The sequence below is a fragment of the Hesperophylax consimilis genome, chromosome 15 (assembly GCF_061612785.1).
Source record: "Hesperophylax consimilis isolate HC1 chromosome 15, BYU_Hcon_1.0, whole genome shotgun sequence".
NCBI lineage: Eukaryota > Metazoa > Arthropoda > Insecta > Trichoptera > Limnephilidae > Hesperophylax > Hesperophylax consimilis.
In genome coordinates, this window is record NC_142850.1 from 1,942,441 (window position 1) to 2,014,529 (window position 72,089).

Here is a 72,089-nt window from a genome sequence, read left to right on the forward strand (position 1 = left end):
ATGTTTTGAAGCGCATATGCAATGCAAAGCCGGTTGTTCTATTCGGGTCGTATGTGGGCGACATCTGTTCCATTTTACGAAGCCAAACAATGATGTTTGATGTTTGAACTCCAAACACTTTTCATTAGTCGTGCGTAAAGAACTTGATTTAGGAGATACATTAAAATTCGCTCAAATGTATTATATCTATTCCGCAAAGAGATACATAGCATGGCTCTTTGTGTAGTGGCAACCAACACCTCTGCCATAGGTCACACGTAAAATAAGTAACAATGTAGATAATAAATTGAATTTAGGAAATGCGGAAAACGGCCACAAGGGTTTCAATTTATTTGAAGACGTTCACGAGACTAATTCCCTCGGTAAAATCAGTACCAGATCGAAATAGGGGAATGTTTTTCATCGGGATCTGTTTATTTCAGATTCCAAAGAATAATCGATTTTCTCACATCAAATAGATTTCGATTTCTTTTGAACTCTGTTATAGATTTACTCTTGACGTGTTTATAATGAATAAATCTATTGACTTTTTTCCGTGTCGATTTCATTTGAAGAACTCGTAATAATAAGCGCAATGTTAATCGAAAAATGTTTTGTCTGCTTTAAAAGTTTGGCTTTTTATTAGAAGTAAATCCAATAAACTATCTCATCTATAAATGGAGGCTGGGTTTCGATTGATACGAATTACAATAATCATGCTGAGATGATTAGACACGGACAACCCCTTATCAAGCTATCAAGGGCTGAACACTTTTTGTATTTTTAACCCACCTGCAAACTGTTTCGAAAGGGGTAGCCTTTATCGTCCTACTTCGAAATATATCCGGGATCCGCTTTCAATAGCATTATTTGGGAAATCAGTTCTAGTCAAATACTTTAACCCGTTACTAAGTTTTAGATTTTGAATTGAATTTTTTTTCAATACTTTGCTAGTTCTTTACATATTATTGAAGAAGTAGTATAGATAAACTATTTTATTTCATTTTATGTGGTCTCTCCGTGCTAGCTTTAAATTATCCCTTTCCTTGCCATAAAGGCAATTTGGGCATATTAGGTCCCGCATTCCGAATATATCACGCTTCTCTTGAAAACTTTTACCTTTTAAGCTATAAAAAATATAGAAAATCTTTATTCAGATGCCTAATTTTTTAATTTTTTTTTTATTATAGTGACTATTAAAACATTGTACGAATAAAGAATAGTAAATTGTATTTCTTAGTCCTCCTCACTAGAGTGTCCTGTGCTGAGGCGGAATAAAGTTATTCATTTCTGTTTTATTAGTTTTTTATGTCGTTTTTAATGTTTTTTCATTAGTCTCTTTAAGCCAGATTTTTATTCTTGTTTTGTAATCATTCAAATTTTCTATTCGCTTTATATCAGGGAGAAGGATTTTGTTGAGTTTCGTCGCAAAATAAATATAATTTCTTTTCCGAATGTGGTTTTATGACCTGGACTATTTTTAATTTCATTGTGATTTGACCGTGTTTGATGAATACGCGGTATTGTAAGGAATTCAGTATTTTGAATAGTTTCAATAGTATATTTGTTGTACATTTGGTACATCAAAACTATCGAAAATTTCAATAAAAGGCGTTCTTATGGGTACTTTCAATATGGTATTTATAATTCCTTTTTGAACTGTATTCAGGTTATGTATATATATATAGATACAGCGGATCCCCATCCAATAATTCCATATTCAAAACGAGAATGACATAAAGCGTAATAGATTTTTTCATGTCTTTTTTACCCACCACATTTCTTAGATGTTAGAAATATATAAGTTTTGTAAGTTTTTCCGTGATACCTTTGATATGTAGGTCCCATCTAAGATTTTCATTAATTACTACCCACAAATATTTTCTGCTTTGTAATTTGAAAGTTGAAAAGTAATTATATGAAATTCCGTTTACACAAACAAATCTCAAAGTATGCTCCGAAAATTATTAAAAAAACACAACCAGTTCTGTTATTTAAGATGCTTCAAGTGTGAAATAATTCACAAAGTTTTTTTTAATGCTAAATGTACAGGGCTGGGTCCTATGTGGGCGCAATTGGAGCAGTCCGCTGAGGGCGCCAAATTGTCAAGGCGCCAAGGCGCTGATAATACCTAACGTCTCCTTGAGATTATTTTTAAAAAAATCATCCTAAGATTATCGATTTCTGCGTGTACTGGTTTTGACTAGGGGGGTAAATTTTTACTCGCACCAGGCGTCGTTTGACTCAGGGATCCCCTGCTCATGTAACTCAGATGTCAAGAGACTTTTGATATATTTTACATAAGTCCTGTTTTACTAAACATTTTCACAATAGTCGCTCACGTCTATTAATAATAATATAAATTTTAAATGTATTTATTTAAAATTCGTTACAGAGTGTTTTTTGATTTGTCAGGTATGTGGTAACTTTCCTTCTGTTGATAATTGTTATGAATTACGTTTCATCCCATCTTCTTAATATCTTCATTATCACATTCACAAGAAGATAATACTATAATATCTAAACGAAACACGAAACAGGACTAGACACAGAAAAACAAAAAGGTTACGATATCAACTTGGAATAGAACCCAAGATCGCTGTCTCACAGAGACAACGCCTCTAACCACTCGGTCATTAGGACCTAATTATTTTACGTCATTTTTGTCGATCTCACATTTCAAATTCAGAAGTAACAATACTATCTTTAACTATTTTTTCCCATATTCTTGTCAGCTTTTTGAACGTTTACAAATTCCTAAAGATTTTTTTGTAGGCTAGGTTGTGCTTCGGATAAACATCAGTATGGGACACCTATCAACTTTGTCTAAAATACTAAATGAAGATTCACTTTATTGAGGGTATAACCTTCAAAGTTATTAAAAAAAAGTTATTCCAATAAAAGTGAATATATATAAAAACATTAGGGTTTTTATTTTTATTTACATTCCTAATTGAGTTGTGTTGATTCTGTTCATTTCTTAACACAAAGAAAAAAATAATAACTGGTTACGTCTTTAGTATATTGAAAAAAATTGATAAAATTGATCTGTTGGCTTCCCAAACATGATTCAATTAATAAAATTATTTAAAAATCTACAAACGCGAGGTTACGCACATCAACCAAAGGTACAGTTAAATAGTCGATAATATAAAATTATGGATAATAGATGTGGATTGAGAAAATTGATGCTGTGTCATCGCTGCTCACTCATTCGGAGACAAAAAGCTTCATGGCTTTACAGTACAACATTTAAAAAAAACAGGTAAGGATATTGTTTGTATTGTCAATCAGTAACGGTTATAAAGTCAATGTAAAAAGGGTTCCCTTCATCCGAGTCCATAAAACACGTGCATTTTATGCACTGTAATGGTGCACTAAACGTATCTCCTCACAATTGAATAAATTAACGGTTTTATGATTACGATCACTGATGATGTATCATCATGATTTCTTGATTCGAGATATTGTTTATTCCTGGTTGTAATGCAACTTCAGTGTATACAGGGCCGGCCCTCAGCCAAACGACGCCTTGCGCGAGTAAAATTTCGGCGCCTCTTGTTAAACCAGGAGACGCCAAGTTAGGTGATCATTGCACGGAGAAAACTGACTAAATAATTCACCCCAGGCAGAGGGGACGGACCGCCAAACAACTCGGTCTTGGCACACACTCCTTACCTCATTCACATTCATAAATCGTCTCATAAATACTCTTCTATTATTTTGACTCTTGACATGTCCCGACTCAAGTATCTGATCCACTTGATCGTGCCATGTCTTTTTCGGACGTCCCCAACTTCTGCTACCATTCGCATTTGCGTCATATATTCTCCTTACACTCCCCTCTTCGCTCATTCGATCTACATGCCAAAACTATCTAAGCGTCCATTTCTTAATCTTACTCATTACGCTTACATCAGCCTTCCATTCTTTGAGGATCTCCACATTTTCTACAGCATCTGAATGCTGATAAGACTGATCTTACTTAACTTAATGATCAAATTATTCGTTTTCCTGTTAAAAATGGAACTGGAGTCCTAACGAATGATTTAAAAATTTCATAACAAACTATCAGTAAAGCACGAACATGTTATGAGGAAATTGGAATACGTGTTCTTCAAAACAATAATACTTTCGAATATCATACACTATATTTATTCGGACAATGGCACCTGCGTGAACACGTGTTCATATATGTTCTGAATGACCAACATTTTATTAGTAATTATGATGCAGTCACATTTTTAACATTATTTTGATTTTTTAAAAAGCCGCACAAATTTTTCTCAGTGTATGTATATACAGCGCGCTTGAGGTGATTTTCTCACGAAAACGGCGCTATACAAATAATCCAATAATTTATGTAATTAATAAAAATTTAATGATTTGTATTTCTGCGTAGCGCCATTTTTTTCATAAAAATCGGTGATCAAGGGCGATGTGTTGTGACTGTTAAGTGTTAGGTACTATTTGCGCCTTTACGCCTTGGCAATTCGGCGCTCGAAGCGGACTGCTCCAATTGCGCCCGCATAGGTACGGCCCTGCGTGTACACTCACTACCTACAAACACAGGCATTGCATGGATCAAATGATTTTACGAACCGGAACATTCAATTCCGTGGAGAATATCAATGATATTCCCAGAGGAGCAAAAATGGAAAAAAAAAAAATTTACTTGTATAGGGTTCGCAGATTCAGATATAGTAAATAGCTGCTAACCCTATACAAATCTTAAGTACGCCCAACAGTTGAATTTTGGAGCCACCTCTGGGCTAGAGCCCCATAATACGTGATAAACAAACTTTTTTAAAGCATGTTTTATCGATTCGCCTTGATAATATATCACCGTCGACTTTTTTTTAATTCCCCAAGCTAGGCAAATGCTCGTATCATGGTGGTAACAGAATACAATTTTATACATATATGTAGTAAAACTAATAATAATATAACGTCATATTTAAAACAAAAAAGTGCAAAGGGGGGCGGTTCGTGATTGACAATCTGTTTTTAACCGACCGATTGCCATCTGTAATGCACGGACGCAATGTGGCCATACTGAGTCTATTCTACGGGTATTTTGATGGAGCCTGCTCTAAAGAGCTAGCAGTATTGATCCCAATATTGATGGACAAGAGCGGGAATTCCGTTCAGAGTTGATGTCGACAGATCGTTTCTTCGATTCGTTCTTTTTGTAAGTCGGCGTGCATGCGGAACCAACTACCGGCATCTGTTTTTCCTCCTTCATATAATCCGGGCATCTTCAAAAGCCGCATTAATAAATCCCTCCCTACAGTCCCTGCCTATTTATCCGCCTCACAACGCTGCCCAACCGGGTAGCGACATAGTTATGTCTTTACACTTTTTAGACGGGGGCTCTCTTGAGATGTGACTTAAAAATAGTACCTGGCTATTCAGATCTGGTCACCAAGCACGGCTGAAGCCACTTCAAGCAACTTTTCATTTCTGAATGGTGGTTTTACACCAGGGCGATACTGAGAGTATCTTTCACTCTGCAACATGCCGCAAATATAATGTATTTTTAAAATTTTTTTTGCCAACCCCACACACGAAACCCTGAGTATTATTATTTTCCTCGGGCCTGTGTCATCTTTTGGGATGCTGTGTGGAGGGTTTTTATATAAGGAAAGAAGAAGAGGTAATTCCGAGAAGGTAAAAGGTATAAGGGCTGGGTACGAATCTAGGGATCAGTTTGTCCAGGAGTGACGGATATATGAACATATCTCTTCAAACACGGCGCAAGGCGATGAGTCGAGGGACCAGTTAGTGAGATCATAGGGTCCCCGAACCAGCCCCCCTCCAAATCTTGTACGCCACCAATCTTGGCGCATCCTGAACACACCTTACCCGATGTATCCGGGCACCCCTGCTAAATCACCAAAATATTTAATATTATTTTTGATTAATAAATGGTGAAATAACACAAATTGCGACCTCCGGATTGCTAATCGATAGCCTTACCCCCAACGCCAGAGATCACCGCTCGCAACGGTAAGATCTGTACAGTATCCCGATCTGTGCACCTGCACATAATAATTATTATCCTACTGTTAATGTCCTGATTGCAATGTAATAATTGTTATCCTATTGGTTAATGTCCTGATTGTAATGTAATAATTGTTATCCTACTGGTTAATGTCCTGATTGTAATGTAATAATTGTTATCCTACTGGTTAATGTCCTGATTGTAATGTAATAATTGTTATCCTACTGGTTAATTTCCTGATTGTAATGTAATAATTGTTATCCTACTGGTTAATGTCCTGATTGTAATGTAATAATTGTTATCCTACTGGTTAATGTCCTGATTGTAATGTAATAATTGCTATCCTACTGGTTAATGTAGTGCAAAATAAATATATGATTCGTGATAAATTAATGATGGGACTACTCAGAATGTAGGAAATGTACCTATGTAGGATGTAGATACATTGTACTAACAAGATGACGTGGATCAATTTAATTTAAATATCAAGTAGGTACCCTGATAATTTATTGATGTGTCCAAATGTTTTATTTTGTTATTATGTTATACAATATAACACAGAAACACATCAACTGTTAATAATTTTTAGAATTTTTCATTCGTAACCGTGTCAGAGTTATCGAAAAGAGATATCTGCCAAAGACATTAACTAAGAAAACACATAACTGACATGTTTACAGAACTAGTATCGTTGTTTACAATAAGCTGATAGTGGCACGAACGAACTTTTTTTTGTAAACACAAAAAGACACGTGTTTGTGTTTTTTACGACTCTCGATCGCACGTGACTTTACCACAGATTTTTATTTATTTATTGATGCTCTTTTAATTCTGGAAGCATATTGTTGGAATCCGTTTCTAGCTTTAGTAATCTTACGCATCTTTAAGCTTTTTTGTAATCGATTTTTCCGCTACCGAAATATATCTTTAATCGAAATAATCTTTATTTGCGACACCTATCTTAACATAAAGCCTAGGGATGTAGATTAATAAACTTTTTTGAAATCGATTTCTCCGCTACCGAAATATATCTTTAATCGAAATAATCGTAATTTGCTACACCTAACTTAACATAAAGCCTAGGGATGTGGATTATTAACCTTTTTTGTAATCGATTTTTCCGTTTCCGAAATATATTTTTAATCGTTATTTGCTACACCTAACCTAACGTAAAGCCTAGGGATGTGGATTATTAACCTTTTTTGTAATCGATTTTTCCGTTACCGAAATATATTTTCAATCGTTATTTGCTACACCTAACCTAACATAATGCCTAGGGATGTGGATTATTAATCTTTTGTGTAATCGATTTTTTTCCGTTACCCAAGCACAATCGAGTTTTTTTTTCAACAATCAACAAGCACGCAGTGATATTTTGAAATTATCGCCCCGTGGTATTTGTTGTCCATTACGAGTATTTTACGAAGATTTCAATGATTTATTCGATCCCTCTCGAGTATGTGGGTAGTCGAAATAATCGATTATTCAAAACACTACTTCTGTAGTCTATAACAACTATATCATACTGCAGGTCATATGGTATCTACATCTAGGTACCTAGGTACTTTACATAGTAGATATACCAAAGTAGATTTTTCTAGACTATGATTATTTTATCCCTAAGCATAGGTCCACAGAAGTGACACGTTAAAGAAATAAATACATGTAAATATGAATTTACTTGAAAAGTTTTTGCAGTGGTGTATAAATACATAATATGCATATAAATTTAAAAAAAACAATTTCATGACTTCTTAATCAATTTATTGTCAAGTTAATGTGTCCGCAGAAGTGACAATCTGTTCACAGAATCGATGAATATACTGAGTAAATGTTAGTATCGTATTGTTTGGAGTAATTCTTGATATTGTCAAATACTAGTCAAATGCCGAGATCACACCTAACATAACCCAAAACAAATAAATAGAAGACGGTAACTACGTGGGTCTCTTTCTCGATAATGCCCGTCGCCAGTCAGAAGGGTATACAAATAAAGGGCTTGTGTCAGTGGCTGTTTGCATAAAAATAATGTTTGTTGTAAAGTTTTTTTCAATATTTATATTTGCACTAGATAGGAACTTATCGATATTGATACATTAACTGCTACCTAGAAAATACTGGAGTGGTTCATCAATTGTATGTTCAGACCTGCAGAAGGACATAAAGTTAGGTAGTTAAAATTTGAATATTGCGGTGATAGTTGGGACTATTCAAAAATTCATAAAAGTGCCCCCATATTATTTATTATCCAGATTTGGATTTTGGTGCAGCGACACAACTGTTGCCCGCAACTAAAGTCGCTTGTTTGCACCTGGACTACACCAACAAGGCATCTCCCTAGCATTGATTTCTCATAGATACTGTCTAGATACTTAGCAGTGAAAAATTATGTAAAAGAATTATCAATATACCTATATAGATATCAATTGTACCTGTAGCAATGTATTTATGTACAATGTACAGTGTACCTGTAGCAATGTACTTATGTAGAATGCACAATGTACAGTGTACTTGTAGGAATGTACTTATGTAGAATGCACAATGTACATTGTACCCGTAGCAACGTACTTATGTAGAATGTACAATGTACAGTGTACCTGTTGCAATGTACTTAAGTAGAATGTATAATGTACAATGTACCTGTAGAAATGTACTTATGTAGAATGCACAATGTACAGTGTATCTGTAACAATGTACTTATGTAGAATGTACAATTTACAATGTACAGTGTCCCTGAAGTAATGTACTTATACAGAATATGCAATGTGTACAGTGTATCTGTAACAATGTACTTATGTAGAATGTACAATTTACAATGTACCTGAAGCAATGTACTTATACAGAATATGCAATGTACAACGTAGCAATGTACCTACACTTAGCCGTGAAAATTTATGTAAAATAATTATCAGAAAATACACCGTGTTAATTTTTGGTTGCTGCGTCAGATTAGATAACATTTTGAACCGTGATTCCTCCACAGGTGTCGAGTGAAGGAATCACGAGATGTTATTCCTTCACCCGACACCCGTGAAGGAATCACGCGACGGATTAGATAACATCCCGTGATTGCTTCACGGGTGTCGAGTATTGCCTATCTGCACAAATTATTAACCATATTTATGCATGAATAGGAATATATATATATATGTGTGTTTTGCTTATTTTAATTTTATATTTATCATGTTGTTATGTTATTACAATCTAATGCAAAGTCAAAATAATTTTTTGTTGCATAGTAACAATTCATTCTATCTGCAGGTATTGTAAAATTGATTTCATTCTTAGAATTGCATACTTATTTATGAAGGTACTTTTGTATCTACAATATATTTAATTTAAGGTAGCCCATAAAAAATCTATGCGTCTGTATGTAGCGACGGGGGGGGGATTATTTTAAGTTATTATTTATTTTAAGGTAGCATAAGTAGGTAGGTACCTATTTGTAATTCTATGACTTGTGTTTTAGCCAGAGATTTTTTTTTAATATTCATACATTTGTTTGAATTTCACTTTTGTTTTCAAGAATGAATGTATGCAAATCTTGGAAGCGGATATTAACCCACTTCCCGACATAGCTGAAACTCGTTGACAATGACAATGCATTCTATACCCTTTTGATGGCAATCACGTACAAACGCGCGTGTAAATACGTAGATCAGAAATCGGATGATATTACAGCAGTTAAAACACAAAACAAATTTAAGGCAATGCCATACGTAGTAATGCAAAATCATGTGTTTTTGGTTTTAAAATTTGGTCGCCTAGAAATGTTTCAGATGCTTTAATTAAATACTGCGAGTAGAATACATCTTGGCCTTTGAAATAATCGAGTATTTTTTTATATAAGTCTAATATAAGCCAAGAAAAAAATAATGTATAGGCCTATGAAAACTGCTTTAAAGTTCAAAATCTCATACTTACGAACCCATTTTCGGTTATGATTTTATTGTACAATGTGGAAAATTAAGTTATTTATAAAATGATCGGAAAAAAATTAAATATTTATGCCTGAACATCCACAAAATAAAATAAAAGGCACTTTTTGGCCATGTTTTTTTCTTGCATAAATAAAAAAAGGGGGATGGTGTTAAGCGGGAATTTAAACCTTATCGCGGTTGTTATTGATAGCGGCTCAATTTAAAATATTAAACGACGTAGTGCATCGCCTTAACAGTGTTCATCTTCAGTTCCTGGGTAGGAAGGTTCAATTCTCAGTCAAACCAAAAAAAAGACATTTTAAAGTAGATGTCTGATGTATTAAAGTGATTTTTTTTAAAGGTATGGTTTCATTTAAACTCTGAATAATATATTATAATATGTATTATCACACGAGCAACGCAAGTTACGATGTGATTTGTTGATATAACTAATGTGTTGGATGTAAGTGTAAATCTGTGGAAAGATTACGATAATTCCACGAGACCTCTCCTGACCTGTGTAGGTGATGAAGCAGGGAAGCCGAGTCTCGAGGAGGTGTTGACGGAGAGTCTGCCACGAGACGGATTAAAGCGGAGGGTATTGGGGTCAGGTCACGATGGCGCACTGGGACCGGAGGGCAATGCCCTTATCTCTGTTTATTATAAACCTTTCGGTGATTAGAGGCGTCATAATGGCTGATGGGGAAACTACCGGCTGATCGGAAACACCATTAACTATTTTTATAAATATGTTATTTATTTTTATGAATGTTTTTGATATGGCTTTTTTAATTTTTTTTTATTTAAAGAAAGCAAGACAAAAATATATATTACATAAAATACAGAAAAGTTCCAATAAACTACTTTTCAGTAGTTTGACGATAGCAACTTTTCACATAAAAAATATCAAAAAAAGATAAAAACTTATTTTACTTAATGACAACAGTGATAACAATAAAAAAATAACAATTTGTTTTAAAAATATAAAAACATATACACAACAGTGATAGTATCTACCTATAGTTTGTATTAGACTCTAATACAAATTATTTCTTTCAGCGAGCCAATTTTTCAACATAATATTTGTTTTTACATTTGTACATTTTTTTATTTCAGCAGGTAACATATTTAAGCAACTAAGTATCATGTAGTCCAGTGTTCTTTGCCCATATTTGTTTAAATGCTTAGGTACAATTAGTCCTTCATTTATCGTAAAACGAGTATTGTAAGTGTGGTCCAGTCTATTTATGTATATAGGGCTATTCATATGCTGAAATATAATTTTATACCACAGATCTTACTGAGAAAATTTTAAGATTCTGAAGGAAAATTCTGATAAATTCTTCTTTTCATATATTTATTGATGAAAACAAATAATATATTACAATAAAATCATGAGCCGCATCTCACTAGGAAATTCCTTTTTCGAGATGTGCGGCTTTACAATTATACAAAATTAAAAATACCTAAAGCTTAATATAATATTCAAAATATAAACTAATTACAAAAAAATAAACACTGCAGATATTCAAACAAACAAAAAATACAGCTGGGCAGTACGTAGCTGTTATTGTTGGCAACAATTACATTCTATTGACTAATTAAAGTAATTGATAATACAATATAATCTATTAACTAATAATATAATCTTTTAACTATTGACTAATAAATAAAGATTGTTGATTTGTGAGTATTTATTTTTCACCTGTGTTGATTTATCAGCTAAAATCTTAGGGTGACTATGGTAACATTCTTCCGGTGCCCTCTCCTATCGGAGGTTGGATATCATTAGGGCATTCTTCACCCTGTATTTATTATTATTATTATAGTAGTCCCAGGTCTTAATTGACGTCATCGATGATCGTCCAAAAATGTTCACAAAAAACATTTATTGGCGACGGATGCGTCTGATTAAGGGAGACCTTTTGACTTCTCTAGCAGGACTTTCTCGCAACATCGCCTTACACGACATTGGGAGGAATTGATTCATACGTCTGTCACCGCTAAACACGTTAATATTCAAGTGCATTCCTTTCATCGCGATTAAGAAACTTTTAAGCTTAGTACAGAGACCTAAAAATTGTGTAAAAATATACAGGGTGTATCGGCACGTACCCGACAAACTTTAACCAGCTATTCCTTAGCACATTTGGAGTAAAAAATGTTATGGGCACTTTGCTGTCCGATAACATTTTTTTTAATAAAAAATTTACTATTCATATTTTCACCACATGTCACCACTGTTTTATCCTTTGTCAAAGTTTGAAAACCCACCTGGCAATATTTTATTCGAGTTTCGTATATTATTATACGTACGTACCTACATTAGCGCGCTTTTACGATCACAACAAAATGGCATGGCACCATTCGTCTCATTTTTAGCTATTATTATTTAGTGTGTATGAAAGAGCGAACACGCTTTTTGACACACTTGCTAATAACCGCTCTTGAACACGAGAAACAATGCCAATGACAGTGACGGAGTGTGGATTTTTTTAATCTTTTTTTGTTTTTAATTGAAAAAAAATGTTACCGGAGAGCAAAGTGCCCATAACATTTTTTAATCCAAATGTGCTAAGGAATAGCTGGTTAAAGTTTGTCGGGTACGTGCCGATACACCCTGTATACCTACTATGTTTTATTAATATTTAAAGCTAAGTAAATGATTATCTCTGCACACCCAGTCAAACCATAAGGGACCATCTGACAAGTGTGGTGGAGCAAATGATCACGTGTTCATTTTTTTTTTCATCACAAGTGTGCGTTAGAAAAATAAACCAGATGCCTACAAATCCTACTAACAACTAACACAACAAGTGTTATGGCCCCGTGTAATCGTGTCGTATTGTTTTTTGCTTATTTTTCTTGTGTTTTTACATTGGTAGCAAGACTGAAGGTGAGCATTTATATCTTTAAACTTCAAAGGGATCTCATATAAAGGCTACGACTATGATAATAAAATATGATGTGAAGTGGAATTAATTTACGATAAATAAACTAGGGTCAAACATAAGCAATGGGGTGTTTGGTGTTTGTTTACTGCAGAAAAAATAACTGAAATTTAGGGGCTGCAAAAAATTCAAGCACTCCAAAATCACGCACAGCTGAGAAAAAAGCTTCAGACTTCGCATGTGTATTACCTACTCCAATTTGAGTGCAGCGGAGTTGCACTCAAGTTGAGTAAGTTGATAATAATAATAATTGAATGATTTGTATAGCGCCGTTTTTTTTTAAATCACCTCACCTTTCAATTTATTATGACTTTCTAGGCTCTATGTAATTTTATTATTTACAAACAAAAATATTAAACATACATACCTGGCAGGTTACTTCAAATAAACTTTTATTAAAAAGTTTAAGCTTTGAGAAGATATGACTTTGAACAACGATAACACTGGACTTTAAGCTGTCATACCCTTAAATTAAATATGCCATTCCTGAGAGAAAGTCCAGTTATATCCAATTTTCCAATTATGTCCTAAATTTCGCTAATAAAAAATTACTCAATGTTAATTAAGTGTTAATCTCAATTGACCTACCAGGTAAGTATTGTACTGTATATTATCTCCATATATAGCAAGTAAAAACATAGATCATTGTAGAAATGTATTATATATTTGTACAGCGCCCTGGAGATGATTTTCAACAAAAACGGCGCTATAGAAATCATCCAAATATTATTATTATTACATGATTTTACGTTTGCCTTTTTACCCCTCACTCCCATTGCCATTGATATTCCATTTATTAGAAGATTAGTTGCAAAATTAGAGATGATAATATTTCATTTAAGATACTGGAGAATTTAATATGCTTTGGGACTGTAAAATTTTCATGAAACGACCTTAAAAGGCTTTCAAATTCTTAGTTTATTTTTAAATTTACATTTTTTTGACGACATCGAGATTATGTGTTTGACATTTTGTCTTACTGTTTTGCTAAGCGGTGCCTATGTTTTGATTGATGAAACCAATCGTGGCTGCTCACTCAGTTTTTGAAATTTCCTTGTCAGGTGTTCATTGAATATGTAATACAATACAGGTACTGCTATTACAGCCACATATATGCATTTTCAATAAACAGGTACCCGACGTGTTTAAAGCGTAATAAAAACAGAACTGTGTTATTATTATCAACTGCCTCCCAACCGGGAATAAATCACAGGTTAGTTCAGAAAGCGTTTCACACTTTGCCCAGGTAAATTCGATCTCATGAACCTCGTGTGTAATGCTAACAATTACAGTGTATTGTCTTACAGAATGGGAGATAAACGCACTGCGGTACCTATCCGGGTTCACTTCCTAGTGCAGGTGTTATTCGTTGTTCAGGTACGTGGATAGGTTGTTATAAAAAATAACAGGAATTATAGCGTGACCATTATGTTGTAGTCTCTATATTCCGTGCTCATTTACTGGATGCTGTGGTATCTACTCTTATGTAATGTATGCCCCTTGTCCCACGGGTCGGTAAGCAATCGACATAAACCGAGTGCTGTAAGACCCTCTGCGAAAAATTAAGTTTGTTTTAGTAAGGTAACGGTCTGCAGCGCAGTTCAATGTAAAACTTTTCTGCACAGGGTCTTGCAGAATTTGGTTCATTTCTATTGCTTACCGATCTGTGGGAAGACGGGCTTAATGTACGCAGAAGTAAAGGGCGTGATTGCATCTCGGACGATTATTACGGGTTCCTGAAAATATGAATCATTATTATTTCATCTTCCTTTACTAGTTCTTTAACAATTTAACTTAGTACGTATCGTTTTTTATTATGTTAAAAATATAGGTCCAAATCATCTTAGTTGGGTAGGTCGGCACAGATTCCTATTTTAGATAGAAGCAAAAATGCGTTTGTAAAAACGTATGTTATTACGTACTCTGTCTTTAAATCAAAATAATTAAATTTTTAAATATGAAAAATTGATTAAATATGAAAAACTGTACATGCGAAAAATCAAAAAAAATCATTCTAAAACGTTTGAATGTATTTGTTCCAACTGACAGAGGTTCAAAATGCTTTATATTAATAGTTATGAACACCCGTTATGAATTGAAACTAATTTTAGCGTTCTTCATTTCAATAAAATTCTCCATCGCAGTTAATAATCTAGTAATCTAGTAATCTAGTAATCTAGTAATCTAGTAATCCATAATCTAGTCTTGATTGTCAACATCAACGAAAAGATAAAAGGTTTGCAAAACATTAGCAAGCGCTAGTTACTGCTGACAAAGAATCAGGAACAAGTATAAGCTCTCCACTGTAATAAGACTAATAAGCAACTGCGGTTAGTAAACTGGTAAAGTGCAGTTAGTAAAATGAGCCATTACTTTTATTAGAGAAATAACCACACAAAGAAAACTCCGCAATGAGAATGAAAAATTTCGCAAGAAAACCATAATAGTTAAGTAGAACAAAGTAGCTGATATTTTGCATGGTATCTAATATCTAACTCATTATTTTGAATGTTATAAGACAAGAAGTTTGTAAATATTATGTTTTTACCAATGACGTTACAATATAATATCTTGACTTGTTATTGTCTAATGTTTTCAGAAAATTCTTAATTGAAACGTCATTCATGTATGAAAATACACTGGTCACACACATATTCTCAACCGTAGAATAAAGATTAACACAATAAGTACCTTGTGGGCGTGTTTCGTGATCCAAATATAAGCCCGATTTGGGCCTATATTTCCGTACAAAATTATTTTTCACCCTTATTACGAATTTAAAACGGGATGGCAAAATTCAATTTCAGGAAAGTGTAAAAAGAGCACACCGCGTGCTAAATGGTCTACAAAGTAAGTAAAAGGTGAGTCCGTGGAACATTTTTTTCTATGCACAGTTGTGTGGAAGTCACTTCTAGTTTTCTTCTTTACTCCATGGTATGAACGAAATAAACGATAAGGCGTTTTCATATTTCATATAATGTGACTGATATGACAAGATGGTGACAGGATCATCAAAATGATAATTCATCACACCTTTAAAATGTTATATAAAGTCATGGAAAGTGATGAAACAAAAACTTTATTAACTGGGTTAAGTATTTAATGTTTTTGTGTTTAACTCGTAGAACTCCATTTATTATTTTTTTTTAATTTAATTAAAATCAAATTTAATAATATAATTATTAAGTTCTGCAAGTATTTTTTGTTTTTTGTTATTGTTACAGCTGTTTCGGCTTTAAAGACCATTTTCAAACTGTTGTTTAGCCACGTTTAGATTCTATTTTACCCATTCCCAATTTAAAATGATTTATTAGCGGTTAAACCAATTTACTGATAAAAATAATTGTGACAATAGATTTCATATTCTGTGGGGGTTTTTTGAAGTCTGTTTTCCCCAAATTAATGTTTCATAAATGACAGTTTACAAATGGCGGCGATTATTGTTAATACTGGCTGTTAATGCTTATTTATATTTTGTTTTACAGCAAGCATATTACCGAAAACAAAAATGAAATTCAAAAAGATGTGCTTATTTAAAAAAGAACAACAGCGAAGAAACCGAAACCAAATAATTATTGATAATCTGAGAATTTTTTTAAAGCAATTTTATAAATATTTTGGTGTCAAATGGTTTAACCAATTACCTCTTAATTTAAGATTGAAAAGAATTATAAAAAATTTAAAAGCTCAATAAAAACATTTATCAATAGCATTTCAAAAACAAAATCGTTTATACTTAAAAATACAATATAATCTCTCAATTATTATTATATTGAAATCCTTTTCTTTTATTTCCTATTCTTATCTCTTTCCTTCTTTTACATCCTTTTTCTTTTCTATTTGATATTATTTTGTTATATATAAAAAAATTATTTTGTTATATTAAAAAATAAAAATTCTTTTCATTGTCTTTACACTCTCTGAAAAAATATATTAAATTATTATTTACACGCGTTTCTCCGCCTTTTAAACACGAGCATTTGCTCTAAAAAATGTGTATCACGATGTACTGTAATAAAAAGAAAACAAACTTAATGTAATGTGATAACATATAATTGTAAATTTAATATTAAATAAAGTAATTTAAAAAAAATAAAATAAAAAAAAAATTAAATAAGCCAAATTCTGGATATTAGTAATAGCTCTGGAATAAGTTCTGGGGGAAGTTTATTCCAAACTCCCACCACCCGTTTACCCCACCACGCGCAACAGATGGCACTGTTTTAAAAAAACACGTTTTTACCAGTCAAAGGTGACTGAGCCATCGTTTATCCACAGTTGTGACAAGTCCTCCCCAAGCATCTTCAGCTACTCCAACGTCATTCATTATCTGTTACGTAGTTAGATATTACTGCATTAGGTACTCAATACGTTGCACAAGAGACCCTTATTGAAATTGGCAATCTTCTTACTTGTTCAGAAGCGCAGTAGTCGCAATAGTTATCAGTGCAGTAACCCAACAACATATGTATCTATTTAATATGTCAGTACCTACCTCATGTAAATGCAATTTGAGAATAGTAGGACGCGACCTCTTTGAATTGAGAAGGCGAGAGTGCACGGAGGAGAGAATGGACTAAGAAACTGAATTTGCTCTCATCTAATAGGCATTACATCAGTGATTACCAACTAGCAAACATAACGGAGGACTCTCATTTTCAAAATAAGTGAAAAAATATAACTGTTGTCCAATTAAAACGCTACAATAATTTATGAATAAGGGGGTTGAAGCACTATCACTGAATCGGTATTTGAATAGATAATAAATTTTCACATGTTTATTGCCATACACTCGACGCGATTGTACCTAACCTAAAATGAATAAACCAAATGAGCAATCTTTGGTCGCAAAATATTTTCAACCTTTAATGAATATGTGACTTAAACGGAGAAAATTGAGTGTTGCTAATTTATTAAGAATCTCTTCAAATAATTGGTAATCCGCTTAAAAACCGCATTGCAGGCCGTTTCCTTATAAACTTTAGCAGATTCCTAATATGTTGGAACACGTGTTCGTACTCCTACATTTTACTAATGACGAAATGCGAAAATATTAGCGTTTTTATGAACACGTCTTCCGACATCATGATAATGCAATGGTATTTACTAAAAGTTTATCAGGAAACCTAACAATTCATTCGTTAATGTCCAAAGACTAGGTTCACAAATAACGATGATAGTTCCGAAATAATGTATAAATGTACAGTCAGAAAACGTTTAAATACAATATACTTAAGATATTTAACTCACTGCCAAATAATTTTTTAAAATATAACGATGAATCTATGAATATGGTTAAATGTAATCTAATAATCAACTAAATAATAAATATTTGGCTTAGCAGAACCTCTTAATAAGTATTTTCATAAATTAAAAAAAAGTTTTATTGATTAGGTACATATTACAACGTATTTACGAACCAACTACTGAGATTTTTAACAAGACGTCTTCCCTTTCGAAAAACCGCCTGCGCTTTGCGGAAGTCGCCATTCTGACATTCTGAGCAAATTCCTACGCCACCTTGTCTTCGATTTTCCTGTAAAGAGTACATCGCTAATCGCTAAGTTATAAAAACATAGGATAATGCTATAGGTTGGTGACCCCATCAGCATGATCCGAGTAGGTACTGGGTATTACACGATATAATGGAGAGTGATGCAAGATATAGTACTGCATGGATGGAAGGGCTTAAACACTTTAAATTGACTTATTATATCCCCAACTGGGTCGTACGTCCATGCACGTTACTCCTTAGATAGAATACTCATTAGTTATTATATTGTGATGATAATGAATGCGATCGACACGTGTTTATATTCAATTATGCGTAAAATACTACAATCGACAAGACGTAATAATAATATTATAATAGTAATAACTATGGATTATTAATATTATTATTATTTGTTACTTATTTGTTATTTCGGCTACTGGCATTATACCTAGCACTAACTTATTAGATGAGAGTCCGATTCGAGCCGCGGTCAACAGTGGTTGTGTGTACTTTACTATTGCTGAGTGCCGTTCGCCCGTTCCTGCGCTGCGTACAGATAAGAGATTATTGTTACATTTTATTTAATATTGTTTATCGTTTACCTATTTGTTTGCATTCCTGCTTACGGCTAATCCGTTTTTGTTTGTACAGTCAATTAAATAGACTGCGTATTATTTTTTCAGTTTAATTTTTAAAAGTTAAGTTTTTTTTTATATAATGGAGGAAGACGAAGATAGACCTCCCGACCCAGGGTCGATATTGGATTTTTCTGATTCGGAATCTAATACGAGCCAGGTTTCTGTTACGCTCCCATCTCGTAAACGACGACCATCGCAAAGCCTTCACATTCCATCGAAAGTTAAATCTATACCGCCGGTTCAACAAACCTCGACCCCTAACGACCTTAACACCAATAGTAACATCCAGCCAAGTACTTTAACTAGCGATAATGCAAAAAGTACTGAATTACTTTATCCTGCTTCAGCTTCCGGTCCATTTACCGTTAATGTTCAGAGAACTGAACAGGGAAAACTTATTCATCCTTTAGATTTTGGAAAATTCGTATTTGACTCAAAAAATAATAACCTTGGTATTGTTAACGGTTCAATTAAACCGGAAGGGCGATATAAATTATCTATCGAGTTTAACACTGGGGCTTCCGCAAACGGATTTGTAAAAAAAATTGACTCGCTCTCAAATCATAAATATAAATCGTTCATCCCTACATTTAACCTTTCGAGAATGGGTCTTGTGCGAGGAATTCCCGCGGAGATCCCAGAGGCTGAAATTGTTGATGCTTTGAATAATTCTCACGGAACCCCAAAAGTATTAAAAGTACGTCGACTGAACTACAAGGATTCTACTGACGGAAACACGATCTGGAAACCTTCCCAGTCTGTTGTTGTCACATTTGAGGGACAATCCCTACCGTCTCGTGTGTTAATTTACTATACCTCGCTTCCCGTCGAAGTTTATAAATTTCCAACAATTCAATGTTTCAACTGCTGCCGGTTCGGACATTCGAAATCTGTATGCCGCTCCTCCCCACGTTGTTACTATTGCGGAGAAGCTCACCCATTTGATCAATGTCCGAAATCTTCCAATGATCCCATTTGCATTAACTGTTCGGGTGCACATACCGCGGTCAGTCTAGCCTGTCCGGAATTAACAAGACAGAAGAACATAAAACATAAAATGGCTACCGACAACATTTCGTACTTCCAGGCCTCAAAGTTAATCTCTCCTGCGAAAAAATCATTCGCAGAGATGACATCGTCCTCAGCTCCTTTCCAAACAACCACCTTTTTAAATTCAACGTCATCTTCTCACAGAGAAACCATTCTCAAGCCAGTCAAACCCAACCCAAAATATACACCTTACCTTGATAAAAAACAATTGAATAATATTTTGGCCAGCCCGAATGGGAATGCCAAATCCCAGACGCCCAATGGGTGTGCCATTAATGGTAATTCTTCCCCTCCTGCTCTCCCCGAAATAATGAATAATAATTCTTTTATACACACTTTAATTACCCTTTTAATTTCTATCCTTACAAACAACAATACTGTACCGTCCAACGCTGCCGATTACATTAAATCTTTATTATCCTGCCTCCCCAATGGCTTCGAAACTGAACAAAATCCTTCAGTGGAACAGTAGAAGCCTCTTCGCTAACAAATCTGACCTAATTCAATTACTCGACGAACACGACGTTTCAGTAGCCGCCATTTCTGAAACGTGGTTAAAACCCTCTTTTCACTTAAGAATTCCAGGTTATTATTGTCTCAGACACGACAGACCGGATGGTAAAGGCGGCTCGGCTCTGATAATCCAAAATTCTATCCCTTTTAAAGAAATTAATATTCATACTCCCTCCGACGATATCCAGATAATAGCAGCTGTCTTATCTGATATCACAATATTGTCAATATATATTCCTCCCTCTACGACTTTTATTGAAATTGAATGGACACCAATCTTAAGCCAGATTTGTTCCCCTTATATGATCCTTGGAGATTTTAATGCACATTCCCCTTCTTGGGGTAGCGAAATAACAAATCGTTCTGGCCGCAATCTTTTAAATTTTATTGATACCCATAACCTATGTTTTTTAAATGACGGATCTCCAACCAGATTCACCCCCCCTCATCAACGGAAAAGTGCTGTTGATATATCTCTTTGTTCGTATTCGTTAGCATCTAAATGCTCTTGGGACATCCTAAACGATCCCCTCTCTAGTGATCATTTCCCAATTATAATCCGCTTTCACCATCAATTTAACACTTATTCCCCCCCAGTTAAAAATAATCTCAAATTTAGAACGAAAGATGCGAATTGGAGCACTTTCTCTTCTGAACTAGATAACCTTATTAATTTAACAAAATCGTCCCCGGGAGACATCAGAATGCAATGTGAGACGTTTCCTTCTATGGTTATAAATGCAGCAGAAAAATCCATCCCGAAACGCAAGGCGAACGTTAAAATAAAACACTCTACTCCGTGGTGGGACGAGGAATGCACTCGCTCCGTCAACTCTCGAAAAATAGCAATTTCCTCTTTTCGTAAGTGTATGTCACTAGAAAATTTTTTATCAGTTAAAAAAGCCCAGGCAGAAACCAAACGAATTTTGAAAAATAAGAAGCGCGCTGGATGGCGGAAGTTCTGTGAGAACCTGTCTCCGGAAACTCCCCAGTCTTCAGTTTGGTCTAGCTTAAAAAAATTTGGATCATCGTATTCTCCACCAAGAATCAAACATATATCAGAAGAAATTCTTATAGGATTTGCGGATAAAATAGCCCCCCCATCAGTTGCCGGATGTGAAGAAATGCCTTCTATTAAGCCGTATCCATCTCACTCTAACTGGCTAGATGCTCCTTTCTCCATTGATGAGATGAAACGAGTGATAAGAGCCCTTTCTGACTCTGCTCCGGGTCCCGATGGAATATGTTATAGTTTCATTAAATCATTTTCTGATATGGCGGTTGAATATTTCTTATCTCTTATTAATAATATGTTTGAAACAGGACTAATTCCGGATGTTTGGAAAACTCAAAAAATCATTCCCATTTTAAAACCTGGAAAAAATCCATCTGAAATTTCGTCTTATCGGCCTATTGCTCTTTCATCGTGTTTGATGAAAGTAGCGGAGCGTTTGATAAAAAACAGACTAGAGTGGTTTGTTGAAAGTCAAGATATTATCTCACCAAATCAGTATGGTTTTCGGAAAAAGAAATCTACAATGGATAATTTAAGTTTGTTCACAACTGATATCCGAGTTTCTCAATCCCTAAATTCTTATACATTGGCCACATTCCTTGACCTTTCATCAGCTTACGATGATGTTTTACTGAATGTTTTGAAAGAAAAGCTAATTAAAAAACAAATCCCCCCGAAACTAGTCCAATTTATTATTAATTTGCTCACAGATAGGTCCATTATTATTGAGTCTTCCTCTAAATGCTTAAGGCGCAAACTATGGAGAGGTTTACCCCAGGGTTCTGTTATCAGTCCTCTGTTGTTTAATATTTATATAAGCGACCTAGACTCAGTTATTCCTTTTTCTATCAAGCGACTTTACTTTGCGGATGATATCCTTATATATTTGTTACATAAAAATATTATTCTTGCAGCTAAGGAAATGAATTTGGCTTTACAATATATTAAAAGCTGGTTGTCAATAAATGGGATGAATCTGGCGGCATCTAAAACAAGGGTCGTAGCTTTCACGCGCAAAAGAAAAATTCCCCACTTCTCAATCTCTTTTGATAATGTGCCTCTACAAACCGCTACTCAAATCAAATTCCTTGGTCTTCTTTTGAACCATAAACTTTCCTGGCTTCCACACATTCAGATAATTTCTACAAAGTGTGAAAAGGGACTTAATATGATGCGAGCAGTTTCCAGAGTATGGTGGGGATCTCATCCTACCACTCTTAAATTAATGTATAATTCCCTAGTTCGGAGCCACTTGGATTACGGCACATTCCTTTTTGACCCCCTCCCTAAATATTTAGATAAGAAAATGGAAAGAATTCAATCAAAAGCCCTCAGAATGATTATTGGAGCTATGAAGTCTTCTCCAATTAATGCGCTTCAGGTGGAATGTGGGGAGCCTCCATTATATTTCAGAAGGCAATTCCTTGCCAATAAATATATTTTCAAGGCTTTATCGTTATCACATCATCCTATTAAACAAAGTCTTAATCTGCTAAGTGTTAATTTGAAGTCTAACAAAAGATTGAGTGAAAAAAAATGTTTTCCTCTCCTAATTAAAAGTTTTCATCTCTATAATTCTCTGTCATCTTCCCTCCAATATCTTCAAGAAGTTCCCAATCTTCCTATATACAATATTCCATTTAAGGCAATCACTTTTATGCCGAAGACAATAACATCAGACTTTCGGAAGAATATTTTATCTTCCCCAAATAAATTTCATAATGTGGATGACTGTTTTAAAAGCATTGTGGCTTCAAAATTCCCTGGATTTTCCATCCTTTACACTGATGGTTCCAAATTTGAAAATAAAAGATGTGGAGCATCGATATATAGTGCAGAATTCAACATCAATCTCACTTATAAATTACCGAAAGAAGTTTCCATATTTACAGCTGAATGCTTTGCAATTGAACAAGCGCTAAATCAAATCCAGGTTCTCAACATTCATCGAGCCTTACTATGTACTGATTCGCTAAGTGCTCTAACTAAAATTATGTCAAATATTCTATGTTATCCGGAAGACAATATTATATGTAAAATTAAAAATCTCCTCAATTCTCTAAGTGAATCTGGGTTTGAGACGATATTGGCCTGGGTCCCTGCCCATTTGGGTATAGAGGGTAATGAGATGGCCGATTCTCTCGCCAAATCTGGTTCAGATTCCGGAACTATCCCACTAAATTTTAGAATCCCTATCTCCGATGTCTTCCCGATTCTTAAATCTAACATGACTCGTGCCTGGGAAGAAAATTGGGCAGGCTCCAAAATAAGAACTGGATCTTTCTATGCTGGAATTCAAAACCATATCCCTGCTAAGCCATGGTTTCACGGTAAAAAACTGTCAAAGCGATTCATTTCATGTATTTCGAGAATGAGAATTGGTCACTGTTCAATTGCATCCCACTTGGCTAGAATTAGAGTTTTGGATGATCCGGTCTGCCAGTGCGGTGTGGAAGAGGAAACCCTCGACCACGTTTTCTTTAACTGTAAAAATCATTCATCTTTCAAGAACATATACCGCCGTCTTATTAAAATCACACACCAGTCCCCCCTTAATATTTCATACCTTTTATCTCTTAACAATTCTCGTGTTCATACAGCTTTATGTAAGTTTATTAACCTGAATGAATTCAACATTTAATTTGTTTTAGCGATCTAAATGAGTCCAATGATTAATTTGTTTTATTATTCTCCCAATAGATTAACCGAATTTTTTTATCCACTTTAACTGTTACCGGCACAAAGCACTCTTTTCAGGGTGAAATGCCTAAAACCAAAAAAAAAAAAAAACTTATTAGATAGGCGTATTAGATCTGTCAAATAAATTTATACATTAAAATGCAAAAATCAATCATTTTAAATACATGTAGAATAACGAAAGATTTTTTAAATATTTATGTTGAGGGATCAGTAAGATTTATGGGCCCTGTTAGGAGTTTTACCGAGCCGAACCCTCTGATATGAAAATATCTGGAGTCGGTGAATTATTTTCCCATTTGATCTCTGGTTAGTTGACTTGCATAATGTTGATTGACTAGATGACCATTTGTGGAAAAGTGTGTGGAAGGATTTAGTTTTTCCTGTGGGGAAGATTTGACCCGGACATAAAATTGGAAATTAAAAATTAAACATGGTAAAGATAAGCACTGGCACATTATTAAAATTTATATGTTTTTTTAAACGTCCATACACAGTGTGCGTTAACTCGTAGGCCAAGCGGGAAACTGGTGAATCGATTTCACACATAGGTATCTGATCTGATCGTATCGTTTTTTCTCTAATTTTTAATAATAATAATAATAATAATTGGATAATTTGCAGAGCGCCGTTTTTGTGAAAATCACCTCAAGGGCGCTGTACATGAACAGGTTATGAACCATGTCTATTTTACAGAGGAATTTTACAAGACATAACTGCAGATGATTATCAGCGCCCTTGAGGTGATTTTTCACAAAAATAGAGCTATATTTTGATTCAGACCCCCTAGCGACCATTTTTTTTATTGAACTAAAAAATTTCAACTTCGTACACGATTTACTCGAAAACGAAAGCTCAAATCACAAAAAGTTATGCCGAAAAATCGACTCTAAATGTGGAGTAGATTCACCGGTATCCCGCTTCTATTACGAATTTCTGGGCACCGTGTATTCATGGATTTACAGCTGTTGATAATAAATGGAGTACCACGCGCAACCTTTTATTATAAGAATAATCATATTAGTATGAGTGCAATATAATGATTGCACTCTTTAATAATTCACGTTTATATATTTATCAGTTGTAACTATATGCGTTACAATTCATGTGTAGGTTCAAATTATGGTAACAATCTTCACTTGAACGAGATACATAACTATAGAAATATAGAGTTTCGTAGATCTGGTCACCAAACACGGCTAAAGCCATTTCGGGCAATTTTTTTATTCTTAGTGGTGGTCTTTTATTAGGGCGATACTAAAAGTATCTGCCGTTCTGAAACATGCAACAAATATACTAAGTAATATATTTGTGAAATAACACGAATTTTAAATAAAATTTACGCGACATACGCATTCGTGTTTGAGGGTCGTAACTACAAAATTATATATTATTAAGTTATAATAATTCTATGCTAATCATCCTGTGAAAAAATACCAATCTGAATATCGTCGCTACTATAAAATTAAATGTACCGACTACGAACACAATATAAAATGTAACATTCTTTTGCAATACATACACAACCAAATATCAGACACACTCACTAACCAATCGGATGCATGGTCTGCTCAACAAGTTTGGGGGTACTGTATATATATGTACTGACTCCATTCATATAATTAAACATATTCTATATTAGCACTTTGTTGAATCCAACATTTTTTTATTTCTGTTTAATCTTACTGTTACATGTTTTACTAATATTGTTTCACATTTCGTTTATCAGTTTAACGTTATTTATGCTTTAATAAATTGTGTATTATTTTTGATAGATCACTGTGTATATTTTTTTTTATAATTAATGTAAAAGCCGAGCTGGGTGTAAAACCAAACAAACGGAAAATAAAATAATATGCACCTACATTTAACATTAAAAAACTGTATTTATGAACAACTCATTTTAACTTGTTTTATTAGACAGGTACTTTAAAAAATAATATGTACTTTTCTCCCTCTCTTTTCTCTCACCAATTAACGTATAATCAAAGTAATAATTAATGGAGGTGTCATACTGTCTGTATTGTATTTACACTATAAATGGCAAATTCATTTGAATATAATACACCAGACCTATCAGAAATGTAAATGCATCAAAATCTTCAAATAAATTTCTCATGGTATCAGTCGACACGTTGTGTATAATGCGTACAGACAGCAGGTTGCATTTGGATGCACTGTTTGCATACAAATGTGCAATCTGCACTTAGGATCATATTATTATACCGGAGCTACAGAAATAAATAATACAGCGTGCTGCGTATGTACTATTAACAACGGTGCAGAAAATTTATAGTGAAGTGAATAATGACAACTGGTAAACCAACCTGATAATAAAATAATATTATTCACAGTACCTACCTAATATATTGTATTAAATTATCGTTGGTACTTACCTATCGTACCATATTTGGTGAAAAGGGACATTTTAACCAGGGTTGCCTGATATAATATGGAGTAAAAAACGTCAATGTAGTTTTGGTCTCAGATGGTCTTTTTTTTCAACTAAAAACATTAATTATTGTAGAGTTAGGGTCGGTCTAAAGGGTCAGGCTACCCGTCTGAGTGACCAGTGATGACGTGTGAATGTTTGTTTAAAAATAAGTTTAAAAAAAAAAACATAAATGTCAACAAATACCAAAGTTACATCATTTAATTCAAATAATGTCAGCAATCACTGGTTAAATTAAGTTAGGTACTTATATTATTATTAAGCGGAATATAATGAAGTGAAACGACACTAAAGTGCGCTATATAAATGCTATGTTATTATTATTATTATTGGGTACGTTTAGTACCTACGGCATATTAACTTTTGTAAGTTTATTTTAATTCGTTGGTATAATCAGTAGTTCTAATAGTCCATTTTTTGAAATGTTAATGATGCACGTTATATTACATATTTATCTTTAAATGATAATTGAAACTATCTAACTAACTAAGCATGACGCCGTTTCCCCACATGGGTAGGCAGAATGGCTGCCAAACAACTCTGTTCTTGCACATACTTCTTGCCTCATTCAAATTCATACATACCTACTATTCTATTATTAGACTCTAGACATGACCCGACTCCAGTATCTGATTCACTTGATCTCCATTCCTCGGGCATTCCCGAATTATTATATCATGAAAAGAGTCAAGAGAATGATAGAAGAGTATGTGTCAGACGATGTATGAATGTGAATGGGGTAAGGATTGTGTGCGAAGAACGATTAGTTTGGCGGTCTGTCCTCTCTGCATTCCCTTTAGGGGAAAGGCGTAATGGTCAGCTTGCTCTAAATAAAGAAACAACATTAATATATTAACACCCCCATACACACATCACATACATATGTTCATCTTATATATATATGTATTATATTACATAGAATTATTTTAACATTTTTTAAATTTTTTTTAAAATTAACTCCACACAGGAGGCCCTGAAGAAAATAATTTCCCTCAGTGCGTATGTCATCTTTGGGGATGCTGAGTGGTGGGTCTTTTTGTGGAGAGGAAGGAGTGAACATGGGCCTTGAAGAGTTCCATGTTGTAGGAGGGAGGAAACACAGAGGCCGGCAGTTCATTCCACAGCTGAGCTGTTGAACTTAAGAACGAAGCGTAGAAGCGACCCGTTCTCATGTGACAAATGTCAACCGTGTACAAATGTTGGGTGCGCGTTTGGCGTGTATCCCGACTACGCACCGGTGCCGAAGGGATCAATGACGCTAGTTCCTTAGAGCATCTTCCATTGTAATACCGATAGAACAAGGACAACATTCCTAACTGACGCCTGTGCTCTAAAGATTGCAGTCCGTTTGGATTGGGGAATCTATCAAACGGACTACCCGTTTTTGCACAGAGTAAATGATGTAACATTAGCATTATGATTGAACATAAATGAAAAAATTGCATCCTTTTTGTTATACCGTTACTTATGTAATATTACATCAACACGTTTATTATTGTAACGAAAGAATAATAAAAAAGATATCTTTTGTTGTTTGGTACATAATATTCTGTATGTACATATATATTGCAGAATGACTAACATTAAAAGCAAATCATAAATAACAAAAGGTAACTACACCTCGTCCTTCTAGGAATAAAATAGTGGTAACCAATGTAACCATGGCACCGCTCTCTCCCTAGCAGCCGATATTACAAAAGGAAAAGTGGGAGAGCAAGAACAAAACAAAACGAGTCCTGACGAACAAAATGAGATAAAAAACACAAGATGGCGTGATGGTCCTGCTAGGTGCAGGACGGCATATAATATACTTGTAAATACACAATCTAGTATGGTCCGAAGCCTTCTCAAACTGTTATAATATTAAAATAATAATTGACAAAAAAAAATAAAAAATTTACATTGAGCGCTTTTATTCCTACTACTACGGAACGTCACAAACAAAAAAAGCATAGGTACGTTTTTTATTACAATAATGTTGTAGCTATTTCTTTCACACTCTAATTGTTTGTAGTTGAAAATAAGACAAAGGGTGTACGTGTGTCTGCTTTCCACACAGGAAAATGCATTCATTATCATTCATCAAACAATAATCAATCATTCACCATTAAATAAATGAAACGCCGTTGCCTTTGCCGTTGCCGTTGCCGTTGCCGTTGCCGTTGCCGTTTCCGTTGCCGTTGGAATTATAAAAGCGCCCATTAAATCCACAGAGAAGGCCACGAAAGAAATTATTTTTGTTTTTTTGGATATGCTGTATGAAGGATCGTTTTGGGAAAAGGAAGGATTTAGTCCTGGAAAAAAAAGGGGTGAGGGGTTGTTAGGAATCTGGGAGGTCAGTGTGTCTAGGAGTGGCAAACGTATGAATTCATACTTCCCACTAAGGTACAAGGCGTTGCATGGGTCGAAAAAGCTCGGTTGGAGAGGTCAAAAGATCTTCCTCAACCGGCCTCCCCCGATCCAGCTCAATCCAAACGCATCCGCCGTCAATACCTAGAAAAACTAACTCACGAAACGTGACGTACCCATAACAGATGTGTTGGTTAATCAATTAATGGTTGGAGAGGAAGTTTATGATGATACCCGTTTTATACGAGGCAGGAAACACAGGGGCCGGCAACGAGTCTTACGCTTGTTTTTTCACTCCGGCACAAAGGGATCAATGATGCTAGATCCTTGGAGTATCTTCCATTGAAATACCAGTAGAACAAGGATAGCATTCCCTCCTGATGCCTATACTCTAGAGATTGCGATCCGTTTGTTAAGAAGTCTATCGAACGGATCGCCAGTTTCGCACAGGGTTGAATATTTTGGGGCTCCAAACCAGAGGTGGCAGCTAAATTCAACAGTGCTATTTAGCTCATTGTAGGCCTACAATTATGTTGTATTACAATAGTGTTCATTATGTTATATATATATATACAAATCAGCCAATAATTATAACTGTTGTTTGCTGTAGGTATTTTATCTACTCTTGAAAAAGTCTCGAAAGAATGTGTTTTTGGAAGATATGCACGTAACATCCGAATGTAATATTTAAAATAAAAATAAATATAGTATAAAATCCGAAAAATGTTGAGTCCGTTTCACAGTTGTACATTTTCTACAGCAGCACACAAATCGATAACACACCCACACAAACGCAGGCACCTCAATATTTATCTGTATATTAATAATACACTCGGTAGTTGGCTCATGGCTGGTAAAGTTGGTAGTTGTTAGTAGGTAGGTTAGTACTGGGCACTGGGTTCCTACTTACTCACGCATACAGAGGCGAGTGAGCGAAAGGCCTGTTGATCCGATAACAAACTACAGGTGTAGTAGTGCTGTCATGCCTATGCGTGTGTGAGTGCGATTACCATACGCCTTACAACTTGAACTCTACCGTATGGGACGACCATGATTTAATAATAAACAATAAGTTTTTAAATATTTATTGCTATACTGTTATTTTATGTTTGTAAGCTGTAACAGTATTAGTATATCAATGATACTCGAAGATCAATTAATTATTGTTAACCGAGTGCAAACATTAAGTATGTTTGTTTACAGGTTGTGAACTGAGATGTGAGAGAGTTTGTACTACTATACGATATCTATCTCGTTCTACACTGATAGAGTCAAGCACATGAGTTTATTGTTACACTTGTATGTAATCAACCATGGGTGGAAAAAAAGCACTCGGGTACTTCTCTATTGGAAAGGTTATTTTCATACCTTCAATATTTAAGTAAAATAAGTGATGGGATGTCACTGGTCGGAGTAACAAAAGAGTTTATAGATTAGGTTAGATGGTTAAGTTATTTTGTGGAGAGCGCACTTGAGGTCAACCTTCACAAAACTGCACTATATCTAGGTGGATTGTAACTAAATTAACTAACTAACTAACCATCACGCCGTTTCTCCGCATGGTAAGGCAGAGAGGACAGACCGCCAAATAACTCGGTCTTGGCACACATTACTTGCCTCATTCACATTCATACATTGTCTCATACCTACTCGTGTATTATTCTCAGTCTAGGCAAACACTCTTTGCCATTCACACTCATTCATGCATTTTTATTAGTCTCATACATGCTTTTGACATGGCTGACTCAAGTATCTGATTCACTTGATCATGCCATGTCTTCCTCGGGAGTCCCCCACTTCTGCTATCATTCACAGTTGGGTCATATATTCTTCTTAAACTACTTTCTTCGCTCCCTGACTTCTATCTATGTACTTCCTGGGGCGTCCTGACTTCCATCTATGTACTGCCTGGGACGTCCCTGACATCTATCTATGTACTTCTATGATCTATGTACATGAATATAATCGATTTTTTTCTCTACCCATTCACTCTTCGTAGACAAATGCGTTTATGATTTTTTCCGTTCCTTCTAACTAATTTAAGATTTTCTCGGCTTTTAGAAACGTATTTTTAAAGTTTAAATTAAATAATTATCTTTTACATTTAACAATGGTCATCCTAAAATCGTACGACTGTTTATATGTGCAACGCAACACCAACTGCAGGCATAGGTCGGTCCACTGTCGTGACGTCACAAGACCACGTGTCCTCTTCAAAACACCACAACGGATCAAATTACACCATCTACACCGGACAAAACACGAATCAGAGCAAAAAGGTGACCATAGTCTATAAAGAAACACACTTTTTAATATTTGTTGGTAATAACTTTTTGGTGATGTGTCTCTTGGCTTTGTTAAAAATTACGATGCAAAAGGATAAAACTTTACTACGGCCGGCGACGGATCAAGGACAGTTTTACGATTGCAGCGCACATGTGCATTCAAAACAATCCACACAAAGGAAAGTAGTAAAAACTTTACACTTCAGGTACAGTGCACTTAGTCAAAAGTGTAATTTCATTGTACCATGTAATAGTGCTTTTTGATAAATGTTCATAAAGCTGTAAGAAAAACTTTATTTTTCAAGACGTATAGTTTAACATTATATTCTTGATGAACAGTGGAAATTTTACAATATTGTTCGTCAAAATTAGGCAGCTTATAAAAAGGTTGATGTTACGTACATAATGATTTAATATGAACCTGTGATGCGGGGACCCTTTTTTGTTACTGCGTTGTAAATTGTGCATGCTTACAAAAGTGTTGTAATCTTCAAACTAGTTTGGTGGCTTTTTGTACACTTCATTAGATTTATTTTTTAACGTGATTATTTTTATAGTTTTGATATTAAATCTGTACCTACAAAACGAGGAAAAAATAACTTATCGATAAATTAATGCTCAAATTGTGCATCGCACAAGATATTATCGTTTTTGAAACGGATGTGGTTTTGTGACATCGTTGTACTTTTTTTCTTTGAATTAAATGGCGTTCTAAATATTATAAATTATAATGTACCTACTTACAGATAAACGACAAAGGATTCTGTGGTTCTTTTGTGAGATTGTTTTAAATATTTAGTTTTATCATTTCCACCCACCAATTAGCCGAGTTCGAAGAATCTCGATGCGCCTTTTTTTTGTTTTTATTATAAAGTATTTTTTATTGGATTTGTCTCGCGTGTCTTATAATATTTTCTTTTTTTGTTTTATCTAAATCTTTTCACAGTTCGCGCGACATCTGTGAATAGTGATGAAAATACAGGGTTTTCCAATAAGAGGTGTTATTTTGATATTCAATCGTAAAAGATCAATGGTTTCGTTGCTTGTGTGGCACGTAGCGCCGTCTTGTTGAAAGTAGTACTTACCTTTATATTATACCTAATGTATCTTCCAGAATGCGACTATTACATATTGCTCAGTAAAATTTAACCTTCTGGCCAGTTCTCACAATTCGTATTTTTAAAGATAGTGTAGCTTCCCACATTTGCAGATTCGACCCTACAATAAAACAATTCATTGGCCTGGTATTTTTATAAACATATTGCCTTGTTTGTATCATTTATGATTTAAGAATTGGTGACATTTTACTGCAAGCGGCGGCAGTTTTCAAATAGAGCTGTTCGCCTTCGATTTTATGATGACCCTAGTTAAACCATTATGCCTAAAAATATTTGCCAATACCTTTCCCACCCCTGTCCCATAGTAATAAAAACCCCAAATAAAGTTTCATCTTCCTCAAAATAATTCCTTTAAAATATTTCTATTGTTTAAGTCACGTTTGTATCATTAAGAATAGCTAAGTGCATTTTATTTTATGTTAAGAATGTTGTTTGCCAACGAGCGGGAGGAACATCTTATTTTTGTAATATGTCCTTCAAGAATTTAGTTTAAATACAGATACCTCCCAGAAAAAGGGCAGTATTCATATAACTGGTAGGTACAGACGTACCTACGCAGGAGACAGTATTAGAGTGTTGCTATAACTGGTAGGTACATGCGTACCTAGGCAGTCAGCCGTGAGATAATTACTAGGTTTATGTAAACCTAGGGAAAACTGAAGAATAGAGGAAACTAGACCTTTATTTCTTTCAGTTTAAGTTTTAGCAGAGGAAAATAAGATCCTCTGCAATTATATTGTGAATTAATAAATTTATATGTCAAGAAGAAGAAGTGTTTTCCTGCATTCCATCTGACGGCGTGTTCTCGTACCACGATAGCAGAAACATATGGTCCTTCGAGCCGCATCGGGAACACCAGCATCATGGAAGCGGGACAACACTCAAAGACGTCATCTGTCTGCGGCAGCAAGGCGGGAACCAGCAGCAGCTGGACGGAGGCTCAAATAAAAGCTTCAGAAACTAAGGTGCACATCACGAGACAAAAGGCCCGCCTACTTACGGAGATGGCTGAAGCAAAGATGGCTGCAGCAATGTCAATATTGGATGCAGAGGAGCAACATGCGGCGCTCGTTTTAGAAGCCGCATCAAGGACTTCGCAACGGACTCTCGAAGATAGAGTCAATGACTGGGTGGACCAGTCACATCACAGTTCATCATCAGAACTTGGAAATCACGATGAACAGCCTCTTCGAGATCAAATGGAGCAGCAACAGGAACTGCTCCGTGATGGGCGGTTATCACTACAACCGCCCACAAGAACTGCACAGCAACAGCCCTTGGCAGGGCAGACTCTCCCGTCGCAAATGGAGCCTCGGGTAGAGCAGGCTCATCCGCTGCAATTGGAACAGCGGTTGGAGCAGAACAAGGGTGGGCGGTACACAATACTCCCACCAAAAGGATCCTCAGAGCAGCAGCCCTTGGCCAGCCAGACTCTCCTGTCGCAAATGGAGCCTCGGGTAGAGCAGGCCCATCCGCTGCAATTGGAACAGCGGTTGGAGCAGAACAAGGGTGGGCGGTACACATTACTCCCACCAAAAGGATCCTCAGAGCAGCAGCCCTTGGCAGGGCAGACTCTCCCATCGCAATTGGAGCCTCGGACAGAGCAGGCTCTTCCGCTGCACTTGGGACAGCGGTTGGAGCAGCAGCAGCAGGGCGGGCGGTACGAGCTACTCCCACCCAGAGGAACATCGCATCAGCAGCCCTTAGTAGGGCAATCTCTTCAGCTGCAGTCGACGCAGCATCAGCAGCCAAGCAGTAGCTACTGGGAGCTGCCTACATCAGAGCAGCCATTCAACTTAGCAGAGCAACGCGACGGGCAACAGTGGCCAGAGTCGCAGGGCCGATTCCAGGGACCAACACCTGCTATAACTGAAGACCGTCTCGCGGAATCAATTGGTAAGGCAATGTCTTTATATAATACCAGGCCCAAAGTTAATGATCTTCCCACATTTAACGGCAATCCAATTGAATGGATTGCGTTCAAATCAATATACCATCATACCACAGACTTCTTAAAAGTATCTGACAGCGAAAATTTATATAGATTACAAAAAGCGTTAAAAGGAGAGGCGCATGACGCGGTTTCTTCCCTTCTATTGTCTCCTTGCAATGTCAAGGAAATAATAAATACGTTAGAAAATATTTTTGGCAACACGGATCACATCATACAAAAAACTATTGGTGAGATCCGAAATTTAAGTAAATTAGATGAGAATACCAGTTCAGACGCCATAATTCGATTTTCTTGTAAAGTAAAAAATTTAATTTCTATGTTAAAATCATTTAAAAATATCGGACATTTGCACAATCCAGATTTGTTATCGACATTAATCGGTAAACTACCTAGTACACTACGAACGTTGTGGCTTACAGACAAAGATAGGCGGAACACAACACAGCCAATACTCTGCTATTTATCACTTTGGCTGGAAGAAATCGTAATTAATTCACGTGACTCAGGAATAAGTTTTAATTCTAAAATCAGTAATGAAACTAAATTCGCTTCCAATAACCATTTCAAGCAGTATAGTAATAATTATCATCCACGGCAAGCTAATCAACATCAAAATAAACAAAATTTTAATAGGCCTTATGCATCCAAAAATAATCATTTCGAACGTCCGTACGATACGTCAAAAAAATTCCTTTATCACACCACTAATAATGGAAAACCACCGTGCTGTGTTTGCAAAGGAGAACACCAGATTTGGCAATGTGAGAAATTTAAAAATGTCCCAATAACGCAAAGATGGGAAATTGCTAAATATAATAATGTTTGTTATAAGTGCTTAGGGTACGGACATTCCCGTTTTAATTGTAAAGTAAATTTAAAATCACCAAACAAAAAATTTCATGATTTATTGGTTAATCACAATCGGGTGGAAACCGATGAAGTTGTCACAAACACGTGGGAAAGTAATCAAGTACTTTTAAAAATTATTCCGATTACGGTATACGGGCCACTCGGAAGCCGAGATATTCATGCGCTGTTAGACGATGGGTCAACCGTCACATTGTTAGACCAAGAAGTAGCCAAACAAATCGGTTTGTCTGGACCAGTTAGTGACCTCTCATTGCATGGAGTCAATGAAATGAGCTCCAACAACGCGGATTCTATGTCAATAAATGTAAAAATAAAAGGTAAAAACGAAGTAGAATCGTACATAGCTAGTGCTCGAACCGTTCGGGATTTAAAGATACCAGCTCAAATGGCGCTATCTAATTCTTACATTTCGAGTAATAAACACTTAAAGAACGCTCCTCACTTTGAAAAGAATGTAAAACCCCAAATGTTAATTGGGCAAAACAACTGGGAATTAATTATTTCCAGAAAAATAGTTCAGGGAGATAAAAATAAAGTATCATTATCTTATACAAAGCTTGGTTGGGTCGCGCTCGGCCATATTTCAAATAAAACGGGAAATAGTGTAGAATTCAATTTTCATGTTCAGGAAAACGAAAATAGCGAATTGCATGAAATTATCAAAGAGAGTTTTAGGATAGACGAGATGGGAGTACTGAGCCCGAAAATATGCAAAGATGATAAACGTGCATATTCCCTGTTAGAAAGTACCACAAAACGCGCTAGTCAGGGGTGTCATTGGGAGACGGGTTTGCTGTGGAAGGAAGAAGAGAGATATTTTCCTGATAGTCTTCAGGTTGCGGAAAATAGATTAAAAACTTTAGAAAAGAGAATGGATAAAGACCCTGAATTTTCGGAAGCCTACTGCAACAAAATACAACATTATTTAGATAAAGGATATGCAAAAAAATTCAATTTCAGTGGTAGGTATCCGGATAGCTCGGATAAATTTTATTTACCACATTTTGCTGTTTACAACCCAAATAAGCCAGGAAAGCTTAGGGTTGTATTTGATGCGGCGGCAAAATCAAAGGGAATTTCTTTGAATGATAGGCTTTTAACCGGGCCCGATCTATATAATTCTCTGCTAGGAATGCTTTTTAAATTTAGGCAAAATAAAATTGCATTCACCGCCGATATCCAAGAAATGTTTTTACAAATTAAAATTATTGATGAAGATACACCGTTTCAGTTGTTTTTATGGAGAGGAAAAGATCGTAAGGTAGCCCCGTCTGTATACGCTATGAATTCAATGATTTTTGGCGCAAAATCATCACCTTGTTCGGCGCAATTCGTAAAAAATAAAAACGCGGATCAATTTTTATCTCAGTATCCCCAGGCCGTCGAAGCAATAAAAACAAAACATTACATGGACGACTATTTAGATAGTGTAAATTCAGTAGAAAGTGCGAAGAAATTAATACAAGATATTACATACATACATGCTCAAGGCGGGTTTAATATCACCGGCTGGGCAAGTAACGCGCCAGAGGCGCTAGAAAACATTCCAGTAGCCCACAGGTCGAAGAATGTTGTTTGTTTCGAACAAGAGGAAAACATACAGAGAACATTAGGTTTGCAATGGGATCCAAATTCAGACACATTGTCATTCGATCTAAGCTTCAAAAAAATTCCCGGGGATATTATTTCTGGGAAGCAAAGACCCACGAAAAGGCAGATGTTGAAAGTCATTATGACAATATTCGATCCGCCCGGGTTTTTAGCACCCCTGACAGTTCGGTCTAAAATACTACTGCAAAATGTATGGAGGTCGGGTACTGACTGGGATAAGAAATTAAATGATCGTAATTTTAATGAATGGCTTCAGTGGTTGGAAGCCTTAAGGTCAATAAGTAAAGTTAAAATTCCTAGGTATTACGAGATTTTATGCGATGGTGAAAACGCCGTAGACAGACAACTTCATATTTTCTGTGATGCGAGCGAAAAGGCAATGTGTTGTGTAGCTTATAGTCGTGTTCAAAATGCTAATGGTCAGGTCTTCGTAAATTTTATTGCTAGCAAAACCCGCGTAGCCCCAATCAAGCCGATGTCAATTCCGCGCTTAGAATTGCAAGCAGCCCTTTTAGGTAGTAGATTATATAAATGTATAATCGGTGAACACACGCTCACCTTTAACTCGAAACATTTTTGGACAGATTCAAAAACCGTAATGTGCTGGTTAAAATCTGATTCAAGAAATTTTAAGCCTTTTGTTGCGCATAGGTTAGGTGAGTTGGAAGAAACAGTTGGTTCAGAATGCTGGCGGTGGCTTCCAACTAAAGATAATATAGCAGATGAGGCTACCAGAGATACTAGGATGACAGATTTAGGATTAGAGGGGCGATGGTTTTCTGGTCCCGAATTCCTAAAATCACCTCCAGAAGTATGGCCGCAAGAGAATTTGGCTAAACAGTGTGATAGCATAAACAAAGAACTATTAGAGTTAAAACCATCGGCTATCTTACTCACCACATCTGCGGCATGTTTCATAGACTTAAATAAATTCTCCAAATATTCAAGATTATTAAGAGCTACAGCGTACGTTTTTAAATTCATCAACAAATGTAGAGGCAAACAAGCAGAAAATAATTCTCTTACTGCTGATGACTTAACTTCAGCAGAACATTTTCTTATAAAAGAGTCTCAGAAAAGAACGTTTCATAGAGAAATTATAATTTTATCCAAAAACGAAAGATTGCCAAAAGATAGTAGATTAAGACAATTAAGTGCGTATTTAGATGTAAATGGAATAATACGCATACAGGGTAGGATTGCGGCGATTGAAGACGTACAATTAAGTACAGTCTTCCCGATAATTCTCGACAATAAAGATAAGTTAGCTCAATTATTAATTACACAGTTTCACGAGATGTCTAGCCACGGTGGAGTTGAACACGTCTTAAATGCAATAAGACAAAAGTATTGGATACTTAATGCCCGTCAGTCTATTAGAAAAATTAAATATATATGTCAAACTTGCAAAAATAAGAGAGCCCAACCACAGGCACCTCTAATGGGATGTTTACCTATGGAAAGGTTACAACATCATATACGTCCTTTTACACACACAGGCATGGATTACTTTGGTCCCATGAAAGTAACAATAGGGCGCAGAAATGAAAAACGGTACGGTGTTTTGTTTACATGTTTATCAACAAGAGCCGTGCATATTGAAATCGCGGATTCCCTGACTACGGATTCCGCCATACTAGCAATCAGACGTTTTATTTCTAGGCGCGGTTACCCGCTAACTATTTGGAGTGATAATGGAACAAACCTTAGAGGTGCTGATAAGGTATTATCAGAATCATTATCATCTCTAAACCAGGACAAATTAAATAACGAAATGTCGGTAAGGAAAATAAATTGGAAATTTAATCCGCCAGGATCTCCTCACCACGGAGGCTCCTGGGAAAGTCTAATAAAATCAATTAAAACTACGTTTTACGCCATATTACGCGAGCAAGCACCACGCCCGGACACTTTGCACACATTGCTGTTAGAAGCAGAAAATATAGTTAATAGTAGACCACTCACACACGTTTCTCTCGATAGCAAGGATTTTGAAAGTCTAACACCAAATCATTTCCTGTTAGGTTATAAATATGACACCCCAATCGTAGGGGTCTTTGATCACGGCGATTTATGCCTAAAAAAGCAATGGCGTATTGCACAATTTTTTGCCGACCAATTTTGGTCACGATGGGTAAAAGAATATTTACCTACACTGGTAAAACGTTCTAAATGGCATGACGTGATACCACCTATAAAGGTAGGCGACGTAGTTATCCTATGTGACAACACGTTGCCCCGGAATACCTGGCCAAAGGGTATGGTAGTAAAAGTATACCCCGGAGCCGATGGACAAGTTCGCGTTGTAGATATTCAAACAAATCACGGTACGTTTCGCAGACCGGCTACTAAAGTAGCAGTATTGAAGATACAACCATCGCATTCTTTTTATCCGCTAGGTGAAATGAATTCACGGGGGGAGGTGAATGCGAAATTACCTACTACAACCATTTAGTCATAAGATATACATTTTTACGGGATTTCTAGTTTTAAGACATTACCTACTACACGATATTTAGTCATAAGATATACATTTTACGGGATTTCTAGTTTTAAGACATTACCTACTACACGATTTTTAGTCATAAGATGTACATATTCCACGGAATTTTTAGTTTTAAAAGTAGCATAAATATTTTTATTTTAGTAATTTTAATAAATTTAACTGGTAATTTTTGTAGACAAGCAGTAGGTACCTAATAAAGATAACAGTCGCATTCTTTGCCTATTTTGTGAAGTATCTTCACGGGAGGAGGTATGTATCTTCCAGAATGCGACTATTACATATTGCTCAGTAAAATTTAACCTTCTGGCCAGTTCTCACAATTCGTATTTTTAAAGATAGTGTAGCTTCCCACATTTGCAGATTCGACCCTACAATAAAACAATTCATTGGCCTGGTATTTTTATAAACATATTGCCTTGTTTGTATCATTTATGATTTAAGAATTGGTGACATTTTACTGCAAGCGGCGGCAGTTTTCAAATAGAGCTGTTCGCCTTCGATTTTATGATGACCCTAGTTAAACCATTATGCCTAAAAATATTTGCCAATACCTTTCCCACCCCTGTCCCATAGTAATAAAAACCCCAAATAAAGTTTCATCTTCCTCAAAATAATTCCTTTAAAATATTTCTATTGTTTAAGTCACGTTTGTATCATTAAGAATAGCTAAGTGCATTTTATTTTATGTTAAGAATGTTGTTTGCCAACGAGCGGGAGGAACATCTTATTTTTGTAATATGTCCTTCAAGAATTTAGTTTAAATACAGATACCTCCCAGAAAAAGGGCAGTATTCATATAACTGGTAGGTACAGACGTACCTACGCAGGAGACAGTATTAGAGTGTTGCTATAACTGGTAGGTACATGCGTACCTAGGCAGTCAGCCGTGAGATAATTACTAGGTTTATGTAAACCTAGGGAAAACTGAAGAATAGAGGAAACTAGACCTTTATTTCTTTCAGTTTAAGTTTTAGCAGAGGAAAATAAGATCCTCTGCAATTATATTGTGAATTAATAAATTTATATGTCAAGAAGAAGAAGTGTTTTCCTGCATTCCATCTGACGGCGTGTTCTCGTACCACGATAGCAGAAACACCTAATATAATTTAAATCGAAGAAAAAATTGAAAATTGAGAACGAACTCAAAAAAGTTAATTTGAAACTTTAGAAATTGTGTCATAGAGTCGGAATAACGGAAGTGTATTAATTAAATGATGATAATATGAAATGGGAAGGCTGACGGAGATATTGAAAGAAGGGTAAATGCAGGTAACTCCAGTAATGGAGGACTGAACGCAGTTGGAATAGTCCAAAAAAGCGTAGGTACCAGCACTCCACAATGGAGTGCTGGTACCTACCTTGATGTATGGAAGTGAGGCATGGAACTGGCAAAGAAAGGATGAAAGTAGATTGAATGCTGTTGAAATGAGATCCCTGAGGCGTATGAGTGGTAAAATCATGTATGATTGTGTGAGGAATGTGGAGATCCGCAAAGAGTGCAAGGCTGATGTAAGCTTAATGAGTAAGATCAAGAAAGGGACGCTTAGATGGTTTGGGCATGTAGAGCGAATGAGCGAAGAAAGGAGTGTAAGGAGAATATACGATGTAAATGTGGATGGTAGCAGAAGTCGGGGACGCCCGAGGAAGAATAAGTAGAGTCAGAATAATAGAAGAGTATGTATGAGACGATGTATCTGCCTACCCCTACTAAGTGTGAGCCGAGACAGGGTTGTGTAGTGATCTATCCTCTCTGCCTAACCCTGCGAAAACAGCGTGACGGTTAGTTAGTTGTTTATAAACTTCCCTTTGGGGGAATTTCACAAAATTGGCAAAATAAAAAAATATTTTTTCAAATGAAGTACCTACTTCGTTAATAATAATAATAATACTTGGATGACTTGTATAGCGCCGTTTGTGTGCAAAAACACCTCAAGGGCGCTGTACAAACTTATAATACATTTCTACAGTGATCTATTTTATAACTTAACTATTTATGGAGAAAATATACAGTACAATACTTACCTGGTAGGTCACTTGAGATTAACACTTAATTAACATTATCTAATTGTTTATTGGCGAAATTTAGATACAGGATTTAGGACTCAATTGAAAAATTGAATATAACTGGATTTTCTCTTAGGATTGGTATACACGGTGTCCGGAAACTCGTAGTACAAGCGGGAAACTGGAGAATCTACACCACATGGGGAACCCAAAAAAACATAAAGTTTTTTGATTTGAGCATTTTCAAAAAAAAAAAAAAAAAAACCAAAAAAAAATATTTTTCGGCTATTTTAGGGTTAAAGTTTTTTATGGTGTTTAGGGTTGAATAACAGATGTTTTAACCCTGCAGAGCAGAAATATTTTATGATTACACCGGCTTAAATGAAGGGTGATTTCAAAATAATGCTTCAAATCCGAGTTTCTTCATTTGTTTTACTTTCAAATAGTTTTAATTAGTTGGGTACTTTGATCTTCAGTAATAATTTATAAGAATTTGATTAAAAAAAAAAAAAAAAAAATCAACTTCAAACTCGATTTACTCGATAACGAAAGCTCAAATAAAAAAAAAATATACTACAAAATCGACTCCAAATGTGATGTAGATTCACCAGTTTCCCGCTTGTACTACGAGTTTCCGGACACCCTGTATTTAATTTAAGGGTACGACAACTTAAAAAGGTAAGTTTTTAGTTTTGACCTGAATTCTGTTGGACTTGTTATGGATCTTAGTTCCGGAGGGAGTTTATTCCAAGCCTTCGGCCCAGATACTCCGAAAGCGCGATCACCAAACTTAGTATTTGGCTTGCGCATAGGTTCTATCAGTCTGCCTACAGCTGCTGATGTTGCTGATCTAAGCGTTGACTGCCTCAGATCAGTGTTTTCCGGGAAGCATAGTTCAGAGATGTAGGGTGGGGCCATTTCATTGATGGATTTAAACACCATCCAGCACAGTTTGTACTGGATTCTTTCAGGGCACTTGAGCCAGTGAAGGTTACGAAGGTGTTCTGAAATGTGCCAATATTTTGAAACCCCGGTTATGAGCCGTGCTGCTGCATTAAACACTGATTGAAGTTTGTCAATTTGATATTTTGGAAGGCTGGCATAAATGCCGTTGCAGTAATCGAGACGTGAGACTACGTAAGAGTTGATAAGTAGTTTTGTTGCTTCTGAAGGAAGGTTTCTTCGGACAGACTTGAGTTGTCTTAGGTGAAGAAAACCGGTGCTTACAGTCCTATTTATTTGACTTTTAAACGAAAAGTCTGAGTCTAAATTGACACCGAGAAGTTTGACTGTTGTTTTTGTTTTCGTTATGTGACATTATAATTTAAAATAAAATAATAACTTGGCAAACACCACTTTTATTTTTCATACTTAATGCCTACCGGGTTTCGCTACAACCATAGCTTCTTCAGGGCAGTTACTACTAAAGACAGGTTGTTTCACACAATTTTAGCAATTCATCAAATTTCATTATTAATTTTCTAGTTCTGTAAAGGTTATATTCAAGTTCTGTGATTATATCATTATTGGCCAGATGTTTCGCATAAATGATTTATTTTTTATATCATTATTGTTAGCAAACATAATGATATGAATTGAACTTTCACAGAACTTTAAAAATACCTTTGAAATTTAATGAATTGTTCAAATTCTGTGAAAGAACCCGTCCTGATTAGTATGTCCATGAAAGTAGAGTATTATGTATATGTACATTAAAGTAGCTTGGGTTGCAGCGAATTCTGTTCGGCATTAGGTATAACAAACAAAATTGGTGTTAAATAAATTATTGTTTTTTTTTTGTTATGAGTTAAATTAAAAGTTTTTCTAACTACAGCTCTGTGCTTTAGAGTTTAAAGAAATCGCCAGGTTAGCAGATGGTGTTCAAATCCGTCAATTTTGTGAAACTTTCAAGTTTTCACAGCAATATAAGATTTATAACATATCCTTATAAAATAATAATTTTGACGTTATCCGACTGATTAACTTTATCGTGTCATGTGTTTTTAGCATACAAGTGTAAACAAACGTTTATTTTCGTTTATAAACTCCTTCAATTTAAAAAGTATACTGGGCATTGCCTTATAGTAGGTATTATTAGTAGGTCCTTCCCTTGGTACTTTATTTATGTTCACTATTCCCAACATTGACCTAGTTGGAACACATTTTTATATTACATTAAACAGGAAAAAAAGAACATTTGAAAAATGTTGAACCAACAATAGAGCGTCATTTTTTAAATAGATAATTTGAAGCTGTATAGCTTTTGATGAAAATTACGTTAGGTGCGTTAATTATGAGCTAAAAATCTCAAATGCCCGAAGCCACTGTAGTGTACTGGGACTAAGGTAATCCCAATCGATTTTTTTTATGGGAATTAAGGGGTTATGGAAGGAAAAAAAGATAAGGAAGAGGAAGGTGGGAAATTACCTACTCAATTCTACTGAATCTAAATTTGTCCAACCTCTGCCAGATCTATCTCAATGCCGTCAGCCTCTCATAATTGATCGCCACTTCAATTAAAAAAAAAGAATTAAATACCTATTATTTAAATATCATCGTGGTCTTCCCAGCTATAGAACCAACACTGTTCAAGGGTCTATATCATGTAGTTAATAATAAAAATAATAATCTTTGCATGATTTGTACAGCGCCGTCTTAGTGCAAAATCACACCAAGGGCGCTGTACAAATATATAATAATACATTTCTACAAATGTACCTACATATGTTTTTATTCTCATTTATTTATATATTTTACTGGCAGATAATACAGTAATTCATACAACGATAACTTATCCATGTTCAAGTGTACATCCACAGTATAATAATCTCATATCTTCGCAGTTTCATCAACATGCAAACTTCCATCATTAATTTATTCAGCAATCTGCATCGATACTGCATCGCTCTTAATACCGCGTCAATCAATCGAGTAATTTGCTGGAACATTCATACAAAACCATTATGTTCAGTCGATGAATGCCATCATTACCCGGCCAGCCATGGTCTCCGGACCATGGTGGAAGGAGAGAAGCATACGACTGTCTTTGTGAGCCGCCACCTCAAGGCTAGAGCCCTCACGATTGCTGGATTCGCCGCTGGCAGTGCTGACTCCTCAATGCGAGGATAGTTTATGACTTTATTGTTTAGCGGAGCTGCCAATCTAAAGAAATATAATATTATTGGTTACAATGGTTATCATGTTATTTATTCTTGACAAAATCAATTAAGGCGATGCACTACGTAGTAATGCAAAATCACGTGTTTTTGGTTTGAAAATTTGGTCGCCTAGAAATGTTTCAGATGCTTTAATTAAATACTGCGAGTAGAATACATACTGGCCTTTTAAATAATCGAGTATTTTTTAGATAAGTCTTTTTATAAGCCCAGAAAAAAATAATGTATAAAGCCTATGAAAACTGTTTAAAGTTCGAAATCTCCTACTTACGAACCCGTTTTCAGTTATGGTTTTATTGTAAAATATGGCAAATTAAGTAATTTATAAAACTTTATAAATTACTTAATTCTATTTAAATATTTGTGCCTGAACATCCACAAAATAAAATAAGAGGCACTTTTTGGCCATGTTTTTTTCTTGCATAAATCAAAAAAGGTGGATTGTGTTAAGCGGGAATTTAAGCCTTATCGCCATCTACGTAAGTTGTGTTATTGATAGCGGCTCGTTTCAAAATATTACACGACGTAGTGCATCGCCTTAACGTAAAATATTATATTTTGGGCTTCACACAATTTTCGTTAACTAATTTATTGGATCTGTTATAGTACCTACCTACGAACATTTAATCATTAAGATCGTATCGTAATTTGTTTTAAATTTCAACACTTTTATTATACAATATTTATTTTTTCAATTTCGTGTTACCTCTTTACCTATTGAGAATAATAAATTGTATCTTAACTTAAGCCCAAATCACATAAGAATTATTTATTTGTGGTATTTTAAAATAGGTACGTAGTTATCTGTCCTAATATAACCCATATTTTCGTATTATTTTACCCAACATTTTTTAGAATAAACCATTCAGATATTTTCGTAATTTAAGTTTAAATTTGTTTATGTTTTCTTTTGAGAAATGTTTATTTTTTATAATAAATTATTGTAAGCAATAATTATTCACCTGAAATACCTATGCAAATCGAAAAAATCTTCCGAGAAAGAATAATTGCCGCCGACGCGAATTGATGTGCTATGAACAAAAACCTTGTTTTTGAAGTTTTTCATAAAAAAATGTTTATTATTTATGTTTTCTTCTGGTAATTTGCTCAATATCTGTACCCGTACATCAACGACTTTTAACTCTAATTACCATGGTAAAGTTAATAGTTACCACCTTGGTTCGACCGTGCGCGTGCTTTGGGTTAACAGTTAGTTACCATCTTGGTTCGACCGTGCGCGTTCTTTGGGTTAACAGTTAGTTACCATCTTGGTTCGACCGTGCGCGTTCTTTGGGTTAACAGTTAGTTACCATCTTGGTTCGACCGTGCGCGTGCTTTGGGTTAACAGTTAGTTACCATCTTGGTTCGACCGTGCGCGGACTTTGGGTTAACAGTTAGTTACCATCCTGGTTCGACCGTGCGCGTGCTTTGTTTGGGTTAATCGTTACCACCCTGGTCCTCTCCAATCGGAGGTTGTCTATCGTATTCATCTTGCAGGCTGCACTTGAAGTAGCCACATATATTTCGAAGTCATGAAGTGTGACTTTTTCTCTACAACGTTGGTAAAACACAATCAGATTCAGATAGTACTTACTACCTAAGTAACAAAGAAAATCGTGTTTTCCGCGTTTACTGTTCCACCTCCTGATCGTGGTGAAAACACAACATATTTAGTCACTTAATAACCTGTATATTTATGGTATCTTCTATATACATAGATGAACATGACAAGGGAATTGTCACGTGTAAAGAGAAGATTCGAACTTGTTACTAGGTTCTGAGGTTCTGATCGTGACCAAGGTTCCGTTATGGAATATGCGAGCCTGACATTTTTACAGACCAAAGTATCACGAATGATCGATCAAACTCTTTATCAATACGATATTGACTAAATCCGTTATTTATGGTCAGTTAGCAATATTTGGGAGCACGGTAAACAATTGATAAGTAATGTTCCGACGAGCGAAATACGCGTTAAAATGGATCATATAGGGAACAATTACGGAAGACATTGCCAACTCAAGTACGTTCCATAAATCAGTTCTTATTAATAGTCGAGAGATCAATAAAATTCATGGGAAGATGTTTGAATGTGTGTGAAGAATTGTGCAAGAACATACTTTTCTGCTGTTCGCCTCTGTCCATTTCGTCGTCGATGGAGATAATTTACAAAATATTATTAATTTTTCAATTTTTGTTTTAATATTAGAGTAGACACGTGGCGGAATTTTATAATAATTGTAATTGATACAAAAAAATCATCGGGTACTGAAAATAATTTTATGAATTTTTAAAATTTTAGAATGTTGGGTAGGTAACATCACATCCCAATTATATTCTTCAATCAAATATTCTTTGAATTTCTGAAGAAATCATAATAAATATTATTTATGTTTCTTCGGAAAACTTTTTCTTTAATATATGTAAGTACCCTCGTTGTACAAGTATGTATACCCAGTATACACTCTACAAACTTGTAATGTACGTGTCATGTACCATAGGACGTAGGTACATAATTTACATATCAACATATTTGTATGTGAAATTGGTATTTTACATATCAGGCGACACAATTGAAAACACAGAACAATGGGCAGAAAATTCAAATACAACCGCAGGGAAGGGGTTGCGCTTCTGACGGAAGATTGGCAAATCAAAATACACAAAAAAAAACAATTCAGAAGGGGTGAACACAAACAGCACAATAACCCGGAGGAAATATCTTTAGCGTTAGGGAAATCACAGGAGCGCAGAAGTTATAGGAGCAATATGAAATATGACATGTCATATGCATCGGCCTACTAAATCAATCTAAAACATGCTCATACATTTTACATAAATACACATATTCCATTACTCCTGTTGTGTAAAGGGAGGGAACAGAGCGAAGGGTTGCTTAGGTAGAGTATTTTCTGGTGAATTTTATAATTTTAAAAATGTTTACAAAAGCTTGTTTCTCTTTGTTCACCCAGAAGAAAATATTTCTTTCCAAAACAAAAAAGTTTGAATGTAAATTTAATTAAGAAAATACTCGTAACTACACGTCACTATTTAATCACAAATAATCGACATGTTTCAAACGAATGGCTTCTTCGTCAGGATAAATTAAACAGTTGATTCTGTTATGTTAATTTATTTTGATGTATACATAAATGTTTTGGTACGTAATTCACCCGCATAATGATAAATTAAAGTATTTTAGACAATTTCAAAATATTTTGTCTTTAGGTACTAATTTGTCTATACTTTGTCAATTTTTAATTTTGTTAATTTTCAATATAAGTTTATCATTAAATATTTGTGTTTACAAAGTCATTTCTTTTATTTAAATTAAATTGTCCAATTTATTTGACTTTTTGTTTGAAGACATCCAAGGAGTTATTGCTTCTAGACTTCATTTGTAGTGAAGTAAAAATAAACTTGCTAATCGTCACCATAGAGTCAGATAATAGAATCAATTCTTATTTTTGAAGTTGTCATATATAATATTTTTTGGAAACTTATGGATTGAAACCTTAAATTGAAATATTTAATCATTGAATACAATATTAACAACTCCATACCTACCTAGAAATTTTTAAGCCGAATAAGTATCGGTCGCATATAGGAATTGAACCAAGGACCTCTGAATTGCCGGGACTCTGATCTATCACTGAGCTAATTCGATCCCATCCCCTTATTAAATAAAACTTTGACTAAGAACTACCAACATTATCTTCATTTTCTCTGATCTATCACTGAGCTAATTTGATCCCATCCCCTTATTAAATAAAACTTTGACTAAGAACTACCAACATTATCTTCATTTTCTTAACGCAAATTGGCTGATATCTTTATGTATGGTACACATGGAATTATGTACGATTATACATAATACTGAGGTCCTGAGTTCAATTCTTCTGTTTCAATTTTTTGTTTGAGACTTGCAAATATTATTTTCAATGGTATAAATTAATTAATAATGTAAATTTTCAGTGATATATTTTTTATAATATAAATATTTCAACTTCAATGATTTAAACGAATTAATTAACGATTCAATAAAAAATATGAATAACGTAATAAAATATAATACCTATACGAGTTAACACCTATAAGTACCAAGAATTAAAATAAGTTAGTCTAAAATACAAATAACTTGCATTTAATTTTTTTATATTCATATTTTCCATTTATCTTTTATATTTATAAAATATTGTATCGTTACTCAGATGAAAAAAATGACATAAAAATTTCGCGAAAAAAACCGCAGTATACACAACATCCAGCGACTAGGTACAGAAAAAGCGTGCTTAAAATTGAAACATCCTTATTCAGTTTATATTCAGCGAAGGGTGAAATACAAATTGCTGGTTTGAATAATATCTCCGGGTTGACGAATAAACCTCAAAATGAAATACGCAACAGTCACGAGTAAGCGATTTTCTCTTTATGGTTTCGAATTTTTCCATTGTGAAAAGTCGCGGAAAAGGGTAATGCGATCATTTGCATGGCAGAAAAAAAAATTGAAAGGATTACATTTTTGATGTGTGTTCACATTGCACATGGTTAAACCTATAGACATAAGAAGTTTTCCTTTCAAGATATTATTCCATTTAAAAGCTTATTTATTGGAATAACTTTTCCTTTGATAATTTTGAAGGTTTATTTATTTATTTATTTATTTATTGTTTGAAACATTTACAGAGTGTTAACAATTATTACATTTATATTATTTCGGTGGGAATGTGCACAGATATTAACACCCCAATTAAAAATGTTCACAGCATGCGTAAACAAGGTTTAGTTGATATTAGGCGGAGATGCTAGTGGTGAAAGAAAAAAAATACAAATATAATAATAATTAAAAAGAAATATAAAACATGAATATTAAGTATGAAATATAAAATATAGTAAATGTACAGAGAAAGGATAAGGAAGAAGTTATTACCAATTAATGTAATATATCATTGAAGAAGAATAAACAATATGTGAAACAGAACAAGACAAATAAAAAATAAAAAGGTAACGGTCTCAACTGGGTATCTCAGCAACTCTGTCTTACCGGGACAATGTCGCTTTTCTTTTAATAACTTTTTCGGTTCTGATTTCAAGATGGTGGCCGTTTTAATAGTTCAGTAAAGATAATTTTTTTCAAATTTGAAATTTTTTTTTATTTTTACTTTTTTTATTTGGGAAAATCAACAGATTATTAACATATATAAAAATAAAATAAATAATAAAGATAAAATCCAATAACAGATTTTCACTAAAAATTATAATAATAATAAAAAATATTAAAAAATATTTTTAAAAAAAAACTAAGGGTTCTGTACCCGTGGCCTGAGAGATTTACAAAAAATACAATATTGTAAATAAAAAATAAAAAATAATAGAAGATGTAAGAACACAAATAAATAAAAATTTAAAATTAACTGATATACTAATGACCAGCTAAATTTCAAACATTTAAAGTTAACTGATTTACTAATAACTAATAATTTCAAAAATTTAAAGTTAACTGTTATACTAATAACCAGCTAAAATTCAAAACATAATGTATGGTAAAATTTCAACACAGCAGCAATCAATAAAAGCACTACACAATAGCAATAATAACAATATAATAAATGTATACCTACAACTAAATTGAACACATGAGTATAAATTGGAAGGTAAGTAACTGGAAAGGATTCAAAGCAACAACATGATAACTTCCAGTAGAATATTTAAAATTATTTAATGTTAGTTATTACATATCTTTTAAAGGTTCTTAAATTACATGTGAATATGTCCATATCATTAAAATCCTTATTAAATATACTACAGGCTCTGAATACAAACGCATTTTGTCTGATATTAGTAGAACATTTATGGAGATGAAAGAGTGATTTTTCTCTAGTTCTAACGCTCGAGACTCTAAAATTAATTTCAGATAGAAGGGGAGAACAATCAATAAAGCCATTAATAATTTTATGGAGTAATATTATATCTGCGGAATCTCTTCTTGTTTTTAATGGCTTAAGTCCATAAAGGTCCATCGCGCTGTTTACGTCAAGGTTAGAATATAATTTGAAATTTAAATGATGGACAAATTTTCTTTGGATGGCTTCAATGCGATTTATGTAAATATTATATTAAGGATTCCATATGGGAGAAGCGAATTCAAGATGACTGCGAACATAAGAAAAATACAATATTTTAAGTGTTATGATATTATTAAATTCTTTTCCAATACGGAATAAGAATCCTAGCATCCTAAGGGCTTTCTTAACAATCATATCAATATGAGCCTCAAATGTAAGTTTACTGTCAAGTATAACACCTAGATCACGAATTTGTGTAACTTTTTTGAGTAGTTGGCCAGCTATATGATAATTATGGTCAAATTTAATTTTATTTCTAGTGAAGGTAATTACATAACATTTAGAAGTGTTCACGTTGAGACGATTGAGGATACAATAATCATTAAGCCTATACAGATCTTCTTGTAGTTTAAAGCAGTCAATTATAGAATTAATAGGCAGGAATATTTTCATATCATCAGCGAAAAGTAGAACATTTGCATAATTAAAACATTTTATAGTGTCGTTGATGAAAATTGTAAACAGTAACGGTCCCAGGTGAGATCCTTGGGGCACACCTGAGGGTATATTTACAATCTCAGAGATGAAGCCATTTATTGTTACTCCCTGAGTGCGCCCATTAAGATAGGAGACTAACCATCTATATAAATCCCCATGAATTCCCAAAGCTAGTAATTTGGACAAAAGAAGACTGTGGTCAATTTTATCAAACGCTTTTGAGAAGTCTGTATAGATTACGTCAACTTGGATTTGATCGTCCATTGATTTAGTAATATGTTCAATGAAAATGGCAAGATTAGATACAACCGATCTTTTTTTCATAAAGCCATGTTGGTTCACAAGTATTACAGACTCGATGCAATTATATAGTTGTTCATGAACAATTTTTTCAAAAATTTTACTAAAAATTGGTAATTTAGATATCGGTCGATAGTTCTGGACATCATTTTTGGCGCCAGACTTAAAAACTGGTGTGATGAGAGCACTCTTCCAACGATCAGGAAAGATACCTTCTTTCAATGAGGATTTAAAGAGCAATAATAGGGGCTTCGAGATTACCTTGCTACACATTTTGATAAAGAAAGCCGGAATTTTATCACTACCCGCACCCAGTGAGCTAGAAATAGTATCGATTATTTTTTCTATTTTTTGTTTTGAAATTGATACCGAGGAGATATAAACTTGATTGTCAAAATGATAGTTGGTAGAGTGTACATCGGAAATAGTGTTGTAATTAAAGGTGGAGACGAAGTGCTGTGAGAACAGGTTACACATTGCGAAAGGATTTTCAGCAGTCACTTCACCCAGTTTCATAACATGAGGTAAACCAGAACTATTTCTTTTTCCTTTAACATAAGACCAAAAGTTTTTAGGGTCACGAGATATATTAAGTTCAGCGTATGTTATAAATTGTTTAAGACATTCTCTAGACAATTTCTTTTGCCTTGATCGAAGAATACAGAATTCATGGTAGTCTAAAGGATTGGACCACCTTTTCCACATTTTAAACACTTTATATTTTTCCTTAGTGAGTTTTATTAGGGCTGGACTAAACCAATAGGGATAAGAATTATTAATATGAACTTCCTTTGATGGGACGTTTAATCGAATGATTTCATATAAAATTGCATAAAAGCGGTCAATAGCAGTATTGGTTGATAGGTTTAAAAATTCTGCATCCCAATCAATACTACTGAGGACGTTATTTATTGTTTCAAAGTTAGCTTTCCTAAAGAGATTGATTGTTCGTTTGTTGTCCACCATAAGAGTTTCCAGAGATATGTTAATGTCAACAAGAATGCTTTTATAATGTTTACATTTAGGGATGAGATACTGGTCAGTATTTGAAACATTTACAGGAATCGAGCTAAAAACAAGGTCTAGGTATGTATGATTATTATTTGGAAAGGTGCAATACTGTGATAGATCAGTAAATGAAAGGGTGTCAGATAGTTTGGAAATAATTTCAGATTTAGAGCCATTCGTAATTTGCATACTATTATCATTACTTAAAGACCAGTTAATTTGTGGTAAGTTGAAATCACCCGATATGACAAAATGATCATCGTGATGTAGTCCTCGAAGTTCACATAATTTATCTATGAATTCATGTATATTTTGTGAGTGATTGACTCCTGGAGGTATGTAAACACAGCATAAATGAATTTTTATGAAATTATTAATCGTAACAGTCACCCAGATGTCTTCAGCATTCGTGTTAAAATCCTTACGTTCATGAGCTATGAGGTGCTTCTTCAACGCAATCATTACACCTCCTCCCCGTTTTTGTTCATTACGGTCACGCCTAAATACCAGGTAACGGTTGTCAAATAGCTTTTCACTGGCAATGCTGTCGACAAGCCAAGTTTTTGTTATCATGATAATATCATAGTTGTTATTGGTGACATTAAAATGGAAACTATCTGTTTTGGATCGCAGTCCAGTTACATTTTGGTAATAAACATTCAACATTTTAGTTCATTTTGGTAAAATATATAAAATATAAAACGTTTAAAGTTGTAGGTATATTGAAGTAAATTGTGTTGTAATAAAGCAAGAAAACTATTAAGAAGATAATATTGATTTACGTTGGTAGTGTTCGAAGAGTTATTTGTTGAGACCATGTACAAAAAGTGAAAGGATTGCATAGGTTGAAATTTTAAATTAGAAGAAAAGACATAGTAAGTATGAAAAATAAGTTGTAAGTATGTAGAAATCATACGAGACGGTGCTAAAACTAAGAGAATGATCAGCAAAAAACCTTAATTAAGTCAGATTCAAGTGTCACTTGAATAATTGGACTAGTTTCATTTTTGCGTATGAATATTTTACCATATTTAATCCACCTGAATTTATAGTTTTTTTCTTTGCTTAAATCTCTTACTTTCTTTAAAAGTGCACGTGTTGCAGCCGTCAGATGCTCGTTGACATATATGTGATTATCACCTGGAAGCTTCAGGTCACCAGAGTTGAGGCTGCCTTTTTTCCTAATAGCAGCAAGAAAGTTGTCTCTGCAGCGGCTGGTTGTGAACCTCACTACGATAGGCCTAGTAAATTTCGGATTTTCACGTGGTAATTCCTTTACCCTTGTACGCGAGATACCGTCAATATCCATCTGGAGAATATCAATTTCAGCCTTGGTTCCTATTGATTTAATTAAATCGAACAAATTTTCATTTTTTTTTCTGGAACGCCAATAATTTCAATGTTGTTTTTTAGTGATGTTTGTTCCAGGCGGTTTAATTTTGTTAGAACTAGATTATAGTTCGTTTCTAGGTCCTTATTTTTCATTGTGAGATCATTAATTATATTATGACACTCTCTTAATTGCTCATTCAATGTTTTTAACTCCGTAAACACTTTGATAATTTCGTGTTTTATTTCATCTTTGAATGAAATTAGTGCGTTACTCAAGTCTGGCTCTGAGCCCGTGACGTCAGACGGGCTATCAAGCGGAGCATTGCGCCGTGATTTGACACCTGATTTAGTAGGTGGGACAGACATTACTAGGCTGATGTTCAGTAATGTCAGTAAATACAAAAATATAAATTTTATCACCAGATCACACGGAACAAAAAATACAAAATGATTATAATCAATTTGGTTGCACTGTAAAGTCCGCAATATGGCTAAGTTTTATGGCTTGTTTGTTGTCAAATGAAATAGCGGCGATCCGTATCGAAAATTACACTGTTTATATTTCTATTAATTGGACAATTTATACACTGTTTTTTGTGTTGAATGTTCCACCGAAGTGGTTTATACACTGCTTCACTGATATTAGTTAAGTGTTCACTTGAGTTTCAGAGATTCTTATTAATAATAATAATAATAATTGGATAATTTGTAGAGCGCCGTTTTTGTGAAAAATCACCTCAAGGGCGCTGTACAATTTATTTCCTAGGATCTACATTTGTTATTTAGAAAAGATACCAAAACATGCAAACATATCTTGCACAAACAATTCTAAAGCCCTCCACACGATCTGACTTGCAGAAGCCAACGTGTCGGGTTTCTGCAGGCCGGATCATGTGTAGGCAAAACAAACGACCGAATTATTATTGACAAACGATTGTCTTAATATTTTTTCTTCCTTGTCCTTTCTTAAATAATAAGATTATATATAAGTCCCATTTGCTAATAACTAAATGTCACCCTATTTGTCTTTATTATCTACTTTGCTTCTTCTTTTGAATAATGATTAATGATTAGTTATGGTTCAAATATTGTTACAATATACTGTCAAATTAACCATCTGGTAACACATCTAATACTTATTTTTTCTTTAATTTTGAATTATTTTGTGTTTGTAAATAGAATTACTTTATGTTTGTGATTACTCTTATGGTTGCTTCACTAAAATGTAAATTGTTAACCTCGATACAGGCTTAGTCCAAGTGAGGTTGATTTTTATATGAAAAAAAAATTGTTTTATATATAGTGAGATGCAATAAATAAATAAATAAAATAAATTATTATTCTCTTATAGGGCCGTCGGAATAATAATAATTTTGACCAGATTTGAAGATCATGTACTTATAATTTTCCGCTTTCCTATATTATTTCCTCTATTTGCCTACATCAAATCCGCTAATCCACAGAACAAATGCATATTGGGACATTAAAAGTTGAATCACATTAAAAAGTGTTCCAAATCAACGTCAATCAAACATAATTGTATTAAGTCGATGCAATACGTGGTAATGTAAAATCATGTGTTTTTGGTTTGAAAATTTGGTCGCCTAGAAATGTTTCAGATGCTTTAAATAAATACCGCGAGTAGAATACATCTTGGCCTTTGAAATAATTGAGTATTTTAAACATAAGTCTTTTTATAAGCCCAGAAAAAAATAATTTATAAGGCCTATGAAAACTGCTTTAAAGTTCAAAATTTCCTACTTACGAACCCATTTTCGGTTATGGTTTTATTGTATAATGTGGCAAATTAATTATTTATAAAATGGTCGGAAAACATTTTAATATTTATGCCTGAACATCCACAAAATAAAATAAAAGACACTTTTTGGCCATGTTTTGTTCTTGCCTAAATCAAAACAGCTGGATGGTGTTAAGCAGGAATTTAAGCCTTATCGCCATCTACATAAGGAGTGTTATTGATGGCGGCTGGATTCAAAATATTACACGATGTAGTGCATCGCCTTAATTTATTATTTATTTTCCCTGTTCACCCTTCACTGCAACACGATTTGCATGCGGACATTGGAAATGCGTTCTGCACTGCCTGCCCTGTTACGCACGAAATGTTGTGATTAAATGTATATAGGGTATCCGAGAAATAATAAACACATTCAACTACTTACCTCTAATATAATTATAAATATATTATATGTTATAAAGAGGTGGCAGAGCTGTAAGTTTCTTGATTTTGGAACTAGCGTGGTCAAAACCGGATGCATAGTATTAGCCTCCCAAGTATGTCCTAAATTCTGTATCTAAATTTCGCCAATAAACAATTAGTTAAATGTTAATTAAGTGTTAATCTACCATAATACGGACATGTGTATAGTGTGGTAGTCGGGAAGCGTGTAAAAAACTGTAATCAAATATATTTTACGAATAAAGGAAAGAAAAAAAAATAAAAATCTTAACGTGACCTACCAGGTAAGTATGGTACTCCATATCATCTCCATATATATTTAGTAATAGCATAAATCATTGTATAAATGTATTATACATCTGTACGTTTATATTCTTTGTTTAGTCACTATGTATGAGATTTTTAGCGGCTGATAAATCCGAAAGAAGACACCAATTTGAAATAGAAGTAGGCACAGTCGATGCGCAATATTGTATTTAGTAATTTCAGCAATTTACGGTTCGATCACATTAACTTTTTCTGTTGTTATCTTTAATAATCTGGGAGATGACAGTGAAAATGTAATCTAGGAGATGACAGTGATAAAATGGTCGTGTTTATCAATTAAGTAGGTCTTTATTTAAGTACCTACATAGGTACAAATTTTTAGATTTCGGCAGTGGCGGCTCGTGACTTTTGGTTGTTCTAGAGTGGTAATATGACACAAAAAGGAGTTTTTGATGTTGTTGTAGCTGATAATGATTTTTTTTTGACAATTCATTTTTTGAGTATTTCAGAAAATCCATGCGGCGCACGGCTAAACTGAAATTTCATGAAAATCATCATACAAAAAAAAAAATACAAAAAAAACGTTTTCAGCTGCAACAACATCAACAATTCCGTTTTTGTAATATTTGCACTTTAGAACACCCAATAGTCATGAGTCTCCTCCGGATTTCGGTGGAAAATTTGATTTTTAATTAAAATAAGTGAAAATTAAAAGCGTAATTTTTTAGAAGCAAGGTCTACTACTAGTACTAGTCTATTTTCTTGTGATTACAACACTGAAGAGAAATTTCAGGGAAAATTGTCGTTGTGTTTTGCGGAGGCTTTAGTGGAGTGATCCTGTGTCTCAAAGAGACTCATTTTGAGGGAGGGAGGGAGCACAAAAACCGTACCGTTGTTGTGGAACGGTCAGATTTTTTCGCACAAATGCTCCCAATTTTTCGGAGTCAATGGGACTACGGCATCCCTAATCGGGGTATATTGTGGGATGGTTATGTTAAAGAGATATGGAGAGAAAGTTGGGAAGTATATGGATATTCAGAGCAGGTAAACATACACGGCTAAAGCCTTTTCAAGCAATGTTTCGATTACAAATGGAAGTATTTCACCCGGGTGATACTGAGAGTATCTACGCGATATATTACGTAACAGCGTGATTAAATACGTTTCGGCGCCTTCATAAAAAAACAACCCTGGGGCTGATTTTTATTAACACGTCTCCAAAGTGACCATTCGTCACAGCGGGGTTGTTTTTTTATTTGATTTTTTTTTCAGATATTCTCTATTATACATTTTATGATCCCTCCTCCCACCTCCCAATAAACATACTTTTATTGATTAAAGGATGTTATTTTAAAGGAATCTTTTATTGGTAAGCGCAATAAAATACCAATAAAAAATATTGAAACATTGCTCCAAATGGCTTTAGCCGTGTTTAGTGACTAGATCTGAATAGCCAGGTACTTCCCCACCTTCCTCTTTCCCTTCCCCACTTACCTTCAGCCTCACAACATCCCCCAATTGGGGATGCCATAGTCTCACTGGCTCCAGACGGGAGCAGTTGGGACTCTTGTGAGGTATTCACTATAAAAAAAAATAAAAAAAAAACCAAACAATAACCACTGTGATTCTGTATTGACTTTCTGAAGTTACCCACCTAAAAAACATTGAGATAAAGCTCTTTATATCGTAAGAACACAAAAAAGTATGCGTGTTATTATTGAGTGATAAAAATAAATATTTTTTCTTACTGAGCAATCATTGTTACTAACGAATTTAATTATCGTCGTGTGTTATTTAAACACAGTTCAAATAGTTTCTAACAATCGTATTGTTTGATAATCACTAACATCATCATGTATCATCGGGTTGGAACAAATTTAATTTTTTAAAAGTGTTATCTAATGAGATATTACAACTTGTGCATCTTGTTTAAGTAGGTACTATTAGTGAACAGTTTGCAAAATTGCTACGCATCCAATTTCGTTAAAATAGTTAGGGTAGACCGAGGCTCTTTATATCAGACGGGTTATCGGATCAAGCTAAGAAAAGTGGCTATATCTCGGCTATCGTGACAAAATAATAATGAAAGAAATTGGACATGGCGTTGTCATCTATCGGATGCCATAAAAGTAAAATTACCAATATTACTGTTTGCGTGGGTTGAAAAATTGCCATTTGTGTAAATCGTACAAGATACGTGTCAAATAAATGGGAAATGTAAAAATTTTCTCCGCATTCTTAGTGTTTTTCTGCAAAGGTAAGTTATTTTGTCATAATTAAATGTAGTATATTTAACATTCAAATACACAGTAAATAGATTTAAAGCGGAATGGTTGCATTTTATATGTTTTAGTGGTTTATTTCAAGAACATATCATTGAACTCAATATGGGGTTAAACGGATCAGTGACAGAGGATCAATTTGGATCATATTTTTAATGCTTACAAAATTCTATTGGTTAATTGGTTAACATTTTTATTTGAAACAGGTGGTGCGCAATTATGAGAAAAAGATTATAAATCAAGCGTGGTTGAAAACTGCAATGTATAAAGCTGTTAGGGAAGTGAAATCAAGGACGACATTATGAAGACACGCGTCTTCGATCTACGTAATCATTTCTAATCTAGGAGCACAACTTGCAATAGATATTGAATCTGAATAGCAGTTTGCGGATGTTGGTTTATGTATGTAAATGTTTTTTTTTTATCTTTGTGTAATATGTTAGCCAAAAAGAGTGTAAATAAGTGTCAAACATAATACTTTCGTTAGTTATAGGTTCTAAGACTTATTGAAAAAAAAATCATACTTAACTATTTTATTGGGTTTTATCCGAGTAACCCCAGGACTGATCCGAATCTACACATATTTATTTTATATATTTATTTGACAACCTGTAAAGCGCCGCTTTTGTGACATATCAATCACCTCAGGCGCTTTATAGTCGACGAAGGTATTACAAAAAAGTTAAATATTACAAAAATAAAGTGATGTTAAGTTAAGTAAAATGAAGTACAGGAACAGGTGACACGAAGATAGAAGATGGGGACTCTGCAGCAAGAATCCTAGGTGGTGAAGAAACTGGACCTGATGCTGCAGCGAGAGAGTCCACCGCGTCTACCAACAGTGCCAGCACGAGGTTCATCATATGGGGTGATTCGGATCAGTAAAGAGGTCTAGAGGATTAATCATACGCTGTTTGCAAAATAATTTATATTATTATCAATAAAACTAAATTATATAAAATAGTTTAATATTTAGTAACAATTTTTATCGAATATGCATTAGTTTTTATATTTTTAAAGTAAATATAAACAATAATCCGAATAGCCCCGATTTACCCTAGGTATATTTTCATTAATAACCAGAAGCAAGAAAAGGTTCTAAAGGAAATAAATAACATTTTATGACTTGAAGGTATTAAAACAAACGGGGTTGATGGTTTGCTTTTTACTTTACGATGGATAAAAAGCGTTTATGTGGGACCCCGTTGGTTAATTTTGTCAATTTTTCGTAATTATTATAGAAATAAAAACAGAAACATGAATTACATTTTTTACAGTTAGCAATAATTATATATTATTGGATTTTTTTGTAGGTAGAATTTAAAGAAGTGGAGGAAACATTATTTTTAAATAACGATACTTATATTAGGAATTAGTTCATTTTTTTCACATATTTATCCTGACGAAGAAACCATTGGTTTTGAAGCATGTCGATTATTTTAATTAAATAGTTGTGTGTACAAAGTTATGTATTTTATTCAAATTAAAATGACGTTAAAAAGTAAATTTGCTATTATTGAAGAAAATAATTTTATTTTTTTATTTTTACTGAAGAATTGTTAAAAAGTGACGATACGCTAGTGATGCCACATTATTAGTATAGTAGTTTTGATCTATGTAACAAAAAACTTATGTTTCAGATTGTGTTAGGAAAAAGCGGTCCAATTTAACGTGGGGATTCTATTATTTCATTGAATAATTTACCCGCGTACGTACTGAATTGGTCTACACATTTGATTGTAGGTTTGAGGTGTAGATTCGATTCCCGCCGTAATCTGTAAAAAAAGTTGTTAAAAAAATCATATTTTGTATGATAATATACCCATTACTAAAAATATATATATACAGGGCACACCGCTGATGTCTCCGTTGAACCCGGCTCCCCCTTTTATGTAAATAAAGCATGTGACAGAAATTCATGTCAAATCAGAGTTTTCATTGGCAGGAACATCGCAAATTTATAAAAACACAATTAAGAAAACAAAAATTCAATTAATAATTTAATTTTACTGCCTGCATTCTTTTGGATAAGACAAGGACACTGTATAATAGTACTTACATACGTTGAAACAGTAATTATAATGCCTTTGTCCGTCTTTAATTTAATACCTCATAAAACGAATGAACTTAGAAATATTATTGAAACAATAAATAATGATCCGTCTAAAAATTATTCACGCGCTAATAACTGTTTTATTCTCATCCTTTGTCTTACCCAATCTAAACATTGACACAATCATTTTAAACAAACATAAATCTACCGTTAGTTTATGACATGATAAAACGCTTAGAGCGCGGGACAAAATAAATATTTGAAATTAATTTAATAGATGCCTACCCAATTAGCCCAGCGAGGAAATATCTAATTTTAATCAAGAGGTGCATTGTTCTCCAGAAGTGATGCTGCGAAAGATTATTCTTGTGCAATAAGTAATATTTAATTGTTTAATAATTGCCAAAGTATAATATTAATATTATGTTTTTAAGAAATGAATGAATGTTATAGAGATATATTCCATACTAGCGTGGAATTTACAAAATTATCTTTGAAGCTTTTGGCTCCGTAGTAAGCGTTCAAAGATGGTTTGAAAGCAAAATATGGAAATACGAATATTATAAGGGCGCGTTAATATTAAAAAAAAAAACAATAATAAAAAACGATAATTATTGCGTAAATGGTGAAAATATTTAATGAAATAAGAATCGTTTGAAAAAGAGCAAAAACACTTAAATTGCATTTTAAGATACACTGTGAATGTTTTCATACCTATAACATATTAAATAACAGAACCAAACGTGTTTTTAATAATTTTCGGAGCTTACTTATCGAGGGAATTTCATATAATTACCGTTTCGGCATTTCAAATGTATATATATATTAGGGTGTCCCAGGACATAAGGAAGAATTTTTTATTGATGAATTTAAATATGCATACCCTCTCATTTTATTCTATTTGATTCCAATAACTCATATAATAAATATTATTTTGATTAAACACCGGCAACCCGTGCCGACTTGATGCCAAACATATGGTACAGAGTTAATATGGAAGGATTTTCAACTTTCATTTTTGTCGGATAAATAACATTTAAAAATGCACAAATGTTCAATTATGTAGTATTTTATATTTAAAAATGGTTTATTGATTAAATTTTTTCTTCATAGTTTGTTTTTTACAGTCAGGATAAATCTTCCGGTGTTCCTGAACGCATCGTAACAAAAATATTTTTGTTTTCTTCGACCGTGAGATAAAGCCATGAAAATCTTGCATTAACTTAACTGTTCTTTCAGCTGTATCATTCACTACCCTCAGCGGCGACACCTTCTTTCTGACTTCTTGATACGAAGCATTATTTGACCACATACTAGGGAATTCGTTAAGAAAACTGGCATCTGTTTTCAGAAGATCAAACAAATACTTGCTCTTGACTGAAATGAAGTCGTAAATATTTTTCTCTGTAACAAAGTCACTAAATTATGATATGAACAAAAACCTCAATACAAAACATAATTGTAACTACTTAATAAATTTACCATACAATTTACCATCAAGATCTTCCTTCGATGGGATGTAACGCTTGTCATGGGTTGATAAATTTTTTTTGTTGATATTTTAGCATTTTTATTTTAGTTGTTTGATCCACAGCGTCGTCAAACAGCGATAAAATAGATCCTTCATCGGTCAAATACCATAACTGCTTACTGAACAGAAATAAAGCTGCCATTGAGATGTTTTCATCAATTTTTTCTTAAGCCTTCATTGATTTCAAAAAGCACAAGTCCTGGTAAGGTGCTTTAACTGCTATAATACATTGTAACCATGGCTTGACATAGGATGTTACTATGAACAGGCAAACGTCTAAAAGTGCCGCCTTATCCTTACCGGTAATTTTAAATTGCGCACAAATTAATGATATTTTCAAGGAATAAAGCACCTTTGCCATCCATCGAGCACCTGGAGGCCGAATCTTAAATTTTCTTGCTGTATCTCCTCCTAAAACTATCACACAGAGCTCTAAATAGTCATCTCCAAGTATTTTTGTTGTCAGTGCAGTACGGTAAAAGTCAAGCAAATCATCGATTTCGGAAGCGGTTAGGTGCAATGTGAGATTTTCTCTGTAGCACTGAATTTTATCGGGATCAACATTTTTCCAGTTATCTCGAAACTTTTTGAAGAGTGGTATGTCAGGGCTTGTAGTCACTTGACTGATTTTTACTTCAAACACAGCTTTTAATACTAACTATGGCTATATTTGGTATATATTGACAGTTAAATTCACTTTGGGATATTGTAGAACAAAAATTCAAGAACTTGTCCATTAGATGGCAGTTTAAAACCCGATATTTGGTGTTTTACGACTCCTATTAAAAATATACTCTTTTTAGAAGTGCGTAAATCTAACAACATCTTGCCTGAACGAGTGATTTTCATTTACTAACAAAATAGCAAGTTACTACAAGCTCATCAACACGTTTTCTCGCTGGCGTCTTAATGTACAAGTACTGACATCTTTCGATGCAAGTCGGCACGGGTTGCAGTTGTCCAAAGTAAACGAATTTTTTTTTATTAGTGTTTTGTCATTATTAAAACAAAATTAGAGGGTATGCGTTAAAAAATAACAACTTTATTTTTTTTGGGACACCCTAATATATATATAAAAATAACACTTTTTTTTAAATTTAATATGTTAGAGAGAAATATATTCGGAATGCGGGGCTTGAAACATCATGTAGTTTTATAATAAGAATGAACAGTATCAGGTCATCCGAGAGTCTTTGACATTTTTGAGCATTCATGATAGTAGCTGTTACTGCAACGATAATATAATAAAGGATGTTCATCGAGCAAAAATTTTACAGAAATAGAAATGAAAAATGCAAAACGAATGAGATAAAATAAACCTAACTAACTAACCATCACACCGTTTCTCATTTCATTAGACAGAAAGGGTGGACCGCCAAACCACTCGGTCTTGGAACTCACTCTTGCTTCATTCACATTCATATATACCCTTCTGTTATTTTGTCTCTTGACAAGGCCTGACTCAAGCATTTAGTTCACTGGTAGTTCCATGTCTTCCTCGAGCATCCTCGACGTCTTCTTCAATTTACATTTATGTATTCTCTTTAAACTTGTTTCTTCGTACGTTCACTCTACATAATAATGGTAATATTTGGCTAATTCATAAAGCGCCGTTTTTGTGAAAAATCACCTTAAGTGCGCTCTACAAATACGTTTATTAAATAATTAACACTCAGAGAGACGTACCTGACTTACTTTGACCAGTGCTTCCTGTAACTTATGGCATTTTTGTCTAAAGTGACCATAAAAATAATTTCATAGGGGTGTAGGGTTACGCAATTACTCGACTGAGTGACGAATGACATGAGAACGTATTTCTTTGTTCAATTTTAAAAAAAGATCGCCGGTATATAAAATTTCTTTGAAATTATTTTCTCTTAAATAAGGTCCGGAATCAATGATAGAGTAATTAAGTGACTTGCTGGCTGATATTTCGCTCATAAGTCATTTTCAGGAAAACTTTTGAATGTGACTGTCAATGTTATGGCAAAGTTTTGTTACGATATGTTTATATTTTATTTATATGCCTGACTCCAGCCATCCTTTTGTATTCCATAAAAAAATTAAGATAAACAAAGTTCGAAGAGAATAATAAAGAGAATGTATATTTTTTCAGTCTTAATCTCCCTGCAATAAAGTGATAATCATTGAGAGTCTAATGGGCGTAACGTAAACAAAATACCAACTAATTTTTCCGATAACAAATTCAATGGAGACGTTGACGGATGTATTATTGTTCAAGAAATTAAACAAGTGGTTTAATTATCAAATTAATTACTGTCGTTGCCCATAAGAGGAACAAGTAAATAATAAAATAATGGATTGTTACATCAAAATAAACATTTGCGTACGGAACGTGATGACACAAATTTTTTTTAAAAATACATTCTTTAAAATAACATCAGTACTGTTTCTCATCTCTTTGTTTGTTATTAAGTTTAAACACGTGTAAGAAATGGACCACACAACGAACCGGATTAGATTATTTTTAGAAAAAAAAAGTTCTGAACAAGAGTCCCAATCGTCTGGAACTACTAAGACTATGGCATCCCCGGTTAGGTTATTTTTTTATTAGGAGGTTTAGGTGAAGGGAAGGAGGTGGGGGGTAGGATGGTGGAAAGTACCTGGCTATCTAGATCTGGTCACTAACTACCTATCACGCCATTTTCCGTCCAGAGAGGACGGACCGCCAAACATATCTGTCTTGGCACACACACCTTGCCTCATTCACATTTAAACATCGACACATACATACTCTTTGATTATAGTAGTTAGTAATGTACACATTACTAATGTTTGTAAACGTCTACGGTCTATTGTGGGTAGAATTTATAAAATAAAATATTTTGTGCCTATAAGTACTTTAAAATTAATCTACCTATCTCTGGCTGAATCCACAATCCGTTATGGAATCACTTCTTGGGGACATTCTTGTAAAACTAATATAAGTTATATCCAAACAGTACAAAACTCCCTTACAAAATTGTTAATCCATAAATATACCAATGCACACAGAAGCGACACTAAATTAATATATAAGTCTCTGAATGTTTTACCTGTCAGAGGATTATTGTTTTATAATATTGTAAGTCAACATCTTATATTGTCTGATTCCTTGTGTATCGAACGTCATCAGCATCATCAATATAAAATGTACATCAATTATAAAAAAACATAACAAAATGCCATCATATTTACCACTGTCGAAAACTATGTAAAACCTTCCATAAAACTAATGTTGATAAACCTGCCTTACATATAGGTAACTCATGTTTAAAAACCTGCCCTGCCGTTTAACGGTAAATTTTATCGCTCGGACCTAAAAGGCAGTTGTCTCGCTTCAACTCAAGCAACCATCTTACTCTGGCTAGGCAGCCGCTGATTGGCTAAGCACAAAACCTGCTTGAGCGGCCCACGTGTATCCAAGAGATTTGTAAAAAAATACAAATTTGCAAGCCCTTCCTGTAATAATAGGAAACAATGTTAACTAAATAATTATATACAAAGATACTTATATGTTAATTAAATAAGCTCGAATAGAAATAAAATATGTTACACGTAAGATAATTATGTAATCAGCGAAACTCTGAAAATGTTACAGAGATTTGACCACTTATCTTGTAGAATATGTCTTATTATAACTAAATAAACAATATTGCGACGATGTGGTTTTGGCAGGGCGACAGAGGCAGATAAGGTCTAATATTATAAAATATTCCTATATTTCTGAGATAAACAGATTTAATCCTACAAGCGTGGTGAGCTTCATAGCAAGAAAAAAGCAAGCTCGTTACGGGAATTTCATAATACAATCAAGGGTCGGAGGCGCGGTCCTATAGAATCTTATAAAGGCGCCGCAAAAACCGGTCCCTTCACCATTCCGCCATAAGCCCTGGACCGAGCAACATCTACCGCTGTCCGCTCTGCCTGACCCGCTTCACTACCTGAGACCAAAAAAAAAAAAAAAAAAAAAAAAAAAAAAAAAAAAAAAAAAAAAAAAAAAAACCAACCGCTTTTATAAAAGCTGAACTGAACGTTGCCGACTGAGCCAGCCTGCCTGCCAGCCCGCCTGCCAGCCAGTCCCGGAGAGCCTTCCCTCCAGCGTGCGGTCCTGCTCACTGGCCCCGATGTCACAGAGCCGTTACTGACTGACCTTGGACGAATACAAGGAGTTTTATCCGCAATAAAAACAACCGCCTTTATAAAGGCGTTCTTTTCAAAAGCAAATTACAAATTTCGAATATATCGTCTTTCTCAAGACGCATTCATTGAGGCAAACATATTACAATAGTCGATATTCCCTGCATTTTTATGATATTTTAAATAACTCTGTAATGGTTCAAATGAAATACCTCAAGTGCTTTATTTGAATCATTACACAGGACAAAGGTAAATGTGTGCCGGTGCTTATATTTTACAGTTTTCTCTTGTGCAGGCTAACACGTCCCGTACACCTTGTATAGGGAAAGAGTTTTCCATAAACATAATACAAGATTCACCCAAAATGAAGGATTGGTGGTCCCAAAATGTACCAATAAATACGGTGAAAGAACCCTAAACTTTATTGTACCCAGAATATTTAATAAACTACCAATGACAATTAAAAATATAAACGTTTTTACAGCCAAAGTCAAATATAATCTAAGGAAATGGCTATTATATACTGAGGATCTATATTGATGCACTACTGAAGACCTTGTTTTCCTAGTTGGAATTCACATTCTAGGGAAATGGAAAATCGTTATAAATTTGTGTTACCTTATGTATATTAAAACCATAGAAGTACTTGTTGATTATATTCATTTTTTCATATTAAATTCATTTGTGCTTGTGTTGTTATATGAGGCTTATACTGCTTCTTACACATTTATATTTATACAATTCTGTAATTTAACCAACTTATCATTTATTGTTAATTTATCATCAACATTATACATACATACATACCTATATACTGTTTACCATTGTACCATGTTATTGCAAAAATGTTGTCATTATGTACCTGCTGACAAACTACACAAGTAGTTTAGCAGGTTTGAATGTTAATAAATAAATAATAAAAAATAAAAAAAATAAAAAATCTGACTCTTGACATGACCTGACCCAAGTATCCGATTCACTTGATCGTGCCATGTCTACCTTAACTTCTTCTACCATTTACATTTGTGTCATATACATTCTCTCTACACTCCTTTCTATGTTCATTCAGTCTAAATGCCAAAACCATCTGAGCGTTTCTTTCTTTATCTTACTCATAACGCTTACAACAGCTTAACATTCTTTGCTGAGCTCTGCTTTTCTCACACGATCATACAAATTTTTACTACGCAAACGCCTCATTTCTCATTTTTGCAGCATTCTGTCTATTTTCATCCTTCCGCTGCTTGTTCTATGCCTCATTGCCATACATAGGGTATGAACCAGCACTCCATTGTGGACTGCTACCTTCGCTTCTTTAGACAACCCAACGCCAACCGCGTTCAGTCCTTCGTTGTAGATTTACCCTAGTTTCATTCTGACATTCTCATTCTGTAAACACGACTAAAACCATTTCAAGCAAAATTTCGATTCTGAACGGTAGTCCTCCACCGGGACGATACTGAGAGTATCTACAACTTCTTGGCCTTAGCATTCGATGCAAAAAATTGAAATATGGGGTAAATAGAATCGTATAAATAAGTCGTCTCAACCTGGCCTAGCTACTGTTTGAAAATGGCCTTGAATGCCAAAACAGCTGTCACAATAATAAAAACACTAAAATGTTTTGCACAATTATTACATTTGTTTTTACTAAATTAAAAATAATAAAATAAAATATAAAAGTTAGGTGAATAAAATTATAATTGGAGAGTTAGTACGTAATGTTTCTGGCATCGATCTAAAACCAAATTCTAGTAACAAAAAAATAATTACGTACCGTATAAGGCTAACCATAAACTGCATTTAATGTTCACCTACGTTACAAAAAGTATAAAAAACGGCTGATAAAAAAGGAAGTATTAACATTTGACGATTCTAGTAAACGCTGTATATATTTTATTGTGTTTCTTTTTATGCCAGCCTTCGAATCGGCTTAATGTTGATCTCACCGTATAAAGTGCAGCATGTTAACCGTCTTAGGCCTGAATAGATATTGCGCCATACTTAAGGTTTTAAGATACGGTAATAATTTTTATTTATTCTCTTCATTTCGCTAATTCAAACACATTTTAATGTGAGGGTAAAAAGAGGGAATCAATAAATAGGTAAAGTGCCTTGCTGCTACGATCCCCTTTATATTACCCTATCAATGAGTTTGGTCATAAATTATTATTCATTGTCTGGAACAAACTCACACAACATGTTACAAATAATGTTATAAATATAAATAAACTTTAATCTTGATTGAATTCTCATTTGGAGAGGAGAAATGATTGATTTAGCTTGAAATTGATTTGCTGCCTGCTCATTATCAACTATAATATAAATAATAATAGACCTCAATAATAATAATCCTAGGTTCATTAGCTAAAGATTATTATTTTTTGAGGATAATCGTCAAGGAAGGAAGGAGGAAGTATCGACGTGGATACGCTTAAAAAATCATTCCTTTGAATATAAATAGCTATTCTGGGGAAACTACATAAGGCAGATTATATACTATTTAAAAAAATTATATATAAACACATTATCTGTTAAGAAAGTACAATTTACAAAACTTGTACACTTTGGAAATATGTCATAAAACATTTTTTGTAACTTTAAGATGTTGCACTTTATTAGAATTGTTTTATTGTATGGATATGTTTTTTTTTAATATAGTCTTACATTTCATTGGTCAGTGATATAAACATTCCTAACACTCTAAAATATTAATGTATTAAAACTGCAAATAAAATATTTTAAAAAATAAGTTAGATACAGAGACACGCGACACACCAAGTGTTAAACATTAAACAGTACTTGTAAATCAAGCAATCATAATTGGAACTTAACAATTTTACAAATAACTATTACAGAATAGTAAATGTTTATTGTAATGAGGCAAAACTTTAATATAGGTACATTGGGTAAGTCTGAAATTGGTTGTTCTGATTTAACTTAATTTTAACACAACTGTTGATTTAAAAATAAATAAATACAAAAGAAAATTATCATTAACGAAATGAAATTTTAGTAGAATTTTCCATCTGAAATCTCTGGGTCAAAGTACTTCCAAAGGCAGTGCTACAGTGGGACTATGGCATCACCAATTGGGGTATGTAAGGCCAAAGGTAGTGGGGAGGAGAAATAGAGTTGGAAGAAAAAGCTGGCGAATTAACTGGATGATTTAATTATATTTCGCAGGTAGTATTTTCCACTAAAATCTGAAATAAAACAAGGAGCACAGCCTAATGCAGGATACAAGATAATCCAGAATTTCCAAAAGTCTAGTGATTTCTAGTGGTGCTTTTGTAAGTATGGCATTCATTAGGCGGGTGGGTGTTCTCGGCAGCGTAATGCTACTCTGCACTTGTGTCTCGATTGGCAATTTGCTTCCTGGGGAGGGATGATGACAGATGACGGGGATGCTGCGAATTCCTCGAGGCTAGAAGACAGGGGAATGACTTGAGATGAAAATTGTTCGATGACATATGCAAGAAATATAGGCATACCAAGAAGTATTTTCGCTGTACGAATATATGGTAATTCACACTTATCAACTAATACAAGCTTACGAAATGAGGAAATTATTGTAAGTTTATTTAGTCTCCTCAACAGTAAACACAAGAATATTTGGGATTTTAGTCATTCTGAAATTTTAATGGACTATATTTCCTACCTACTGTAATAACTCGATCATCAATGCGTCCTTTTGAAGTCGATGAATGTTTACTAATTGAGACAATATATTGTCCAGTAACTTTGTTTTTTTTACTAAAACTACGACATAACTCAATTTTTACACTATTTGCCTTCATGAGTCGTGTATCAATGTCCAAAGATTGTTTTACATAAACATAATCGATTTTACAAATAATGCTTTTTTCAATTTGGGGGGCTGGTTTAGGTACCGCCGCCCCATTTATTATATACAGGTACCATTAATTGGATAACTAACACCTCTGCCATAGGTCTCTCTAATTGGTTTGTTAGTTAGATGATTTAGTAGGGGTTGCCGTGTGACATGTGTTCAGGATGCGTCTGCCCGCCAGCTGTGTTGCGTGCCAGATCGGGAGAGGCTGGTTTGGGGAGACCCTTTGACCTCTTCAATTGGTATTCCTTGATCCATCGCCTTGCGCCACAGCGAGAGTGATATATTCATAAACCCGTCACTCTTGGATACACTGTTTCCTACCAACCCTCATACCCCTTCCTTCCCAGAACTTCCTATCCTTCCTATCCCCAAAGATGACATAGGACCCCGAGGAAAATAATTTTCTTCTGTTATCAAGATATTATCATAAATTTTTACTTACACGAATCTTTGCATTTCTGCCTTTACCTAAAACTAGTGAATTATTTACATAAATAAATAAAAATGGAACACCTTTTGTTACGTATACTATTTTCATAATAATAACAAGTGACATATTTCTATATTCTGTCACCATTACCTCAAAATGAGATTGTTAAAAATATCAATTGCAGGTATTTTTTATTATAAAAACAACCACCCGGTACGTAATAGACCCCACCCCTCAATGGAATAATGACGCCATACTTACCCGAAACTTTTACACTCGAGCACAGGACGATTCTAAGAAGAGGTAATCACCACTTGACAGTAAAATAAAGAAAGCATTACCGACATCTTTTGTCCTCGGCGGAAAGTAAATCCCTCAAAGGAAAATAAAAGTCCCCCCCCGGTGACGAACAGAAGTTATTTTTATGGAGCTTTTATAAAAACAATAAGAAGTAACTTTTATCGGCTTACATATAAGTGCTTTATTGGAAAAAAATAATGATTGTTTGTTACGCAAGTAACCGTCTTGAACAATTTATGTGAAATAATAATGACAGTTATGTTATAAATATTAACAGCATCCTTTGTAGATCGCTTTACAAGTGCTCTGTAAACAAAGCTAGAACGATAACAAAAAAACTCAAATACATGCGCATAAATTTAACATTGCGATAAAGAAACAAAAAGTGACATTTATGAGAATGAACTAGATCCACAATAAATAAACAAAACAAAATAATTATTTCGATCCGTCTTCTTGGTAGGCACATGTAATATGAATTTTACGTGTGATTTATTTATCGTATACATATTAGGTTGGCAGTAGTGGCTTGCATTGGTCGATGACCATGGCAATGAGTTTTTTTTTAAATTTTGGGTATGAATTGTGTATGAAATATTAATTTGTAAAAAAGCCATTTTTACTCAGGGGAACGGCTGCGCGGCCCTTTTCATACAAAATTAAATTTAGATTTGAGGACAAAATACTAAAAGTACCAAATACCAAACTGATTTTTTTTATTAAAAGGTATAGCAAATATCTAGTGTGGATTTTCGCTACTTAATTTATTTGTATTTTCAATTATAAAATATAGGCCAAAAAATAATTAAATTTAACTTGATTTTTGCGTCAACTTTGGTATTTTTTGTGAGTTAATTGTAATAGCGCTGATTGTTGCCGTACTGAATAAATTATCGTAAAAGTGCCTTACCTAAGTCATGGAAATATATCTTTTGGTCCGAAATTATTCGCATATTTGTAATAACTTTTAATTTGTTTTTCAGATTCGTTTTTCTTAACAGCTTTTTATCTTTATGGACCGTACGCCACTGATAAGCACGTGCATGCCTGAATGTAATTAGATTTTTTTTTATAAAAATTTATGGACATTAAGAATTAATTTATTTAATAAAAATAGCAATGACCAGAAAATAATTTATTATTAAGCCTCCGCCTGAAAAATCCAACAAATAGTGTTTTATAATTTCAAACAAATTTTGCAGATATTATGTAGAATTTATGCGATAAAGTTATAACATATC